General features: G+C 42.7%; 3 protein-coding genes across 4 annotated transcripts; 1 reads left to right on the top strand and 2 right to left on the bottom strand.

Moving 5' to 3' along the window:
• Positions 1–281: 281 nt before the first annotated feature.
• On the bottom strand, positions 282–20,353 carry HEATR3 (HEAT repeat containing 3). Its single transcript, XM_035120651.3, has 15 exons — positions 19,931–20,353; positions 16,059–16,231; positions 14,716–14,803; positions 14,007–14,119; positions 13,359–13,468; positions 12,346–12,486; positions 11,443–11,723; positions 9,579–9,669; positions 9,232–9,383; positions 7,984–8,066; positions 6,711–6,847; positions 5,519–5,607; positions 5,040–5,183; positions 4,759–4,935; positions 282–1,396 (listed from the first exon to the last, which is right to left on the bottom strand). The coding sequence occupies exons 1-15, from the start codon at positions 20,045–20,047 to the stop codon at positions 1,280–1,282; spliced, it is 2,013 nt and encodes a 670-aa protein (XP_034976542.2). The 5' UTR covers positions 20,048–20,353; the 3' UTR covers positions 282–1,279.
• Positions 20,354–23,685: 3,332 nt separating this feature from the next.
• CNEP1R1 (CTD nuclear envelope phosphatase 1 regulatory subunit 1) lies at positions 23,686–30,515 on the bottom strand. Of its 2 annotated transcripts, none has more exons than XM_060276092.2 (6): positions 30,021–30,515; positions 28,754–28,825; positions 27,513–27,586; positions 26,768–26,877; positions 26,199–26,253; positions 23,686–25,518 (listed from the first exon to the last, which is right to left on the bottom strand). In XM_060276092.2, the coding sequence occupies exons 1-6, from the start codon at positions 30,145–30,147 to the stop codon at positions 25,477–25,479; spliced, it is 480 nt and encodes a 159-aa protein (XP_060132075.1). In that variant the 5' UTR covers positions 30,148–30,515; the 3' UTR covers positions 23,686–25,476. The 2 variants fall into 2 exon arrangements, with proteins under 2 accessions (XP_060132075.1, XP_034976545.1); XM_035120654.3 differs by having other exon boundaries at positions 30,344–30,515.
• Positions 30,516–32,350: 1,835 nt separating this feature from the next.
• On the top strand, positions 32,351–52,386 carry LOC118087721 (uncharacterized). Its single transcript, XM_035120656.3, has 11 exons — positions 32,351–32,535; positions 34,752–34,818; positions 39,285–39,317; positions 40,882–40,962; positions 42,281–42,363; positions 42,608–42,734; positions 46,143–46,342; positions 47,004–47,279; positions 48,270–48,491; positions 49,283–49,420; positions 52,061–52,386. The coding sequence occupies exons 2-11, from the start codon at positions 34,760–34,762 to the stop codon at positions 52,108–52,110; spliced, it is 1,269 nt and encodes a 422-aa protein (XP_034976547.2). The 5' UTR covers positions 32,351–32,535; positions 34,752–34,759; the 3' UTR covers positions 52,111–52,386.
• Positions 52,387–60,948: the final 8,562 nt, after the last annotated feature.

Raw genomic sequence — 60,948 nt, 5'->3', positions numbered from 1 at the left:
GGAATTATACCCTCAGAGCATTCTATAAAAGCATACCTTTTTGTACGAGGTGACTAAAATGAGTTAGAATTTGCTAAAGTAAATATGTGATTAAGAACCACAGAGGAAGGGATCCCGAGGGGGTCCACATTTGCAATGTTAATATTCGAAGAATTTGTCATATGTTTTTCTTTTTATTCTGTATTTTTCTTTTTTCAGTTTTGTATTTTTTATCTTTTTCTGTAATGCTTTTTTGTTCTTTTTTGTTTTTCTTGTATTTTGAAAAAAATTAATAAAAAATATTATAAAAAGCATACCTTTTTAATAGTCTTCCAGCATAAATTAAATTCACATTTCCTTTGCAGAACAATGCTTTTGTACATGGAAGGCATGTATATTTCCACACAATGAGAATAAAATCCAGAAATTTTAACCCGGTACCGATGTAATAGTCTAGATTTTCTAACCATGGTTAAGAGGGTGGGAGTACTCCACAGGCTTGCATGCTCCCTCACTTCCCTTTTAATGTCTGCACCAATGTTAACATTAACCATGATTATATCAAATCAGAGCTGGCAGCCATGGTTAGAAGTTGGTGTGCAAACTCCGGTTTGAGCTAACCATGGCCCAACACTATCCTTCAATTATCTCTGAAAAACGGGCCAGGGAGGAATGCCATGTGCAAATGAAATAGGAAGAGTGGAAGGAAAGCAAGATCTTCCTAATCTTCTAGTGATGGCTGGAAGACTAGGAATATTACATTAGGCCTTCAACAGAGCTTACTCCTAAAATCTGATGCTGGTTCTTGAGAAACTGATGGGTGGCTTCTTTTTTTCTTTTCTTTTTTTGAGAAACTGATGGATGGGATATGTTTTTTCCAGTACAGTCGTACCTCGGGTTACAAACACCTCGGTTTGCGAACAGTTTGGGTTACGAACTGCGCAAACCCGGAAGTGTTTTCGCCGCGTGCGCAGAAGCGCCATGTGTGGTCTGCGCATGCGAAAATAGCACTTCGGGTCGCGTTCGGTTTACGAACTGCGATCCGGAACGGATCGCGTTCGTAACCCGAGGTATTACTGTATTTAAGGGCACGTTCTGGCTACAGTTAACACTGAATCAAAATCAAATGGTGCGGGCACTTGCAGATGCTGAATCCAGTTTTAATAGCTCCGTAACTCCACAATTTCTTAACTCTCCTCCTACTAATCACTGCAAGGTGCTATATAAAAATCCCAAGCTAAAGTATTTAACAAACAATAATAAAAATATAGCTTTACAGTCTTTTTTTCCTATTCAAAAATTATTGTTTTCTCTCCAATTTCTCTTGATAGGCAATGAATCTTCTTAAGTTCAGTTTCACATTGTCAAGCACACATAACTGATCTGAGGTGTACTGTCCTTTCCCTTCTTTCCGCATCTGCAATTCAAAAGGGGGGAAAAAGACAGATGTATTATGTTGATATTCTACAAGAGAGGAATCCTAGACCATACAAAAGCAAAAACAAAAACCCACATTCCTCCACTGCAAAAGGAGACGGTGTATGCAGTCCTTTCAAAACCAGGGCATTGATGTCTCTTGCCCAAAGTAACAAGTTGGAGTGGGTGGCAAGAATAACTAAATTATCTTCACTCACTCAGATATCATAGTACAGTGGTACCTCGGTTTAAGTACACAATTGGTTCCGGAAGTCCGTACTTAACCTGAAGCGAGCTTTCCCATTGAAAGTAATGGAAAGTGGATTAATCCGTTCCAGACGGGTCCACGGAGTACTCAACCTGAAGCGTACTTAACCCGCAGTATGAGCGTAATTGGTTCTGGAAGTCCATACTTAACCTGAAGCGTACTTAACCTGAAGTGAACTTTCCCACTGAAAGTAATGGAAAGTGGATTAAACCATTCCAGACGGGTCCGCGGAGTACTGAAAGTACTCAAACCGAGGCGTACATAAACCGAGGTATGACTGTAGTTTAAGGGTCACAAGCTTAAAATGGGCAGTGCTCCACCAACAGGGATTTAGTTATTTATTTAAAATATTTCTATTCAGCTATTCATTAAAAAATTGGAGCAGTTTACAACAATTATACATAGAACCATACAGTTAAAAATCAGAAAGCAGCTATTATGGAAAGATGTATTCTCAATTGCCTGTATAAATCCGACAGAATAGAAACGTTTTCAGTAGGTATTTACAGGTGAAACTTGGAATATTAGAATATCGTCGAAAAGTGCATTTATTTCAGTAATACAACGTAAAAGGTGAAACCAATATATGAGATAGATGCATGACATGCAAAGCAAGATATGTCAAGCCTGTATTTGTTGTAATTGTAATTATTTGTCGTTAGGCGAGTCAATTATAAATGGAATGTAATTAATGAAATGTAATAGCAATGTTTATTTTTGTATTATTGTAACTATTTGTTTTATTACTGTGGTATTTCCAAAAAAAGCATTTGTAAAAAATGAAAGAAAAATAAAAAATAATAAGTTGCATTACTGAAATAAATGCACTTTTCGACGATATTCTCAGAGTTTCACCTTCTCGGAAGAGAAGGCGCCTGCTGAATCTCTAGTGACAAAGTGTTCCACAGGACTGGGTTGATGACACTAAACCAGAGCTTTCCAAACTTTCCATGCTGGTGATACACTTTTTAGACGTGTATCATTTCACAACACAAGAATTCATTTTTACCAGCAAACCAGAGGTTAAATTAACCCTTTTCCAGCTCCGGGAGGAGCGCAGGGAGCATTTGTGTGACACACCAACACACTGCAGCCAACACACTAACATGTCGCGACACACAATTTAGTAAGCTCTGCACTAATGCCTTGGTTTCTTGTTACGGTCCAACAGTGCTTCTGCAGATGACCTCAGTGATCAAGGTGGGCTATAAAACCATGGAATAAATAATAATAATGATCCTGGTGAGCACTCCCTCCCTTTGATAATTCAACATTTTAGGTGGTATCCAATGCTAGTCCTACTCAGTGTAGTCCCACTGAAGTTAACACACATGATTTACTTTCATTAGTTGAAGTTGGTCTAATCTCAGTATCTCTTAGCTGGCTACAACCCAAGTGGCAGACTCCCACATGTGTACAATGCTCAAATGTCAGGACCAGCTCCAGGTTTGAGGGGGCCCATAGTAGAAGGCCCTCTGTTGGGTCCCCTCCTAATCAATGGAGCTCTTCTGTGTAGGTGAGTCTTAGTGGAATCATCTGATGTCATCATCAGTAGACAGCACTGGGCAGCTGAAAGTAGCTTTTTAAAATTTCCCATAATGCCCTAGTGTAGTGTCACCCATAGTGTAGGCACTATGGGAAACTAAAGCGACATCTTTTAAACCAAGCTGCTCACTGCTGATTATAGTAGCTGATTGTGGGTGGTTTCCCCTCCTTGTTTTGTTTCAAGAAGGGCTCAGTACATGCGCCAGAGTTGCACCTACAGGGATGCTGAGGCCTCAACAGCTGCCATGTGCTGATCCTAGGGCTTGCTCGCTACTTTTGTCATGGAGAACTTGCAACCAAGGCCACAAGCACACCATCCATTCAAAAGCCACTCTTATACCACTTTAAGCAGTCATGGTTTCCCTCAAAGAACCCTGGGAAGTGTAGTTTGTTCAGGGTCTCCTAACAACTCTCCATACCCTTAACAAGCTACAGTTTCCAGGAATCTTGGGGGGGGGGGCTGAGAGTTTGAATTGGTATGTTGCTGCTTTGAATAGTTGGTTTAGATGTGAACTGAATGTGTGAACTCCCACCACTGATTAGGCCGGAGTCGATTGATAGCAAAGGTCTGGAAGTGCTGGATGATGTGTGCTAGCTCATTCATACATGCACAAGTCTTCACTTGGATCAGGCCAATGGCCCATCTGGTCCAGAGGTCTGTTCTTACAATGTCCACCCAGATTCCTATGGGTAACTTGCAAGCAGGACCCGAGCACAAGAATACTCTCCCCTCCTGTTGCTCCCAGCAATTGGTATTCAGAAGCGACCCCCCCTCCCCCAGTGATGAACACATAGGTGTGCACTCAACCCCTTACTTAGTCCTTTCTCCTCCTTGGAGAACCCACACTAGTACACTTCGACTCGGCAGACTAGGAAATGACTAAGCAGCATCTGTCTCCCAGGCTGGCAGACAAGCTCTTTCCTTGTGTTCCAGAGCAACATGTTCTCTGGGGCTGGCAGGTACAGCACTGCAATTATTTCTCAGACGATGCCTTTCCATTAACTCCTCAAAACCTAAAATTCAATCCCTACGAAAAGCCAAATTCTCCAAGATTCCAAAAAGCTAGCACTGGCCTTATCTAATAAAAACCACCTGATCATATTTAATAAACAGAAGCACACACTGATTATCTGAGCAAAGCTAGGCAAGCAACATGACACTGAAGAAGGACGGACCCAAAGAACAGCTCTCATGAGATACCGACAAGGAGCTGCGTCAGGTCTATGACAACAGACGGGGCTCAACAAAAAGAGAAGGGGGGGGGGACAAACACCTTCCTTTCTTGTCACTAACATTCTAACACTTCTATCCCCTTCACAACATTGACTTGCCTCCATCTTTGGAAAGATATTATTGGACCAATGAGGACTAGAAACTTGCTCTCTCCTTTTTTTCCTCAACAAGAAATTTGTTTTTTTAGGTATTCAATATGAATCTTGGATGCAACTGCCGGAAAGACCAGTTCTCGCAACTGGTGGCATCAGTGAAGTCACAAACCATATTAGTTGTTTCTAGTATTTCCCTATCACAGTGAATAAAATATGCTTACCCGCGATTTGAAAACTGGCTGGAATTCCTTAAGGGCACATAACAACTTTATTTGCTCCCCTGCCTCTTCGGCTTCTTTACCATCAGCGAACACATCAAAGAGGGCATCCAGAGCTTCCCCCACCACCACAAGGGAAGGATCCTTCGTTGCAACGTCAAGGAGGAATTTCCCAATCATCTGAAATGACACAGAAACAGGTAAGTCAAAAATCACAAAGCTCTTTCAAGCAGTAATGTCATTGCCGGAAGTGAAAGATAGACATTTCCATATATAAGTTTTACCTTTAGTGTTTCTGCTGTGTCTTCCACCTTGGCTAGCACACTGCCAGCAATTCCTAGAATGCTAACCACGTTTACTCGGACGCTAACATTGGTATTCTGAATACCGGCTTCACACAAAGTCATCAGCTGCTCAGGAGACATGCTCTGTTTAAAAGAATAAAAATTGGGACTGGTGAGGGGGAGAGATAAAACACTCAACATCCAAGTTGTTTAAAAGTAAATGCCAAAGAACATTTTTTTATTTCAAGTGTTTAAGGGACCAAACATATAAAAGTGGAGGGCTAGTGCCTCAAGCTACTTACAAACAGGTTGCACAGAAGCAACAGATAGACAAAAAAACACTCTGTACATGTACATGACACTGGCTGCATGTTAGGAGAACAGACTTTCCACACTTCTCCTTCACCCAAACTCTTCCAGTTTTCTCGGTTCATCCCCCCTTCTGGTACCCCCACCCCTGGGGAAAAAAGCAGTCTTACCTGAGATATATTATTAGATGCCAACGTTTGCAAAAGGGCTCGCAAGGCGCTGGTTACGGCTTCCAGGAACTCCACTTCCTTTGAAAATTCTGCCCAAAAGGAAAAATCTCAATAAAGTTGTTCAGGGCTTGAAACGCAAGAAGTTACACACGCTTACATGGAGACAAATTTCATTGAGATCAACACATATGGTGTCTGGGGAAATGTTGGCGATTCTCAACACTCTTTTAATTATTTTGAGTAGCGCCCCACATTACAGAGGTTCGGCATTTGTCTATACACTATTGCCATCCCCACCTCATCGCAATCTCGTCCCCAAATTACCCACCAGCTCTACTTAAACCTTCAAAGGATAACCATTTGCCAAGGTCTTCAAGAAACTATGCCTAACCAACATTGGCTATGGGGGCCTGCCTTCCATCTGCAAACTGATTTTTTACATGACTCATTGATAAAAGACTTTCAGCTGGGTTTGTGGACAGCCAGCTAGTTTTTAAAGTTTACGCTCAACAAGTTTAAATAAGGAGGCTTAGAACACCTCAAATACGGGCGTTGATGGAGAACGTCAGCAAGAGAGATCCACTGCCCCATGTTCATGGACTTGCCACTGTGGGAAACAAGAGCTGGGCCTTTGGACTTCTCCTGTAGGGGTCTTCCTCTGCTCTGTTGCCCCCAGGCTGTGTAACCCCCTGCCCCAGGACATGTGTGTGGCTTCCTCCTTGATAGTGTCCAGACTTCAACAGGACTCTGATCTGGCTGGCATCCAATATGTTCTCGCTCTCGGTTTTCCTCCAGAATTGTTTGCCTGCTGTGTTATGTTGTTTTTAGGGTGTGTGTCTATGATTTTTAATTGTACTTTTCTTGCTTCTTTCACTTCTCATATTCATTTTATTGTATGGCCATTCGAATTCCAGTTTTAAGTGTTCTTCACAGATACATCATGGACCACTAGAATAAAGCCTCACAGACCAGAGTTTGAGAAACCCTGCTGTAAATAAAAACAAACAAACCCCATACTGCCCACGTGTAAACCAGCACGATATAAGGAAACACAATAAAAGTGGGGTGCTGGTAGCAACTGTGAACAGCAGAGGGATGTGGGGTGGGGGAAGGAGAAGCAAAAGGAGAGACATATGCAGGGAAAGGGCAGAGATTTGCTGAGGTAGCCTTGACCATAGCACATGAAACACACCTGGCTGAGAAAATATTAACTGGGACAGGTGCTGGGAGAGCGACTGAAGCACTGAGGCACCCCCAAGGCATTCCACATCAGACACCAACAAAATGCTGTGAAGACACATCAGGGCTCTATACTGGACCATGTTCAACCTGTAAGAAAATGGAACATTCATCACTGCCTGTAATCAAGAGCCATTAAGCAAAGAAGAGGAACACCAACAGTACAACCCCCCAATAAAAAAAAATGGATCTTCCAGCCCCCATTTCCCTAGAGGTCATATGGGCTATGTGCTCCATCGTGGATTGCCAGCCTTTTTGAGCCGGTGGAATTTTGTGGGTGTTAGCCACAAAATGGTTCCTGTGGAGGTATATGGGAAACGACAAAATGGCTGCCCGGGGGGGGGGGGAGCCATGCCCTAACACAAAATGGCTGCCATTGAGGTATGGCATAATGGCTGCCGCATTTAAAATAGAAGAAAATGAGAGAGGCATGCCTGTCCCTTCAGGGACAATGCTGTAGGCTACTCAGTCACAGGGGGCTCTGGGCACCCCTCCTCTATTCAGAACAGATGGGAGGAAGGGTGCCCAACCCCGGCCTCCACTGAAATGTGGGCATGCTTAAAGGGGTGCGTTCAAAGTAGGAAAGAGTGAGACAGTGCAAATAAGAAATGAGCAAACAAGCAGCTCCTTATATATTGCCAATGTCCTGCATTCTGTGCAGTGGAACCAAGTCTGTGGAACTCCATCCCAATTGAGATTATACAGGACCTTTCTTGCTGAACTTTGGGCACATAACTAAGACATTCTTGTTCCGGCAGGGATGCTAAAGCAGTGCTTGGTTTTATGATAAATTGTCATTGTCACATTTTTGTGGATTGTTTTTATATACCCTACATAGAAAAGTGAATAATTAAGTTAGACATAAATGCTTTTTATAAATTTCAAGAATTAATCCCCCCCAAAAACCCCTCAAGGGGGGGGGGAGGAAAAAACAACTGAAGTGCAGCAAAACAAGTCACTGAAACAGACTGCTTCATTAGTATGTCCTTGTATATATAAAAAAGTGACGACCATGAAATAGGCAAGTGCTCACATGTTTAAGTGACAGTTCTTAAATAACAAAAGTGATCTTGTCTTAATGGAAAAGAATAAAGCAATGTCTAGTCCCAGTTCTTTTTTTTCAATAGCAGTGAGTCTGGATCCCATTGGAAACCCCACAAATGAGGAGTGACATTGCTTTCCTAATAATATGACTGGAAACATAACAAAAGTGAATTAACTCCTACTTTTTAATAAGTGGCTTCCAAGCTGGACTGCGCATGCAGACATCAATAGCAACACTGTTGGGAAACCCAGTTTTTTCAAGTATCTAGGAAAAGAAAGAAGCTGTTATGCTTCACCACCACCAAGTACAAAATTCAAATTCCTAAGAAAACCAGCTTTCCTTAAAAAACAAAAGATGTTTCTAGTCCTTATGCTGCAAAGAAGTGCATGGGCATCAGTTTTAATGGCAGGATAAAATATGCAAAATGTGCAAATTTTCTTGCTTTGCATAATTCGTAATTCATACAGGTTTTGGGATTAAGCATTTCTTGCTTTGATGCAGAATTTCAGTGCTTTACTGCACAAAGCCTCGATAATCTTCACAACACTTATGTTAGCATCCTTGACTTCAGGAAGGAACATTCAGGACAGGTAAAGGAAAGTTTTTTTGCACAGCATATAGTTAAACAACGGAATACCTGCAGGAAGCAGTAGCTAATGGCTACCAATTTTGATAGCTCTAAAAGGCAAATTCATGGAGGAAAAGGCTATGCTCTGTCTCTACAGATGGAAGCAGTTATGCTTCTGAACATCAGTTGTTGGAAACCACCAGAGGAGAGTGTGCTCTTGTGCTCATATCCTGTTTGTAGGTTTCCCACAGGTATCTGATTGGCCGCTGTGTGAACAAGATGATGGGCTACAATCATATAATTGTAGTTGGAAGGGACCCCAATTGTCATCTAGTCCAGATGACAATTTGCAGGAATCAAAACTAAAGAATGCCAGCTAACCTCTGCTTAAAAACCTGCAGTGAAAAGTACACAAACGAAGGTGAGTTTTACCACCAGAAAGTTCTTCCTCATGTTTAGTCAGAATCTCCTTCCTGGTAATTTGAATTCTTTGGTTTGGGCATTACCCACTGGAACAGCAGAAAACCAGCCATGCCTCCAATCCAGGATACTTCCTTGCATTTCCCCTCCAACAGCCAGCAACTATTTTGCAGACACCATTGGGTTTTCTTTTTCTGGAGGCGGGAAGTCCTACCCCAAAAGGAATTTTGTCTTCCTAATACCTACTTTACTATAAGATACATGGGTAGACTTCTTTCTCTGAATAGTGAACCACAACTCCACATCCCAGTATCACAAAAGCACTTTTCCAGAAATGCAATTCCAAGGCCATATCCGGGAACACAAAACTTAACTGGTCACATGATCATTTGGACCCTGGCACACAGGGGGTAGGGGTGGGAGGGAACAGGAGGACTCTACCTTTTTGGGAACAAGGTGGTTCCGAAGTGCTGTGTGCAGCTCAGCTGAAAGACACAGCGGTGACAGAAGCTTCCCACCTTCGTTGTAGTTGTCCATAAAGGCATCGCTTTCATCGCTACTGGATAACTCTTCCCATTCGTCATCAGAGGGGTCTGAAAAAATGCAGTTCTGGCATAAAAAAAAAAATCTCGGCGGGATCATTTGTTCAATGACTTTTTAAAGTGGCATGATACTGCTGTAAATCTATAGTGCAGACAGGGCTAATGAGAGAGGGTTTTGTTTTGTTTTTACAAGAGGAAGGAAACAGAAGCCCAGATACCACCTGAACAAGAGGGCAACAGAAATACCTTCATTGCAGCACATGTTAACAATGATTTCCAGGGCTGTCTGCTGAGCTAAGAGTAAAGCTGCCACCTGCTTCACCTCCTGCTTATTTCCCTACAAAGCAAATCACACAATAAATATTTGATATACCAGGTCAATGCTATTTGTCCATTTGTTTTTTTAAAGGCGTTTCTAAACAACTTTCTGTAAAAAATAAAGAAATCTCTACATGGTGTACAGAATAAAAACAATATCCATTAGCACAAAAATGCCACCTAAAACCAATAAAATAGCATAAAAACAAATAATACAGCCTGATTCAGAGGTCACTGAGAAATCAGAGCCTCAAATCGCCAGATGGTTGCTTCCAGTGGCTTTGTATATATATATATATTAAGCAGCATTCGGGATGGAAGAATGCCCTGCAGCACTCCACAGTATGACTGCCAAGGGGTGGACACATAATCCCCTCAATGCTAGGCCACGCCACACATTTAAAGTGTCATGATGCCACTTTAAACAGTGATGGCTTCCCTTCAAAGAATTCTGGGAGCTGTAGTTTAATGGGACCCCTCACATTTCCCTCCCACAGCTACAATTATCAGAGTTCACAAAGACAGTGACCCTATCTGGTACTGGGTTGCCTACCTCCAAGGATAGCCAACATGGGGCCTACCAGATGCAGTTGGACTACAACTCCCATCAGCCCCAGGCAGTATGGTCTATTTACTTATTTATTTTATGTGCTCAGTTATATTTCAATAGAAATCCTTAAGCAGTTTACAAATTCCACCCCCCCAAAAAGAATCAATATAAGAAACACAATACGAATCCCACATTCAACAGCAAACTGTACTATCAATCACCATCACCATTAACAATAAACCTACATTTTAAGTGATGTGATTAAATCAACCTTTCAACAATGCACACAGAGAACTGCCAGAAAAGCAAACTGTGTACAAATGATACATAAAAATGCTATATAATTACAATTTACAAGTTTCAGAAATATTACACCCCCCCAAGCATGTAATATTACCAAAAAAAGCTCTTAATAGAATCACCAAATTGGCCAAGGTTGATAAATTTTTTTACACCCTTTACCCTACACTCAGTTCCTTTACACTCAGTTCCACCAGAGTGGTGCATGCTCTAGTTCTCTCTCGCTTGGAGTACTGCAATGCACTCTATGTGGGGCTACCTTTGAAGGTGACTCGAAAACTACAATTAATCCAGAATGTGGCAGCTAGACTGGTGATTAGGAGCAGCCGCCGAGACCACATAACACTGGTCTTCAAAGACCTACACTGGCTCCCAGTACGTTTCCGAGCACAATTCAAAGTGTTGGTGCTGACCTTTAAAGCCCTAAACGGCCTCGGTCCAGTATATCTGAAGGAGCGTCTCCACCCCTATCGTTCTGCCCGGACACTGAGGTCCAGTGCCGAGGGCCTTCTGGCGGTTCCCTCGTTGCGAGAAGCCAAGTTACAGGGAACCAGGCAGAGGGCCTTCTCGGTAGTGGCACCCGCCCTGTGGAACGCCCTCTCACCAGATGTCAAAGAGAAAAACAACTACTGTACCAGACTTTTAGAGGACATCTGAAGGCAGCCCTGTTTAGGAAAGCTTTTAATGTTTAATAAATTATTGTTTTTTAATATTTCTGTTGGAAGCCGCCCAGAGTAGCTGGGGAAACCCAGCCAGATGGGTGGGGTATAAATAATAATAATAAATAATAATAATAATAATAATAATAATAATAATTAAAAAGTGAAACACACCACCCCCCCAGCACCCAAATCATGTACACAGTACTGGTTTTGAATGTGTTTTTTCCCAGCAGAGAAAGTCTGGTTTGCAACATCTAGGGCTAAGATCAGCCACACTTACCGGAAGTAGATCTGAAATGTCACTTTCTTGTTTGGTGGCTCCCTTAGGAGTTTCCTCCATCTCCTCCTCATTATTAAGTATTGAGATGTCCCCATCGCCCATATTTCCCTCAGCCTCTGGTTCAACTGAGCTTTTCAACCTTTCCACTTCTGCTTCCTTCATCTGAATAATCATCTCACCAGCATCAATGGCTAAGCACTCTGAGAAAATCTTCAGGATGGCATTCATGGTGCTTGCCTGGCTACCAGATGGCAGGGTGTTCCTTATATTCCAAGTGACACCTTAAACGAGAAAGAGATTAACATAGATAAAAGCCATCAACCCTGGTTATAGTATCTGCAGAGCAAATAAAGTGCAAGTGCTCCTCCATGAAAAACAACTCCTTGCATATAGAAAATCATCCACGAGAAGAGTTCTAGGCTAGCTATCTCCTTGACATTCTAATTTTCTTGATGCAGGGAGTTCCCACATTGGAGAACATCCAAAATACTTGAAATTTCCCCACCTGCCAGAAGGCAATCAAGTCCAAGAACAGCTGCTATCGCATCATTCTGCTGAATATGCAGATCAGGAAAGATAAAGATGAGGTACAAATATTGTATTTGCCCTTAGGTGAGTTGGAACCCAAGTCCTTGAAAGTGCATCCACCCGTACCTTATGACCTGAAATCTGCAATTTGGGATGAGAGGCCCTGCTTGTGATCTCATTGGTAGGAATGGCTCCAGGAAAAGGGTGGTGGGACCCCAGCTATGGAGCTCCCAAGGAAAATCAGGCAGCCTTCCTCTTTAATGGCATTCAGGAGAAGGGAGAGTAGATGTGACTATCATGAAGGGGCCCTGCACTTCTGAATTTCCCATTACGCTACTGCCACAACAAAGTACTCATTACCCAGTTGAAACCTACCTGCCACCAGAGTCCGTAAAAGAATGTCCTCCATGCCTTTCTCTGATGATAATAAGATCATTTCCAGAACTTGCTGTGCAGAAGAATCAAAGGACGACAGCAGGTCTGGATTATCTTCTGTCACAGCCTGTAAACAGGATGCTGTGGAGAGAGAGGAAAGCCTTTAAACTGAGACTGCAATTCCAAGATGTCACTCATTAAAACACATGCGTCAATATAATCTTACCCATATATGCCCACTCGAGCAATTCAATCTGTGGAACTGTCACTTTTACAAGTGCCATACAGCATTCTTTCTGCAAGGAATTCTATAAAGAAACTGATCCTTTGGTGAGGCAGCAGCTACCCAATGACATAAGGCAGCTGCTTTCTCTTACTGTTTCTGGAGCATCCTAAAATATTTTGTTTGTTTGTTTGTCTGTTTAGGCAAGCCTTACATGTATTTTAATACACCATATTATTTCATAATGTATATTTTTAAGCTGTTGATTTTATTTATATTGGGGGGAATTAGCCTAACTTGTTTTTACCTTTCGAGTTCCATCAGTAATTTTAATATTTGTATTTTATATTTCATGTATAATACTTAAAGGTTTGTAACAATTAAGCAGTATTCAAATGCTGCTAAACAGGTTTTTGCCAACCGCAGGCTCTACCTGTGGCACTGGAAGCTGCTTTCAGAGATTCAATACAGTGGTACCTCTGGTTATGAACTTAATTCACTCTGGAGGCGCGTTCTTAACCTGAGGTACCACTTTAGCTAATGGGGCCTCCTCCTGCTGCTGCGCTGCTGGTGTGCAATTTCTGTTCTCATCCTGAGGTAAAGTTCTTAACCCGAGGTACTACTTCTGGGTTAGTGGAGTCTGTAACCTGAAGTGTTTGTAACCCAAGATGTTTGTAACCCAAGGTACCACTGTACTAGCTTGCTGAGAGGCTCTGGAGGATGTGTTTGCAAGAGACACCTGACGGAGGCTCTCTGCGGCTGAAAACCATAAACATGTCCCTTTACTCACCCACTGCGATAGCCAAGTCCACGTTTTGGCGAAATCTCTTCAGATACTGGAGCACAACATCCAAACAACCTTGTTTGTTGAATATAGAGACCGCTGTACTGTTACATTCGCTAACAAAGACACAAAAGAATATTTAGCAAACCAGCTTGGCAAGCACATTGAAAACTTAATTTAAATATATATATATATGTTTCTTTGGTCCTGGAACAGAGGAAGCAATGTAAGGCTAAACCACATTTTAGCATTGCAAGGAAATACCAATGTATACGCTCCCTCTTCACCTCATGACCTCTTTTAAAGCCATGTAGATAGGCGGCCATCACAGCTTCCTGAGGGACTTCCATAGCTCAACCACCCACCAACCAACCTTCCACCTGCCCTCCTTATTTACAAAGAGTGCAGCGAGTGGCCCTGCCTGCCAGTTTCTCCTTGGTCTTGGCGTTGCGCCTTTGCAGTACTCAGCAGAGGACAAGGATGGATACAAAACTAGAATTAGCTGCCTCTGCCTCTCACTGCTTCTGCCTCAGCCTACTGTGGGTCTCCCTGCTTTCCACTGCACCACTCTCAGTGAGCAGCAGCCGCCACGGCCGGTGGGGCCGTCAAAATTGGACCCAGCTCCGACACCAAGTATTTCAAGATGGCGCTCACCAGACATTCCAGAGGAGGTTCACAGCCTCGTTGGCAATATCTTCCATACAGTTCTTGTGTGTATCTTTGATTTCCTTCAGAGAGCCGTTGCTCTCCTCAAGTCCTGTTCGACACTGCGTGGGCCAAGATGTGTTACGAAAAGGGGGGGTGGAAAAGCAGAACAAATCAGAGCAAACACCTAGTGGCAAGAAGGCATTAGAGCCATGTTCACAACCACACATTTAAAAGCACTATAGTACCACATTCCTGAGGTCGTTTAACAGTCAATCCTAGGCAGTATAGCTCTGGGAGGGGAATAGGGGCTTCCTAACAACTCTCAGCACCTGTAACAAACTCCAGCTTCCAGAATCCTTTGGGGAAAGCTTTGACTGCTTAAAGTAGTATCATAGCACATGGTGTATATAATTTTAGAACCCACCCAATTTTCGTGATTTTAAGTTGTTTTAAACAAGGGGCAGCAACCTAAGGCCTATGGGCCGGAAACGGCCCACGGCAGTCGTTTGACCGGTCCATGACGGCTCATGAACCAAGCTGCTCACTCACACAGTGCGCAAAACCGGATGCTGGACTAGATGGGCACTCCTTGGTCAGTGCCGTATGAAAGCAGCCTAAGGCTGCCTAGTGAGTTGATGGCGGAGGTAGGATTTGAAATGGGAGCTTCCTGGCTCACCGCTCAGTTCTTTCACCACCATGCTGGCTGGCTACATACCTCTTTCAACAGAGCTACAAGAGGAGTCATGATATCTTTAGTGACCATGTCGTCGCAGACGTCAAATCCTCCACAAGCACTGAGATTTCTGTAACACAGCCAAAAACTTTGGGTTCAGATTCTTGTTAAAATAAGTTATAACGGATGAAGGTTTATTATCATCATCTGTAGCAACAACAATAAATAATCAGAGAAATTTCAACTAAAACAAGAACCAAAGGTTTTGAACAACAGGTGCATACATTGTCACTTGGGTGATACAAAACATTTGGAAATAAAATAGTATTCTAATAAGTAAACTTCGGCAAACTATGCTGCTGCTGTTACGTCTCTTGGGCCTCTGCAAAGTAACAGAAAATCTGGTTCTCACTATCAGGCAAGTGGGTTCTGCAACAAAATACTGCAGTGTTGAATGTTTATTCATGGTACCTGCCTCCCATTACATCCCTGCCCCCCATATCGTCAGCATTCTGTGCACACTGCACTTAGTTTCACTGGGTCACTTTTGGGAAGTTTTTTCTGAGGTTCTCCCCCCAAAAAGTTTATTTTGCTCTTCTACAAAAACCTGGAGGTTCCTCTGACGTTGCGTGCACCTCCCCTTTATCTATGAATGGCACTCTTTTAGTTATAGCACTCATATCCTTTATATTTGAAACAGAATGATGATAAACAGGGGAAGATAAGGAACAAGATTGCACATAAAAGGGAAGCGAGATGGGGGAAGGATGGGCTTATGTGCTTGTCACTGGGCATGGAGACTACCCGCCTCAAAGCAACAACTGCTGTGATCTGGTACTCATCTACCACAGGTTACAATGGTTTCTGTCTGGGGGGGACATATTGGTATAACCAGACCAATCAGTGCAAGCAATACTGAGCTAGATGGACCAATGGTCTGACTCATTAGAAGACAGCTTTCTATGTTCCTAAGGGGTGTGCTCTTTACACTTGGTGGAATTCTCCTATGAAATGTATCACCACTTAGATGGCTTTAAAAAAAAAGATTACACAGATTCATCAACTGCTAATAGCCATCACTAAATGGAGCCTCATTGTTCAGGGGCAGTATATCTCCAAATACCATGTGCTGAGGACAACAGCAGGGAAAGGCTCGTTATCTCCATTCCCTGATTTGGCTGCTTTCTGTAGCATCTGGGTGGCTCTATGGTGTGATTGAACAAGACATGGTCTTATGCATTTAAGTGGAAGGGTGGGGGGAGAAACAGCACACAAAATGCTCATGAATTCTCAGAGCCCACCACCCACATGTCCTCCTGAGCATGCTTCAAAACATTGCTTTCTTCGTGGTCTGCTCTGCCAGCTTGCCACCATTTGAAACTCACCGAAGAGCTCCTGCCGCTGTCTCTCGAACCGCCAAACTCTGATCAAGCAGCATGGGACCCAAACACCGGACAACATCCCTCTGCAGAAAAGCCGGGATTGTTTGTTTCTGCTGCAAGAGTTTGGAGATGCTGGCACAGGCAAATTCTCGCATGTCAGCGCTGGGGTGTTGAAGCTAGAAAGAGGCACAGGGAGGGAGGTTAGAACATCATAGGGTGGGAGACGCCAACAGATTTTATTTATTTATTTGTTTATTTTCTATACTGCCCTTCATTCAAGGATCCCAGGGCAGTTTACAATATAAAAGCTCAAAAATGCACACCATAGTGACATACAAAAACAATAACCCCACACACAGAGCGTTTAAAAAGCCATGCATGATTTGATTAGCCAAAGGCCTGAGAGAAGATGAATATTTTTGCCTGGTGCCTAAGGGTAGGTAACGAAGGCACCAGGCAAGCCTCCCTGGGGAGAGCATTCCACAGATGGGGAGCCACAGCAGAAAAGACCCATTCTCATGTTGCTGCCTTCCAGACCTATCATAGAGGAGGCACATGAAGAAGGGCCTCAATGAGGATCGCAGGGTCTGGGTCAGTTCATGAGAAGAGGTGGACTTTGAGGAATTGTAGCCCTGAGGCATTTAAGGCTTCATAGGTCAAAATCAGCAATTTGAATTGGGTCTGGAAACTAATTGACAGCCTGTGCAGTTGGGCCAGGATTGGTGTTATATGCTCAAAGCTTCTTGCTCTGGCGAGCAACCTGGTTGTTGAATTCTACAACAGCTGAAGTTTCCGAATCATCTTTAGAGGCAGCCCTACTTATAATGCTTTGCAATAATATAACCTCATGAGAAGAGAAGACTCCTTGGAAAAGACCCTGATGCTGGGAAAGATTGAGGGCACAAGGAGAAGGGGACCACAGAGGACAAGATGGATGGACAGTGTTCTCGAAGCCACTAACATGAATTTGACCAAAGAATAAAGCACTTATTCTTTGCAGCAACAATAATAATTTATAATAATAATAATAATTTATTATTTATACCCCGCCCATCTGGCCGGGTTCCCCCAGCCACTCTGGGCGGCTTCCAACAAAACATTAAAATACAGAAATCCATCAAATATTAAAAGCTTCCCTAAACAGGGCTGCCTTAAGATGCCTTCTAAAGATCTGGTAATTGTTGTTCTCTTTGACCTCTGGTGGGAGGGCATTCCACAGGGTGGGTGCCACTACCGAGAAGGCCCTCTGCCTGGTTCCCTGTAACTTAGCTTCTCGTAGCGAGGGAACTGCCAGAAGGCCCTCGGCACTGGACCTCAGTGTCCGGGCAGAACGATGGGGGAGGAGACGCTCCTTCAGGTATACTGGGCCGAGGCCGTTTAGGGCTTTAAAGGTCAGCACCAACACTTTGAATTGTGCTTGGAAACGTACTGGGAGCCAATGTTGGTCTTTCAGGACTGGTGTTATGTGGTCTCGGTGGCCGCTCCCAGTCACCAGTCTAGCTGCCGCATTCTGGGTTAGCTGTAGTTTCTGGGTCACCTTCAAAGGTAGCCCCACGTAGAGCGCATTGCAGTAGTCCAAGCGAGAGATAACTAGAGCATGCACCACTCTGGCAAGACAGTCCGCGGGCAGGTAGGGTCTCAGCCTGCGTACCAGATGGAGCTGATAAACAGCTGCCCTGGACACAGAATTGACCTGCGTCTCCATGGACAGCTGTGAGTCCAAAATGACTCCCAGGCTGCGCACCTGGTCCTTCAGGGGCACAGTTACCCCATTCAGGACCAGGGAGTCCTCCACACCTGCCCGCCTCCTGTCCCCCACAAACAATACTTCTGTCTTGTCGGGATTCAATCTCAATCTGTTAGCCGCCATCCATCCTCCAACCACCTCCAAGCACGCACAGAGGACCTTCACCGCCTTCACTGGTTCTGATTAGAAAGAGAGGTAGAGCTGGGTATCATCCGCATACTGATGAACACCTAGCCCAAACCCCCTGATGATCTCTCCCAGCGGCTGCATGTAGATGTTAAAAAGCATGGGGGAGAGGACAGAACCCTGAGGCACCCCACAAGTGAGAGCCCAGGGGTCTGAACACTTATCCCCCACCACCACTCTCTGAACGCGGCCCAGGAGGAAGGAGCGGAACCACTGTATGACAGTGCCCCCAGCTCCCAAACCCTCTAGACCAGGCATGTCAAACCTGCGGCCCTCCAGATGTTTTGGACTACAATTCCCATCTTCTCCAACCACTGGTCCTGCTAGCTAGGGATCATGGGAGTTGTAGGCCAAAACATCTGGAGGGCCGCAGGTTTGACATGCCTGCTCTAGACGGTCCAGAAGGATGTTATGGTCGATGGTGTCAAAAGCCGCTGAGAGATCCAGCAGGACTAGGAAACAGCTCTCACCTTTGTCCCTAGCCCGCCGGAGATCATCGACCAGTGCGACCAAGGCAGTTTCAGTACCATGATGAGGCCTGAACCCCGACTGGAAGGGATCCAAATGGTCCGCTTCTTCCAGGCGTGCCTGGAGTTGTTCAGCAACCACTCGCTCGATCACCTTGCCCAGGAATGGAAGATTTGAGACTGGGCGATAGTTGGCCATATTGGCCGCATCTAAAGATGGTTTTTAAAGAAGCGGTTTAATAACTGCCTCTTTCAGCAGGTCTGGGAAGGCTCCCTCACAGAGAGAAGCATTCACTAACCCGTGAAGCCCATCGCCCAGCCCTTCCCGGCTAGTTTTTATAAGCCAGGATGGGCAAGGATCAAGGAGACAGGTGGTTGGTTTCACTCGTCCAAGCAGCCTGTCCACATCCTCGGAGGTAACAGAGTGAAATTGATCCCACACAACTTGACTAGACAGGACTCTAGCACTCCCTCTCCTGGCCCTGCTCCCACGGTGGAGTCTACCTCTTCCCGAATCTGAGCGACTTTATCTGCAAAAAACTTTGCAATATCATTGCAGGAGATCATGTGGCCCGTACTGGACCCTGATAGAGCAGGTGGTTCCGCTAAATTGTGAACCACCTGAAAGAGTCTCCTGCTGCTGTTCTCCGCAGATGCAATAGAGGCGGTGAAGAAAGTCTTCTTTGCCGTCGCTACCGCCACTTGGTAGGCTCGACATTGAGCTCTAACCCGTGTCCGGTCAGATTCAGAATGAGTTATCTGCCACCGGCGCTCTAGCCGTCTCAATGATTGTTTCATTGCCCTCAGATCCGTGGAGAACCACGGGGCTGTCCGGGCTCCATGCAATCGGAGAGGGCGCTTCGGAGCCAAACAGTCAATAGCCCTGGTTAACTCCACATTCCAGCGGGCCACCAGGGAATCGGCTGAAAGGCCATCAACATGGGATAAAGCATCCCCTACCACTCTCTGGAAACCATTTGGATCCATTAGGTGGCGGACCATCCGAATCGGTCCCACCTCCCTGTAGAGGGGAAGGGTTGCGGAGAAGTCCAGTTGCACCAGAAAGTGATCTAGAAGCACCCTAAGAAAAAGTAGGTGGGAGACCGATCTGTCTTGCTCCTCCTGGTTGCCAAATTCGTAGCTGAACCCTCTATCTGCCTTTATCAAGAGCTTGCTCTCTTATAGCGCACGAGCAAGCGATCACATTTCAGCCTCACGCCCTTTATCAGAAGCTTCACTTGATGATTTCTCGTGGGGGGGGGAGGGAGCAGGCCAGGTCAGTTGGCAACCTCCATTCAGGCTCCCTTGGAGCGCGCGCAGGAGCAGACCAGGTCGGGTCCTTCCTGGTAAGTTGGCAACCCGAGCTGAAACCCTTTGGCGGGCGATTATGCATGGAGGCTGTTTACTTTCGCTCTCCGGCTCGGAGAGGGAAGGAGGCGGAATCCGGTTTCTCCCTCCTCCCGCCCCGCTCTTACTTTTTCCAGCAACTCTGCGGCCGGGGATCCTGCTCCGGCCTCCCCGTCTTGCACGCTCATGTTCCCCGCTGGAGAAAACGGCTCGTGGCGGAACCGCTTGGTCTTGCTTTTGCCCATAATCTTTGCAAACCCTGGACGCTTCCACGGGAAGGAAAGCGAGGAGAGGAAGCGGGGCGTGTTGGCTTGGCCTTCCCCCCCACGTGTGCGGCTCCGGCGCAGGCGCCGCCGCTGCTGCTTCCCCGGGAAACGTCCGCCCCGGATGCGCTTGCATTGGGGGCCGGGCTACAGCCAGAAGCGGTTGGGAGACGGAGGGAGAAGCATCTTAGCTAGAATAAGCTGGGGAAAGCCTCCCCCCCTCCCAGCTCATCCAGCTGCGTGCTTAACTCCGCAGCACGCTCGTTGGAGTTGAGTGGGGCTTACTCCCAAGTAAGTACTGTACTGTATGCACAGACTTGCAGACAGACAGCACCAGCCGCTTCTACGGTAGCTACCGTACGTAATCATTTCAGGGGTTTTGAAATATTATGTCACAGTTCAAGGTGGCTTTGTTGTTATTATTGTTATTATTTTTAATTACTACTACTATTTATTACTTTAATTAATTAATAATTACGTTTGTATACTGTCTTTCACCTGAAGATCGCAGGGCTGTTCACAACATAAAAACGAGAGCACAAAATACATAACAAAAACCAAACCAAAGCAATAACCCTGAGCCCAATGCCTGGTTGAAGAGAAGCGTTTTTGCCTGGCGCCTTAATCACAGGATCCTAGAATGGCAAAGTTGGAAGGCACCCCAGTGCCCACCCTACCCCAAAGAGAGGTTCCCTCCTCCCACTGCCCCACAGGGGCCTGGGAAGCACCCTCTGGCCAGCCCTAGAGGCACCATTCGCCTGGGGAGTTTGTAAGCAGGGCTGCTGCAACAAACAGCTGTGCAAGCCTTTGTGAGGCAGAGATGGGAGGGAAGGAAAGAGGGACAGAGGCCAGTGTTGCCAAAAGGCACCCCTGACCATCATTCAAGGCACCCCAGGGTGCCACAGCACATTGGTTGAAAAACACTGTCTTCTTAGACTCAAACTGACCGTCCTAAGCAATGGAAAGAAAAAAGAAGTTTGTGGACAGCAGGCATGGTTTAGATTTCTTCAGTTTGAAAGTTTTTGCAACTTAGGAAAGCCAGACTGCAAAGTTTTTCAGAATCAAGCTGGTGGCAACATGAACCCAAATGCAGAACACTGCTGCATTGGCTTAAATCTGAATAAAAACGTCCACGTTATTAAGGTTTTAGAAGCCCGTGAAACAACACGTGTTCCCGTCAAGCATATCTTACAGCACAATGCTAGGCACATTTACTCGGAAGCAAGTTCACTGGGACTTACTCCTAGGAAATAGAGCCCAGGACTGAAGTATTAGTTTCTATTTATGCAGTACGACGAAGCAAACACTTAAATAATAAATGCAAGCTGCTCCACTCCCAACAGAAAATAATTAGAAAACGAAAGGTCTCTTATACCACATATTAGGTGATCCGCCAGTGTCAGTCTTGGAAAAATCGATGGAATTGTCAGGAAATTGCTTCATTATGCAGAAGGGAGAGAAATGATAATCCCAAGTTCTCCAGTATATTTGTCTTGATGAGAATCTTTCCCACATAGTACCCGCTGTGAAGTTTCCTCTTCCGTTAATTGTCTCGGTTCAAAACGTAAGACTGCAGCAAAGGCTGGGGAAGACTGGCTGTTTCAGTTATCCAGAAGCGGAAGGGGAGTGTTCATTTACATGCTTACGGAAAGTTAGACATGTCCAGACTAGCCCCTGGGGTCGCATGGGCCTGATTCTGATGAAGATCATTATATTATAACAGTCGTAAAATTCAAACAACAGGAACAAACACTTTGTAAACCTAATAATTTGGTACTAATACATCAAATGTTACATTCCCCCCACCAAGATTTCAGAAGTTTATTTTATTTGTTATTTCACAATATTGATATGGTGTTTGATTGTAATAAAACCTCTATGAGGTTTGTGAAAGTTAAAATCAAAACAGTAAAATTATCAACAAAAGTCTATTAAAAACAGCTATTTAAAAACGTTCAAAAATCAACAGTAAGCATGAAAAGATTAAATGCATGCTAGCATTCTACATTTCTGGATAGGCTTGCGTAAACAAAAATGTTATGAGCAGGTGCTGAAGAGTACAGTGAAGGCTTCTGTCCGATGTCAAAAGGCAGGGAGTTCCAAAGAGTAGGTGCTGATATACTAAATGATTGATAGGGTCTTACCCATCAGCAATTGTTTTGCAGCATTCTACATTAAGTACCATTTCCAGATCAAATACAAGGGAAGCCCCTCATAGAGTTCATTGCACTAATCAACTATTGAAGTTACCAATATCTGAACTACTGTGGTCAAGCTGAGAAATTAAACCAGGGGGATCCCTTAGACTCATACTGACTGTCCTAAGCAATGGGGGGGGGGAGGAAGAGGTTTGTGGAGGGCAGCCATGGTTTGGATTTCTGCAGCCTGAAAGTTTCTGCAACTTAGGAAAGTCAGACTGCAGATTTTTTCAGAATCAAGCTGGTGGCAACATGAACCCAAATGCATAACACTGCAGTATAGACTTGAAACCAAATAAAAACAGAAGCTATCATGATCTACCGTGTTTCTCATATTATAAGACACGTCTTATATTTATTTTTTCCTCAAAAAAACACACTATGGCTTATTTTCAAGGGATGTCTTATTTTTTTCCTCCTCTTCCTGCCGCAGCCGGCATTGCTGCTGCGCCTATCACTATGTCTTATTTTTGGGGTATGGCTTATATTCTTTGAATGCTTAAAAATTCTGCTATGGCTTATTTTATGGGTATGTCTTAAAATATGAGAAACAGGGTAGAAAAACAAAAACTGAGATTTATGCAGTGTTCAAAGGTCTTACATGTTCACAAGATTTGTAATGTAGATATTAAAAAGATTTTCAGTAATACTACCGGTAAGCATCAAGTCTTCCTTTAGTTGCTTCAGTATCAAAGCATCTAATAACTGCCAATTCAGGTTATTGTTATCTTGTATGAAGGGCCTGCATGCATGGCAAACAAACCAGAAAGTCTTCCATTAACATTTGTAGCATACCACTTACACCAAACTGGGAAACTGGTTAGTAATGGCTTCAGAAACAGACAAGACATTAAACCAACTTCAAACCACAGTGGCTTGTTTGGAACCTCTTAGCCAGTTTCATGTTCCAGAAGCCACAGGAAACTAAGGTTAATGGAAGACTTTCTGGTTTGTTCTCTTACTTGTTATGTCAGTGAGTCAGCATTTAGAACCAAATACTTGTCTTAACCACAGAGCCTAGGGCTTGCCAATCAGAAGGTCGGCGGTTCGAATCCCTGTGACAGGGTGAGCTCCCGTTGTTCAGTCCCAGCTCCTGCCCACCTAGCACTTCAAAAGCACAAAGGGCAAGTAGATAAGTAGGTACTGCTCCGGCGGAAGGTAAACAGTGTTTCCGTGCGCTGCTCTGGTTTCTCCAGAAGCGGCTTAGTCACGCTGGCCACATGACCCGGAAGCTGTACGCTGGCTCCCTCGGCCACAGTATCTCGCCTCGGCTCAGGGGGACCTGAAGGGGGGGCTATTACCCTCCATCTCACAGACTAACGCACAGCAACGCGTGCAGGGCCAGCTAGCTTCAAATAATAGATTTCAGCACTCCTAACATTTATATACTTGCAATTTCAAATACAAATGCCAGCAAACATATCATTATAAATAAAATTTTTATTTTATACATATTTCCTACAAAAATTTACAGCACTTAAAAACAGAGGTGGAGCAAGAGATGCAGAGAAGACTTCAAGAGCACAGGATTTAATTGCAGCATTCAAAGGAGAATTAAACATTGACACAAGTGTAGTTTTGGTTTCCTGTATGTACAAAATCTTCCTCGTGGTGCAGCATTTCCTACACTGCCAGTTGCTTTGTGCTCTTAAAGTTTTATACTCTTCTTAAAATAGCTTGAAACAGGTTTTGTAAAAAGGCACAGGAAGAATTTAAATGTTTAAAATTAAATTGCTTTGTGTCAGTATTTCAAAGTCATACTATGTGTAACAGCCACTTTTAACACTTTTCTGTAATAAAGGTAGATTCAGATGGCTGATTTTGCCTCTTCACAAAGCTATTTTAGTTGCCATCCCCTACCCACCAAGTTCCATGGGCATTTAAGGATAGAGAATTTGACTCAGTGGCTACTATGCTTTTGTCATGCCTGATTATGATGATCCAGCTGGGCGAATGGAGGAAAATAGATGGTCTTGCATTAAATGTCATGCTGCCTGCTCATATAATCAGATAGCGTGCCACAGCTTCGCATATTCCTCCTCCTCCTCCTCCGGGCATCTAATCCTCTCTTGCAATATCAATAATGCAGCTTATGCTCCACTGCATAGTGAATTAATGCATTATGCTAACATTTCTGCCAACCCTAGCTAATGTCAAACCACAGTTTGCAGCAGTTATTCAAAGCAGGCTTGCAAACTGGCTTGGCACCAAATGTGGTTAGCAAAAACACTGGCACCAAGGAAGAAGTAACTTTTGCTAGCTCAGAAACTGAAAAGAAGTTTCATGTGAGAAGGAAAAGTACATATAGGTCTGCAGGTTGCCTAACGATGCTTAAGGAATCAGGCAGCATTATGCCAGACTGGGCCCAAAGGAAAGTCTGAATCTACCTTGAGCTTTGTTACATTTGTGGCACTTTCTTTTTATCAAGTAATCTGAAGTTAAGCAATACTGGTTTCGTGGCAAAACTACCACAGTGTAAATTTCAGATACAATACATCATTACTGTATGCCCCAAACACACAGAGGTTTTAAAATATTAAAAGCCTAAACATAGAATTTGCTGAAAATCGGCTACTGCTAATGCAAGGAACTGAAGAACAGGAGCTTTTGTGACAAAATTCAAAGTAATAAGCACCAAAAAGAGTTCTGCCAGAAGAATTTTTATGTATAAAATGCAGCATTGGGTGGGGAGCGAGATAGCCATGATTAATGAACAAATGTAATGGTAAAATGCTGTATGAATGGCAGGTTTAAGTATCTCTTCAAATACTGGTTCCATTTCCTATTTACAGTGATTTGCACATCATAAAACCAATTGAGTCATTTTCTAAATAGAGGATCCCACCATGCTGAAGATGAAACCCCAGAGACGTACTAATACTGTGTGGCAGGGTTGGGGAACCTGTGTCCCTCAGAAGCTATTGGACTACAGCTCCCATTATCTCTTACCCACGACTGTTTGCTGGGGCTGATGGGAGTCGGAGTCCCCCAGCATTTGGAAGGCTACAGCTTACCCGCCCCTGCTGCCAGAGAAGGAATTGAAAGCATAAAACAGACAAAAAAAACAAGGAGATTCTGAATAAATAAACCAGATGTTTTCACGCTTTTGCTGTCAACTCAACACCCCACAATCCTATTTGGCCTCACTCTCTCAAAGAAAGGTCTTTTCTTACATTTCCACATCAGCGAGTAGAGTTGAAGGAAGATAGTGGGTTACTGGACGTGAAGCCGAGGTTTCAATATTAGTTTTCCAGTCTGGGGAAGAAAGAAATCACTTTCACATTACAGCAACTCCTCCTATGTTGGGATTACTTCTCTGTCTTGCTAAGCCTATGCCAACTTGCTGTCCAGATGTTTTGAACTACAACTCCCATCAACCCCGGTCAGCATGGCCCTCTGGAGAGAGCCAAGTTAACAAAGGCTGATCTAGCTTAAAGAGTGGAAACTGAGAACAGAGTCTGTTTGCAAGGATTATGAATCTAATTGGTCAATTAGTAGAATAATTCTTTTTTTGATATGGGAACTACAACCATCAGCCCCCAGCTCCCTGTGCAATGAATATACAGAATTCATAGAATTTTTTTAATGAATGCTACAGACCAAAGATAGCACAATATTTGCCCTGATTGATCTTTCATTTCTTAATAATTTAAGGATTTTATGTCAGATAAGAGACCACTCAGGTTTGTCTACTAGCAACATTATAAGGAATATTTAGGCCACTTCTTATAGAAGGATCATTATATAGGGCAAAAAGATGCCCTATATAATGCCCATGCAGAATAGACCACCTTGAGCCCACTGATGGGTGGAAGAAACCAGGAGCACATAGAGTAAACTGGGAACTTAAAGACAATAGAAGCTGTAAGACAATGTGTAGTGGAAGATTATTAGGGGAGGAGACACAGCTAGCCAGGGAAACCAAAGCCACTTACATCATCACAGGACATGTTGTATTCTGCCAGGACTGTTCGACATCGTGCTGCTATGCTGAACAGAAAACATCAAGGAACATACCAGACTCTATAGTCAGGGCAAAGCAAAGCAAAGTGATTGCACTAGAGATGGGGAACTGAAGGCCAGGTGGGGAGGTCTCGGGCTTCATTCAGCCCGTGGGCTGGTGGTTCCCCACTCAAGTTGTATGCTCTCTCTATTTTTTTAATCAGTAAAATAATAGGTAGCAAAGTTCTGTGGCTATCCTTGCCCTCCAGCTATATCATGGGAACAATTACCATAGAGTCGTTTTGCAGAGTGGCTGTAGGGTCACACACAATGTTGTGGAGAGCGCCACCCTGAGAGGAGATGACCTTATTCACATGTCACCATACGGAGGGAGTACAGGAGCTTAGATCCATACTCCCTTTTCAAGAAAAGTGTTCAAACTCTCTCTGTTCTTTGACTCTGTTCTCAGAGAGACTAGAACAGTAGTTAAAAGTTTATTCAGTTGAAATTATTGCCAGCATGATCATGGTTAAATATATGCCAGGTACTGAATAAAGGATACATCGAGGGTGCCACCACTCTCTTATGTATTCCAGCAAAAAACAAACCTATAAGAGTAATACAGCTAACTGTGAAGAATGGATGATTCCATAGAGATGTGAAGAAAGAAACCTAGGAGAAAACCAAACAACACTTTATAAATAAATGATTCACTTGAAATTAATAAAATTAATAAAATTAAAATATTTAAATTTTCATTGGAGAGCACAATACTCAGCTAAGGAATCACCACTGCTAACCTCTAAGGCATCTGTCCACAGGTCTGCTTCAACCTACAGAAGTTGTTTTGATTTTTAAAAGAAGCATACTGTACAGTCGAGAATGAGGGGCAAACAAGTTACTAATTTTAACATTAATATAAGGGGGGGATAAATTATTAATTTAGAAATTAATATATGAAGTAACAGATTTGTTTTCCCTCTTATTCGCCACTGTGAAAACAGGGTGCTGGACAAGGCAGATCTTTGGTCTGATCCAGCAGGGCTCTTTGTAAGCTCTAACTGACACAAATGTCCCAACTTCCTACCTTTGCAATTATGAAGGCTAGCAGTGTCCCAAAGAATAGGCACATACGGTAGATATGATTTTAAGAACATTCTAGCTACTAGATTAAGCTATAACCTAACAAGGCAAAAATCATGATGCGATCATAGATCCCAGATCCCTGGTTGTGACACAAACAAATTCAAATAGATTAAATAGGAAAGTAACACAGTAGCAAGACATTTGAGAATACTACTACCCACCTTCTGTGTTTCAGGATCTATTAACCAGTTCCAGGCGCCAGTTGCTGTACAGACTGATACGACTATAAGTATTACTAGTGGAAAAGGAAAATGTTAGAAGCAATATATTTGCACAACATGTAAGGGATAACTTCTAGAAAAGGTCTTAGTTATTCTCAAAGAACATGATAATCATATTAAATTGGGTGATTTACGTTCCACTGAAATAAGTGGAACCTGCAGTTCATTCAACAGCACTTCCTGTACCTCACTCATCCTTTAAAAAAGAAATATGCACAGGGACAGCCATCAATAAATAATTCTATTCATGTTAATAGGCACAAAAAGTCAGAAGAAGTGCCTTTTATTAGTTTAGCTAGTAATTTAAATGTTGCAAATTTCCAAGTTCAATAAATACTTTTCCAACACATGGGTATTCAGAGCAGAAGTAACCTCTCTTCCATAGGCAACCATTAACTATAGCAGTACTCAGGCATTCCTCACATGGAAGATAGAAGCACAGTCAAGGGGGCTGCAGTGTTATGCATTTAGCCCCATCCCTAATGTGTTGGGGCACAATTTCTGCCACTGAGTGCCGCTCCATAGACAGAAGCATGCCTCCATTCAAAGAGCAGACTCTCTGCTGCAGAAGTTCAGGCAAGTAATGTCTGGAGAGGACTTCTGTTTTTCTAGAATTAACATGACTGTATTCATTAACTACCGTAGCAGCCTTGGGAATTACAATTAAAAAAATGTGCAGTTTTGAAAGGTTCAGTCTGCCATCTTGGTTCAAAATAGAATCCAATTGTATTCAAACATAGATGTTTGCTCCTTATCTCAAGAATTATCATGCACATTTTGGTGACAATATCTTAAGAGGTGATCAAATGTATAGTGGACACATAGTAGACACATAGACAGATAAATAGAGATCTTTCATGTGGGAAAGCCAGAATAAAACCCTGCTCAGCTGTAAAGGAATCACAAGGGTCTTGAGTAAGCATCTCTAAGCATAACCTACTTTATAGGATTGTTGGTAGTTCCAAAAATAACTGCTTTCAGAAGTTCAGGACACCACTGTACTATAGTTCTCTTTGGCAGTAAGACAATATTATTTATTCTATATTTTCTTTTCTTATGCAGAATTTTGCATCACAAATGTATCATAAAAGCTACTGAAATGTTAATACTACACTATGTAGTAGAATTTGTTCGAAGCATTTATAGGCAAATTTGTACTGCTCTTAGAGAGCTTGACTTACTTCTCCAGCGTCCAGTAGCTGGTTGTAAACAAGCTATATATTCAGTAAGCCTTCTTTCAAAAGCCTTGAGATCTGAAAGAAAGAAAGGCAACCATCTAATTAGACTTATGCTGAAATACTATACTTACTGGAAGTAAGCATCATTGAACAAAATGGGGCTTACTTCTGAGTAGACAAGTATTGGATTGGGGTGTTAGACTGTTTTAAATTTACTTTACACTAGTGAAAAATATGAAGTAGGACAGACTTTTTTCCAGATTAGTTAATCCACAACACGTTCACAATGTTTGACCACCAGCATACAGCTCTCCAGTTTACCCAAAGGGAATGCAGCACACAATTGAAAAAAGGTTTTACTATCTCTGTCATGCACATTTTGCAGACATTAAGAAGGGGCTTTCAAAACACTCAGCATAGTTGCCTCTATGTTAACAATAAACAGTACCAATAATAGGTCTAAAATAAGGTTATATTGCACAATCTGTGAAATATCCCCTAAAACCTGCCTTCAGTAGTTTTGTTCTTTTTGACAAAAGTTCAGTTACTAGTGGCTTCAAAAAATTCTGATCTGCTTGTGTTGCTTTTAACCACCACCTGATTTGCAGAAAGCAATTGAGGAGCAACTTGAAGGCATGGGGATAAGTATTTAAAAACAATTTAAATTCTACTACAGATACAGATTGGGATTTAAAAACAACAAAACCCTCAATTCAAGAGGCTTGTTGGAAAAGGAAGATCATGAATAGGTGCCGAACAGATATTATTTATTTTATTTATTTCACAAAATTTATACCACTTTTTAAAAACCAACATCAAATCAGTTTAGAAAGAGAATAAAACAATAAATAAAATTATCAGTAGAAGTAGTTAAAAACAACTATGCAAAATATTCCAAAATAAAATAAGCAATAAACTAAAAACAGATTAAAAAATACATCAAAATTCTACATGTCTGGGTAAGGAAAGGCGCCTGCCTTATATCCATAGGCAGGGAGTTCCAAAGTGTAAGTGCTGCTACACTAAAAAGATCTACAGTATTTCCTATAAATGCAGAATGGGTATTATGTGGCACCTGCAACGGCGCCAGTTCTGCAGACTGGTCAAGTGGGCATATATGGGGGTGAGGTGCTCTCACAGGTAAACTGGCCGCAAGCTTCGATGGGCACGACTCGAGACTAACAAAACGTTATTATGGTGTAAGCTTCCGCAGACCTGAATCCACTTCACAAAAGCTTATGCCACAGCAACAACATCTGTTAGTCCTTACCCAGTGTGCCACGGTCCTGCAACAAGACTGTCACGGTACGACTCGTCTCTCGAGGACCAGTCTGCTGTTTCAAGGCACAACAACATGGGCCAGCTGGAAAGTTGTCAGCCCTACAGCGGGAGGGCATTTTAATTGGGAAGACACATTTGGTAGGTCCAGTCGCTTTCTTTCTTCTCCACGGCGGCTCACTGCCTCCAAAACTCGTTTGGGGACACTGAGAGGAAGAAAAGGGGGGTACCGGACAGGCAAAATGTCCTTTCCCTGGAGAGAGGCTGGTGCCTTTATAATGCCCCCCGCCCCGCCTCAGGGGAACCCCGAATTACCTTCCGCCTGTTCCAGCGAGTTCATTGTGAGGGGCAGGGAATAAGGAGAACTCTCAGACTACTACCAATCACAGACGCAAAGTCTATGGTTTCCTTCCTCTTCCTCCTCTTCCCCCTTTCCATGTAGCGCCGTAAGCTCTCGAACTTCCTTCATATCAATGAAAGCGTCGCTTCTTTCTATTGGGCAGTTTTGCCCTCAAGCGCCCGCCATCCAACAAACGTCGTCTTCATTGGACAGGCTACGTATGGGCAAGAGGCTGAAGGAGGGAGATTAAGGGAAAGGGCAAAGAAGAATACGCATGCGTAACCGTCAGTAGCGTCGACCACCCATCGTCTGGTCCCTAGAATTTGTTAAAAGTTGTTGCAAGAGATGCTTACGCTCCTGCTGTGTCTTTGCATTGCAGAGGTTTCACTGACAGTTAGTTGACTGAAGAACGTTATATATTTGCACTTCCAGGGTGGTTCACAAAACAATAAAATACTAAAAGATCACATTAAACTTCTATAAGGTATTATTACCACTATCAGTACCATTGCTATGCTTACTAGCCAGGTCTACTACTGTAAGAGACAGCAGGAACAACAATCCTTGGATTTCTTGGTGCTGCACATTATTTACTGCCGTTGTTTATCCCACAGTGTTAAAGAAAAACCCAGGCACTATTTAAAAATTAAGAATTTAAGACGGTCCTCGCCAGCCTTCACTAAAAGCAGAAACATGCCTTTAGGCACATGCCTTCACTATAAAATAAGGGATCTCTGACTTGATATTTGTGAGGTTTGTGTCATGCTGAATTATTTGATAGCTTTATATTTAACTTAATTTAAATTTAAAAAACCTAAGGCTAAAGTAAGTTCTAACTCAAGCTGAGTTACTTCTAACTCAGAAATGAGCCTCACTGGAATTTATGCCCCTGGATGAAGCAAGAACAGGATCGGAGCCATGCAGCCCTCCTGTAGATGCTTATAGTTTTGGACCAGTGTTCAAAACTCCCATTGTTCTAGGCGCATTTTGCATTTTGCGACAGGGAATTTCATAAACGCAAGCAGCTTCTGAGCTCTGGGCGCAGTACTGCGCCTAAGATTTCAGATTAAAACTGCAGTGGGAGGAAAGGGGGGCCTTTTTCTGCCTCCCCACTTCCAGCTGCTCTTTGAAGACTGGAGAAGAGACCCTCCTAAGAATATTAGGGGGGTGGGCAGGGGAAAGACTAGGGACTATGTGAACAATTAACATAATATTTTAGCTGAAGTTCATTCATTTTCAGCTTTGTATTCTTGTTATAAAAAAGCACGCCTAGACATTCCATTGTTGTGCCCACAACCTAGATTTAAGGTGCCATTTAGCTCCTAGCTTTCATATACAGTAGTACAGTATAAGTTTCTTAACACTGGTTACAGGTAGGTAGCCGTGTTGGTCTGGATCGAAGTAAAATAAAAAAAATTCCTTCAGTAGCACCTTAAAGACCAACTAAGTTTTTATTTTGGTATGAGCTTTCGTGTGCATGCGAGTATCTGAAGAAGTGTGCATGCACACGAAAGCTCATACCAAAATAAAAACTTAGTTGGTCTTTAAGGTGCTACTGAAGGAATTTTTTTTATTTTTCTTAACACTGTTTTGGACTAGGACTGGGAAGCAGAGGCAGGTTCAGATCCTGTGATATTGTACTGTATTCGGACTCTTGACTAACTGGCGTTCCTGTCCTTTGGAAGCCCTACTACTGGAAGAAAGGCGGCTGAGAAACATTTCGAATCAACAAGCCAGCTAAGCGTGCATAGGGAAGCGTTTCCAGGCCGGGAAGAGAGGGGTGGCGGGTGTCGCCGCAGACTGCCGTGCCGTTGCCATGGAAACCAAGCAGACCGGGGCCTAGCTCAGCCGCGGCGCCAGGGGCGCTGTGCGCGTGTAAAGGCCTCCCTTCGCTTTCGGGCCTCGGGCTGGCAGGCGCGCGAAGGATGCTCCGCCCCGCGGAAGAGGAGGAGCCGGGGATGGGCGGTAGCGTGTTTGTCTTTGATTCACGCCGCCGCTGCCGCTGTTGTTGCCACCGCTGTTGTTACTGCTCCGGCCGCGCACCCTCCCAGTTTCCTCCTGACTGTGTTTCATCTGCGGGAAGGGAGAGAAAAGGTTGAGGCCGTTGCGGGCGGCGGCGGCGGCGGCGGCGGCGGCGGAAGAAGAAGATTCGTGAAGCCTTGAACGTGTGAGTTGGGACGCGGGGGGGGGGGAGGGCTCGACTGGGAGTGGGTAGCAAGACGGCGATTCGAGGTGGGGAAGTGGATTGCATATTTGTTCCGCATTACTCTCCGGATCTCTGGGTTATTTATAATCACCATTGTGTTTTTCTTCATCCGTCCTTTATGCCAGGAACTCAGGGTGGCATAACATGGTCCTCCTCCTCCCTTCCTCGCTACCATGTTATTCTCACGACAGTCCTGCGAGGTAGTTGAGTGTGATAGGCTCAAGCTCACCCAGAGAGCTTTTGCTTTTGGGGGGGGATGTGTTTGAGTAGGGATTTGAAGCTGGGTCTCCTTGTTCCTAGTTTCTCATGCTTAACTACAGTGGTGCATCGGCTCATTATTTGTTTTAGTCTTTATATCCAAGCTTTCCTCTAAGGAGCTCAAAATGGTGTACCTAGGTCGTCTCCTCCTTCCCTTTTTACCCCCATGAAGTAGGTTAGGCTGAAACGGAGTGACTGGCTGAGGTCACCCAGTGGGGATTCAAATCTTGGTCTCCCAGGTCCAGTACTGTAACCACTACACCATGATGGCTCTCAATAACATTTGGTATTGGGGAGGCACACAAACACACAATCCACAGCAAAACTGTTAAGATGCTCTACAATAAAAAATGCAAAACAGAATGAGACTCTTGCAAATCTTTCCCAACTATGAGCCTTTGAAGAAACTCAACGTGAACCATTTCCTATTCCTCTCCTCCACACCCATACTGAAATCTTTTGGCTAAAAAAAAAATTAGGCAAAAAGACCCTTGTGGCTCTAGAGTGGGAAGCTCTCTCTCCACTCCTGCTCTCCCTCCCACCCACCCATCCATTGCTACTTTTATTCTAAGCTGCCTTTTCTAGGTACAGTAGAACCTCTACTTATGTCCCGCTCTACTTAGGCCCGTTCCAAGTTCCGACCGTGGCAAACCTGGAAGTAAACACCGGGTTTGCCGCGATTTGTGCACACGCAGCAGCAGCTGCCGTCGTTGTCTGCACATGTGCAGAAGTGGGCTGCCACCGAAGCTGCCTGCGCACAAATGCGCTTCTACCAGTGACCCATTTCACCTTAAGGACTTGCCTCCAGAACAGACTGTGGTCGTGAGTAGAGGTTCCACTGTATTTTTATAGATGGGATGGGAATCCCCCTAAACCCTAGGAATAAATGCTAGGATTCTGATTAATTGGGATATGGATTAAAACAAACTGCAGAGCTGTGCCAGACAGCAAATTCCTGGACTTGCTTATGCAAACCAACATGGCCAAGCTAAGGCTATCAAGAGAACAATAAAGGACATTGAAAATACAATAGAACTTGCCTCAGGTATGAGCCATGGGCTCTTGCCACCCATTGGCAGAGAGAGAGGCAGTCTATATATTTGGCAGAATTTGTATTACACGTCCTCTTCTTCTGCTTAATCAAATAATCTCCAAATCCCTCCCCGCTATCTTAATCTATATTTGCGCTGCTTTGTGTGTTTTTTTGCACAATGTATGTAATCGTGTTTGAATTGGTAGCCTGTAATTATATGCAGCATTTTATGGACTGAAGTTCCCCAGAGAGGGTAAGAGTGCTTTTTTCTGCGCTCTTGTGATGGAAAAACATAAGGCATCATTCCTTATTGGAGGAGAAATTTTTTTTGGAGTGGAAAAGAACAGAAAGTTCAGTCCACTACCTGACTCCTCATTTAGGTGGGATCTGCCCACCCCCAAAGAATCTCCCATGTATGCTAGACTATCGTGGTACATAAACACATAAAAATATAGTTTCAAGCAGGTCACATACCATGGGGGAATTTCTAAATTAATAAATCAGTTAACCTGACTTGGGAAAAGACACATTTCTAACGCTAAATATCAATAGACTTTGAATGTGAACCTGGAGACTCCCTCAAAATAAATGCCGTTAGAAAGCAAATCTACTTGACCCAGTATCCTGGTAATATTTTTTGCAGTTCCTTCACTCTTTTGTAAGTGAAGGGGTGTATATAGTTAATGATCAAGTTAATTTGGAGTAAGAAAATGTCTTGAGCATTTGGTCTTTGTTTCATTTCAGGAATGAAGTGATAGTCTGAAGGAAATTTGGTTAACTGTCTTTATTGGTGTAATGGTTGTCATGTAAATAGAAGGTCTGTGAAATATTTTTATTTTGGAAATAATTCACCCTGATGAAAATAATAGTTTTCCCCCTCATATAGAAACTGAAATGTCTTCGTGGGTCAAAGTAACTACAGATCAAGCACAAACACCTGTTCCAGAAAAGAGGTAAAATAAAATTGCATTATCTCTTTGTTTTTCTACAGTTAAAAATGATTGGTTGGAATTTAATAATCCCAGAAAATGGTTTTACTACTACTTCTACTTCAGAGTTAGTAAAATGCTCTTAATTATTTAGTCCAAGGGTGGGAAATCAGTGGCACTCCAGATGTTATTGGATGCCAACTCCCATTAGCCCCAGCCTGCAGGACTAATATTCAGGGATGATGAGTGCTGGTCTAGCAACATCTGGAGGGGCAGAACATCCCTGCCCCTGCTTTACCCCCAATTTAATGATCATTTCCTTTTAAAAGCAACTCTGTTCTGTATATGTTTCTAAGTGCTCTGCTAAATACTTTGAAGTTGACATTTAATAATACAAGAGATAATCCCATTGATGTCATTCAGAATTCTGCGCATAAATGTGAGTGCAATTATAAAACCTTTAGAAACTACAGGCAAGAGTCACTTAAAGGGCTTCCACTTGCGCAACAGGGCTTTCTACCCCTCTCCTGTCTGTACCCGCCCAAAAAGTGGTTCTGGGGGTGTCAGGAAAACCTCCAGATCAGGATGTAATTTGTCACAGTCCATGTGGAATTCTACCCCATAAATATATTATGGTCACATCCTATCACCCCCCTCCACCTCGTTAGTGTCAGGTACTTGCCTTAGTTCAAGTCAGACATTTGGTACTCCAGCTCAGTGCTATCTACCACTGTGCTGACTGGCCACAGCTTTCCAGGGTTTCAGACAGAACTCTTTGCCAGGCCTTCCTGGAAATGCTCGAGATTGAACCTTCTGCATGCAGAGCATGTGCCCCTCTACAATCTTGTTCTCATTTCATTTAGTAAAGTCCTGTACAGTAGTGATTGTACACGCAGTGAAGAGGATGTTGCCATGTGGCAATATGGAAAATGCAGGGTGATGGGGGGCACTGTAATATTATTTAAGTACATTAAATAATAAAATAATAACAACAGCCTTTATCTCATGGCATGATCAGTTGCCATGATTACTGGTAACCACACAGTGAGGATTTAACAACCACCAAACAGTGCTTGGCCTTTTGCAACTTCTCTCTCTTTTAGAATTGAGTGAGATGAGGAAAGCAAGTGGAATTTTAAAAACGAGACTCTTTCCTTAGTAAGAAACATTTGAGGCAGTTGAAATAAATTATTGGTCAGAAGAAAAAGCATTTGCTGTACTGGGTTTACTGAATAATATTACCAATCTCCCTTCTGTTTTAGAAGCTAAGAATGGTTTTCTCAGCTCGTTGCTAGCAACTGGTGCGCTGATGAGATAACCTTGACATTTTAAGATGGAACCTCAAGTAGTTTCCTCAAATACATTTCTTACATGAAAAAGCAGCTCCCTGTTGCTGCTCTGTACCAGCAAATAGCTGTTATTATCACATATTCCTTGGCAACACTGCTTGTCCTGGGGGGTTTATCCCACCTTGTTTTCTAGTTGCTTCAGTACACCAACTAGCGCATCTATATATATAACACAGTGGAACCTCAGTTTGTGACCGCCTCCATTTACGACAAACTTGGAGAGCGACTGCCGCGAACCCGGAAGTATTTACATCCGGGTTCCACGCGTGTGGATGCGCAGAAGCGCTCTATCGGCGCTTCACGCAGAAGCGTGCCTTCAGCGAGCAACAAACTCAGGGAGCGACTGGCTCCCCGGAACAGATCGTCGTCGTAAACCGAGGTACCACTGTATATAAAAATGTAAAATGTCCATGTTTGTGTTCAACCACTTTTCTCCAAAACCGCTTGACCGATTGCTTTGACACAACGTTCCATTCCAATGCGCGAGTGTTTGCATAAACTTAGATTATATAGATGTCACACCTGTCACCAGTAAAAACATGATTTTATGTAAAAATAGCGCCCTCCATTGGACGTCAAAGAAACAGACGCCATATCCTTTTGTGTAGCAATAGCGCCATCTGTTGGATGTTTCCAACATTTCCACACTCCCGCCCCCTCCTCCTACCTCGCCATCGAGGCCTCTCCAGATCCATAGCCGCCGGGGGGAGAGGGAGGGCGGCAGGTAGCCCGGGAGGCAGGCCGGGCCTCACCGCTCTTTACCTCCCACCACCTGCAGCCGACGCCGACGACACTGCAAGAGGCAAGCCGGACCTCGCCCCTCCTCACCTCCGCTGCCGGGCAGAGAGGGAGGCCGGCAGGACGCTGCAAGAGGCAGGCCGGGCCCCGCAGCTGCCGACGCCACCGCGAGAGGCAGGCCGGGCCTCGCTTCTCCTCACCTCCGCCGCTGGGCGGAGAGTGAGGCCGGCAGGCAGGCCGAGCCTTGCCGCTCCTCACCTCCTACGCTGACGCCGCGAGAGCCAGGCCAAGCCGGCCCTTGGCTATCCTCACCTCCGCCTCTGGGCGGAGAGGGAAACCGGCAGGCAGCCCAGGAGGCAGGCCAGGCCTTGCCTCTCCTCACCTCCGCCATCGGGCAGGGAGGGAGGCCGGCAGGCAGCCAGGAAGGCAGGCCAGGCCTCGCCTCTCCTCACCTCCGCCGCCAGGCGGAGACGGAGGCCAGCAGACAGGTCAGGAGACAGGCCGGGCCTTGCTGCTCCTCACCTCCCACCACCCGCAGCCAACGCCGCCGCCGCCAACGCCGCGAGAGGCAGGCTGGACTTCGCCTATCCTCACCTCTGCCACCGGGTGGAGAGGGAGGCCAGCAGGCAGCCCGGGAGACAGGCCGGGCCTCGCCGCTCCTCACCTCCCACCACCCGCCGCCGCCAACGCCGCTTCCACTCCACGGAGGAGTATCCAGGTAAGACACGACATGTCAGATCCGCCCTCCAGAACTTCGCGCCATGCCAACTTGCCCCAGTACCTCCCCATCCCCCACAGAACTCCCACGTCGGGACCCCTGACCACCTCCAGGTTAGACTGAGCCTCCAGCAGCACCCGCTCACCGAGAGAGGGGTTGGGGTGAAGGGCGACCTAATGTGGGGGGAAGATGACGTCACAGGCCGGGGGAAACGGAGAGAGGGGTGTCGTTACATCATATACCTGTCCTGGGAAACGGGGGCCCTGACTGAGCCACAGCAACATGTGGCCGGGTACAGCTAGTGCCAAATAGATGTCTTGCACAGTGGGACACTTCTGTACCAACAAGGATTACTTGAAGAGTAACTTTACTTGAAGTAAGAGATTGGAGTTGTGTGCTATATTTTGTACCATTACAGTGTTGGGCAGTATAATGAACACTGAGTTTCTTGGCCTCTTGGGCTTTCTATGTTTGTGTATTTAGATGGAAACTCTGCTTAAAGGGTTCAGAACGCTGCTTCTTAAGTTCAAAGTTAAGCTAGTTTCTTCATCAGAACTGAGTTTGTTTTTATCTGTCCTTTAGCTATAGTTAACAGCAAATGAGGCAAGACTAAGCAGCTGTCATCCTTATGCTGCCTCTGATACTTGAGATAACTTTCCAGACTATACATCTGTTGTCCTTTTTTCTTTTGGATGGGCTTCTCTACCCAACCTGTGCAGACTTCAAACCCAGCAGCTTAAGCAAATATGTGTAGCATAGCTGGATTGCTGAGTTCATCTGGAAGGGGGCAGGAAAGGGTGGTTGCACTATTCGTGTCTTTCCCCGTGATATGGCTTCTAGACTTAAAAAATACTACATTGTAGTGGTTCAAGGGAATCAAGTGATAATTCATTGACATGAGTAGCATGCTGCAGCTTCCTTAAATCATCATATCTCTAACTTATTATTTTTCTTCTCTTAATGCTTTATGATGTTAAACAGTTTCTTCTTTACACTGCTGAAAGTCTATTATCTTTGAGTTGCTCTATAGCTATCCCTCTCTAGATTCAGACAACCTCTTTCCCAAGAAATCAGATTGTTGAACGTTATTCTTCCTGTTCAGAACCAGAATAAGCATTTCTTAACATGCCTTGCTTCTAACTGGGTTTCTGATGCATCATGTTTACACCTTTTTCTTTTAATAGATTGTCCCATTGTAAAAAAAAAAAAGGCTCTTAAGAATTTTTTCAGTTAAGAGATCAGAATTTAGTATGTCTTGGGTTATAACTTTTTGTAGGATACCCTCAGACTTTTCATAGACTTATCTCGTATAGTTAATCCCCCCCATCCTCCAAGAGCATCAAAATATTTCATTGATAATTATTTGAGGGACTTTTTTCTTTTTTCTTACATTTTACACTTATGATATATACTGCTAGGTGAATTTCTGTTCACTTCTATGTGTATTGTGAGTCATGCACCTTATTTTTGTGATTTTAAGTTTTTAAAATTTGATTTTAATATTGTGCTTTTTTGAAAATACATAATTTAATACTTTATCCTTTCAGTTTATCATTCTGTCTTAAAGCATTTAGGATTTATAAGACAATTTGCACCTTTTATTTCTACAGTGATGTAATTAATGACAGATGCTTGCAGCATATCTTCTGCATAAGTTAACCTACTTTTTTCCACTTTGGGTCTAGGCATAGACCTGGATGGATTCCACGACTTCTAGAGTAAGTAATCCTCAATATTTTAATAATTTAAAATACTTATTAAAAAAAACACACCTTCAAATAGTTTGATGGTTAGGTTGTCTTTTTACATTTAATTATAAAAATTGAGACGTTGCTTGTGCTGCTGTTGTTCTTTTGAATTAGCTTCTTCTCTGATTCACCCTTCTTGCATTTGTTATCCTAGGCCAGTTGTTTAACTTTGTGGTTCTCTTGCAAACCCTCTTTATATTGAAGGAGCACCCTATTCCTTTCTGGAATGCACATATAGTCGTACCTCAGAAGTCGAACAGAATCCGTTCCGGAAGTCCATTTGACTTCCAAAACGTTCCAAGGCGTGGCTTCCGATTGGCTGAAGGAAGCTCCTTCAGTCAATTGGAAGCCGCTACGGACGTTCAGGTTCCAAAGAATGTTCGCAAACTTGAACACTCACTTCTGGATTTGTGGCGTTTGGTAGGCAAAACATTCGACTTTCGAGGTATGACTGCACTCAGATTTGCTAACTTTGCGCTTGGATATAAATGCAAGCAAAGTCTATATACATCCGTTCAAAGACATGTGTCTGCATGTTAAGAGTCGTTTGACATAGTTCTTTCCCAATCTTTTAAAAGTGATGGCCATGCACCATCTAACACAATGGTAGTCAACATTTAGGATCAAGAGAACGCCTAATTTGAGCAATGTTTTGGTTGAGGTCGGTATATACCAAACACTGTCATATCTGGGAATTGCAGGATGAAGTAAATGTTTTCCTGGCAAGTTGAATCCTTTTAATAATAGCACTGATTTATTTTTTTATTTACATTTACATTAAATAGTAATTTACATTTGGCTTTGTTTGGCGCTGTTAATCCAGTGAAGCCTTTTAGTTGCCTTTAAAATTGTATTGAATGCTGTACGTGAGTTGCTTCATGTACTACAATGAACACCTACCTGTCTTACTGCAAAATACTTTTATTTATAATATTTAAGAATCTTATTCCTTTGCCTGAAGGGTGTACCATCAAACGCTGAAATCAGAATGTCAAGTGGAGGAATTGCTGGATCTTCCATTGATTGCAATATTCCTCATCAATTGCCTGGGTGATTTGCTATTGGCAGCACTTGCTAAGGACTGATTTCTCTGTAGTCTACTTAACACATGTCATTATCTGGGACTGGTGTGAGAACATAGTTAGGTATCCTTCCTTGTGAAGAAGATGGTTTGAGGGGAAAGAGTACACAATTTCTCTGGCAGTCACCTTTTTGGGTAGAAAAATAAGCATAGGAAGCCAATACCAGTTGGGCAAAGAGTCAGCACCGTGGAGCAGCTCAGCTGATTCCCCCTTAGCCTATCACAGTTTCTCTTTTCAGAGTGTGGTTGTATTTCCATGAGTATCCATAAGTGGCCAGCAGGCAAAGCTGGCTGAGGAATCAACCAGCTAGTGGGATTTCTGGTAAATAACTGCATGTAGATGAACCTTGCAATCTTGTACTGTATTGTAAAAGAAGAACTGAGCTTTCCAGAAGAGGTGCAAACAATGGCAATCCAGCATCTTAAATATGTTGCAATTTTTGTGCCTTGCAGCATAAATCCTTACAAAACCTTTCAAAAGAGCTCTTACTCGTCTCCAGAGGGTTATTCAAAGGACTATGAAGATGCTAACAGGTTAGAGGGGTTTTTCTCAGTACCTATTTGAATAATAACCTGACCCCATCCCCAAGGCTCAAAGAAGATGTGAAACCCAATGTTAACAAATAAGCTCATGTCCTAAAATGTTTTCTTTTCATCAAATATATTGATACATTTCAGGAAAACTGGGCTATATACTGTTTTGAAACAGATACAGACCAATTCGGCACGTAACAGTGTTTTGACAGTTCAGTGTATTAGAACGTAGGATTTAAGTATGGTTTCTTTTTATTTGGCTCTTTATGAATTCATTTTAAGGGTATAACATCATGTGAAGTTCATACATACACTTTGATTTTTAGCTTTTAAAGACGGCTGAATTTCCATAATATATTTATTCCCAACAGCTAGAAATGGCTGATCTCAAGCTCTCTTTGGGCATAACTGCTAAAGCCAGCCCATATGGCTCTTACAGTTGATGGTGGCTTTAGGCAGGCGCTGATTCCATGCGAAGCTGTGGCCTTTGCATAGCATGCCCAGCACCATACTGACAAGACAGTTTCTCATGCCATGAGAGTACCCTAAATTTGGGAGGACCACAGCTCCGTGGTAGAGCACATGCTCGGCATGCACACAAGGTCACAGGTGCATTTCCTGACATCTCCAGTTAGAAAAGGAAGGATAGCAGTTGGTGTGTAAAACTGCTGTCTTGAGATGTTGGAAAGTTGCTGCCAATCAGAGTAGACGATGTCGACAAATAAGTACCCGAGTCTTGCCTGCTAAAAGCTAACTTTCCTGTGCTCTTAAATTGCACCTAGATATTTACTATATACTCTCAGCTTAGAAAGTTTAGAAGGTGATTTACAATTCAATTTGAAGTAAAAACCAGCAGTTAATCTCCTAAACAAATTGAATCAAATGGGGGGGGGCAGCAACCCAAGAGCCACAGGTACACATAACATGCACACATTAAATATATATAATGCCATGTGATTTATTTATTCTTTATTTTATACCCTCATATTATTAAACATTGATTCAAATGTTCAATCAGATGCCTCCCTCAACAATATTACCAGGACACCCCACTATGCCCTTGTTTTCTGGTGTCCCAATTAGCTGTATCACTGATATCAGCATTGCACTAAGTGACCAGCAGCGTGCTTCATCAGGAATGATTATGCATTAATCACACGCCCCAATAGAAGATAAGATCGTCTTTATTGTCATTGTCCCCTTGCAGGAACAACGAAATTACTCATAATATGAGAAGGTAGAGAGAGAGAGTCCTCTTCAATAGCAGGAAGTTTTATTTTAACTCTGCTTTATTCACTTTCGTGTCTTGTATGCTTAGTTTTGAAGAACTCTTTGGGCAGCAGTATCATCCATCAACAGGGAATGAAGATAATTATGAGAGATACCAATATTCTCAAAAAGGTAAGAGAGAGTTTCGCTGGCGGCTTGCATCGATGATCAGTGATAGGCATGTCAAATATTGTTGGCTTCTGTTTCTCAGTCCTGCAGGCCAAGATGCCTGTTATGTATTCCTAAATTCTGACTGTTTACTTGGGAGCTATTAAAATGTGTTGACTTGCCTACCCTGAAATTGCAATTGTCTTAGAAAGGAGAGGGTGCAGTGCTTTAAGCAACTCGACTTCAGCATGTCTGGGTATCTCTTTAGATGATGACTACACAAAGGACGTTCTTCGGGACAAGCTATACTTGCAGTTTTACCAGCAGTTAAAGAAGGAGTACGACAAAGACCGACCTTCAGACTGTGTCATTGTTTCCATCAGCAAGGATCAAGCGTAAGTTTGTTTTTAAAGATGTACTTAAGGATTCAAGCTGAGCTGTGAACTAACATCTTAATGTGTAATTTGGTCTTGAGCAAATACAGCTAATCTTTTTAGGATTTCTCTGCTTCCATACCAAAAATTTACCTGAAATGGTACCAACTGTGATGCAAGCCTAAAGCCTGTACTACATGGGATAGCAGCAGGGGTGTGTCTTTAAAGTTGGACCTGCCTTATTTGCATGTAAGGAGATATAATAAAGGGACATGCCAAAACTTTCCTACAGGTTCTTTTCTTCTTAGCTGTGCTGGTATCAAAAGCACTTAGTTGCATGGGCAGTGGGGATAAAAGTAATGGGGGTCAGCTTCTACCACCCATACTCTCTGTGCCCTTTAAACAACCCCCCCCCAAAAAAAAACCCACACAGATTTGCATAGTGTGGCAGACCTGCATTTAAAGATGTGGGCCTGCCATGATCCAGTGCAGTTTGGGGCTTAACTTGTGTGCTTCTTGAAGCTGTTACTTTTGATTATTAGTTTATACTTAGCAGGAAGGTCGCTTTAAACAGTGTTGTGGGGTTGTTAATTTGTATCACGGTAACTACAGATTTTATCCATCAACTAGCAGGTTGCATATATGTATTTTTCCTTGATTTTCTTGTATCTTTTTTGTAAACCGCTTTGAGGGTTTTTTGTTTGTTTTTTACAGTCAAACAATCTATAAATTTTATGAAATTAATAATTTTGAAACCGATTCTCCATGTATAGCTCACCCCATACTCATATCTGAATCTTAAATGTACAATATGAACCAATATAAGTTTTTCTTTTTTGTATATTAATTACCATAAGTGTTTACATTAAGAGATTATTCTGCAATCTTAAAGTTTCCATTTATAAACCCACTTGTTCCTTGATTGCCCAAACATAAATTTGATGTTCCTATAATGCAGTGCTGGTAATTAGACTTTAAAAAACAGCAACACACTTTCTCAATAGTTCAACACTTTTTAAGATTAACATTTGAATGACAAACTAAGCTGAATGAATATTGTTCACAAAGCATACTCTAGGTTTACAGGACTGTGGGTGTTCATAAAGTTGGTAGTCTGGCAGCCTGTAAGATTGTTTAATCAATTAGATTGTGCTGTTATTGAGTACTGAGTATTTACGTAAGCCGACTTGGAATGCTAGGAATTTCAATAAGCATATCAGCACCTAATATTTAACATTCTATGTTGCTTCTTAAAATAGCTTTTACTTCTTTTATATTCTTCTTAAAACAAAATACATATTTATAGTCTTGTACTCAACTACTTGTTAATACCTTTCGTCGTTTTTAACATTTTGGTGTTGTCCCTGCCTGGAATATTTTCTAATATAAAGGGTGTCTATCAGTTCAAGACAAATATGATGCTTCTGCTTCTAAGCAATGAAATTTCCATGATATTTCAGCCAAGTCTTTCTCACTTTGTCATTCCAACCTGACTCTTCAGTCTGTTATAATATTAACTAGAGCTTCTTAATTTGCTCTGAAACCACCCCACTGAAAACTATTTTCTGATTCTCCTCATAATGGTCAAGCATATTTTGAGTCAAAAAAATAATAGCCATCTCTTTTAAAGTGCCACAGTTAGCTGTAGGCTTTCACTGAATTAGTTACCAGCATGATTTGAACACCTTATTCACTGAAAGTATATTGAATTTGTGTGGTGATGTTTAAGCATGCCTTAAATATTATTAACTTTCCCTTGGATATTATACTAATAAGAAAAATATAGGGTAGTTGTATTAGATTTTTTGCTTTGCTTTAATAATCTATTTCCATGACCTCTTCTAATTTCCCATCCAGTAGCACATGGAAATGTTGAATACATTTCTGCCTTTCATCCATTGGGATGCTAATATCACTAGCAAATCTCGGGAGTCCATAGAGCGGGATATATTGAGATATCAATAATTTGGGTCTCTCGTTAGACCTCTTCCTACAGTCTTCAGAATACAAGCACCTTCCTTTCTGGTTGAATGACCACCTGCCATTTTAAATCCAGAAGAGTCATTGCAAAGTAACACTCACTAAAATGTTTGCCCAGATGTAATAAAATGTTAGTTAGCAACTGTTCATACTTTCTTAGGTAGCTGAGGTTAATGCATGTCTTTAAAGCTCTCTGATATTGTACTTTCTATTAATTTCAACATTAGCAATTCATTTTACACTTCACGGACACAGAGTTTTAACATCACAGATACAGAGTGCGTGTTCTGTGCATAGTACCTATATTTTATATTGCTGAAGCTCCAGGTGTGTGAACCAACATATATTACAAAGGCCAAGGTACCCATAGTTATTCACATTATATTACCTTGGCTGGCACTCAATGCCATCTAACTGGATAAACTTGGGTGTTTTGCCCACATGATTTTATCTTGGTTGTAAAATCAAAGCCTTTGAAACTGATTTCCTGTCCATATTTAGCGTGGAATGACCCAGATTGGGAACCTAGTTGCATTGCCATTATTTCATGACACTAAAGGTGTTTTTTTGTTTCTAAAGTGCCAGTAAAAGTCAAAGAATACATGTAATGCCATAACCAGGTGATAATTTTCCTAATTACTCTGATATTTAATTCTTGCTGTCCTTCCAATTTGGTTTCAAAAATACATTTAAAATAATAGAAAAGAAAGTTGACATGTATTCACATACTCATTATCAATTATGGTGCAATTAATCACACAGTGATAAACAAATTCCCATACACACCTGTTTCCAAACCCCACAAATTCCTATTTTACAGGTGTTCATGAGTCCACACGTAAGTGTATTTTGTCCAAATGTTCCTTGACGCCAAGCGGTTTTGCAACTTAACAGTACTTGGAAAATTGAACCCATGTATCCCAGTCCAGGACTCTACGGTGCCTTGCTTGCATGGATTCCTCAGGCAACCAAAGACTTTTCTATTCAGTTTGGTATGATAAAGAAATCTATGTTTCCCACAAGGGAAAACTAAATGAAAAGAAGAAGAATATTGCGTCACCAACAAGTGTATGTCATTATAGAGCATATAGTTAAAAAGTATTGAAAATCATAATATGTTGTCTGACACTCTTAACATTCAATTATAGCTTCCAACCCTAACCTCTGTATATACCCTCCAGTTGGGATAGGCCTTGTTCACACTGAAGCTTCCATTTGCATAAACAACTTCTTAAGTTATTGTTTAAGACTATCATCCAAACCAGATCTGCTCTCTCTTGCCAGTTCAAGTGGGTTGACTGAATCCCAAAGGAATACAATTGACATAACAAGTCTGGTACTCTTGAGTCTTCTCCGTGCACACATAATGGCAGCGACTAGAACACTGGCACTAATATTTGGGGAGGAATTATTTGTAAAATAACCTGCTTCTTCTTTTTTTCCTTCAAGGGAATATTCAACAGCCATAGGCCATCGGTTGCAGGATCATGGCCTTGTTGTGGAAATGATATACCTTACATCTGAATCAGGTCTTACACGTGCCCTACAAGAAGTTAAAAATGATGGTTCCCCATTCTGTGTTCTTGTTGAACCATCTAACGTAACACTTTCCTCTTGCACCGTAATCATGCTTCATCAGTCTATCAAAAGTAAGTTTAGATTCATTCAGAAACGGTCCCCATTCATAATATGCTATCTAGATCTCCTCCTCAACACACATACAATATTAAAACATGTCACAAGTTGGAATAATGCTTCTAACTGAAAATTAATACCGCTTCACAAAACTGCTGAATGTGCTGAAGAACACTTTTTACATTTATTAAATATTCATACAGTTGTAAACCCTTTCTACAGTGAGCAAAATTTATTTCTTCTTACTGGAGGGTGTTTTTTTACACTTATCAGATTTCGCCTTCTGTCTGAAACAATAAAGTAAACCATTGGACTGGGTATTTCCCCTGGATCTTTTAAAAGGCAAACAAACCATCTTCAACCCTAATTTCTTAGAACTGTTCCTCTATTTAGAAAAGTTTTTGTAAAATTGTTCCAAGCATGAAATTAACTTACTTTAAACGAACACACAAATGAGATCTCAATAGTTAAATGTACACATTACACTTAATAGAACTGAGCATGTTTGTGTTGAATCATGAACATATAACATTCAGTTAAAAATATAAATTTTCTCGTATTGAAACAGACATTGACTTTGAACTTCAGAATAATGGTGCAGGAACACAGCAGTTTTGTGTTTGGTTTTGTCTTGATGTAACCTTTTAAAAAGCAAGGTATCTCTCTTCTCTATAGTACACCGTAATATGCCCATGGAGGATGCATTGGCTCTGATAGCTAAGGCGTTTGAGAAAATTTGTCCTGAGCGCGAACAACAGGAACGCACAGAGATTTCACACAAAGCAGCTGATCTGGCGAATGACTACCTAGAGCGGAATCTCTATGACAGTTACCATGTGCCTCTAGGCATTAGACATCTCCTCTTTCTGTTAAGTGAGGGAAAACATTTGTTTATGGAAGAATTGAACTCAATAAGTGACTTTCTGAAGACCAGGAGAATTAAGCTTGAAGGTATTCATTACTTTCCCACCTGTTCCCCAAGAATGACCCTATAAATCCCACTATTTTAAAACTGGCTCTTGGTTAAACCTTATATTAAAAATATATAATCAAAATATGTAATGTAAAGGTTAATCCTACCCCATCCCCAAGCCATAAAATCTCACTTCTTACTGGAATGTGAACACTTCCTAAAACTACCTTGCCCCTTTTTTGGCTTTGTAGACATAGTTTTATAATGTGGTATTAGTGGGTATATTTCCAGTAGGTCTTGCCTGGGTGTGTGGTGGTGGTTAAAATGAATCCAGACTCTCACATGTACATCACATGACACACATGCACACAGCTCTTCTTTACACAGTGACCTTTTTTTCCAGCTAGGCCTTCAAAGCATGTTGTTACAGCTGTGCAAGAAGGCAGTTTTTAAAAGTCCCATTCATACACTAGCGGGGGGAAGCTGCGTGTTTTTATCGTGTGGCAGGGGTTTTACTGTTGCTTGCTAAGTTCTTAATGATGGCAGGAATTAAGCTACTTAAGGACCACATTATGGGGTGGCAAGAAGTATTCCATGGAAGAGCCCCAGTCCAGTGTGGAAAAACAGTCTTAAAGAGCAAGCACTTCCATTGTTTGTTGCCACTCTCTGGTAACCATGACATTTCACGTGGCAAAAATACATTACACTTATAACAAGTTATTAAATTAAAATGTGAAATCTTAATACTCGTGAAAACAATAGCAGACCCCCCAACACCTTTATTATGTTCTGCAAACTGAAGAGTTCAGAAGCTCAGTCCTTAAAATAAATAAAACTTACAATGTCTGTAAATCTAACTTGAGGCGTCTTTAAAAGATCTGTGGTATTTCCCTGAGGGAAACAACTAGGTAGTTAAAGAGCGTGTTATTCCCATAAATCAGAGGCAAACTACAGTCTTTGCTTTTAATAAATCTGGTGTTCACTAATCATTGTGTGTTGCGTGCTAACTCTTGGTTCTCCTAAACCAGGCTTTGTTGCAGAAACAGACGCTTTAGCTGTTGCAGCTGAAGACACGGTGTATCCAGCAAGTGTCCGGCCAAGCACTAGTGCTCTCCCCCAGACTCTAAGCAAACCCCCACCCCTTCTTCCAACTCCTGGCCGGAATTCTGTGTTAGGCCAGTCATCTGTATCTTCAGCTAAGCCAGCTTTACTGGGTGAAAGACCGTTGACAGGTCTTCTCCCCACACCAGGTTGGTAACCCTGTTAACTGTATTGGTGTTTTATTAAAGATTTACAGTGAAGCAGGGAGAGGAAAGTGGAAATAGAAGGGTGGGTGTGGTTGATGGTTAACTCTGGGATAAGACCTGAGGTGAGGTGAGAAACCCAGGGTAACTAACAGTGCAACTTAATTGGTCCATCAGGAATGTTAAAATATGCATTGTACATTTCACGTTACATATGCAGTGTAAAATCACTGTTGGAATCAATTTCTTTTTTAAAAAATCCTTTGGATAAGGCCTACTGGAAGATAACTATATGAAAAACTACCTCCTTCAATATGAGCATGCCCAGATATTGCAGGTAATCAGCAGAGGCCGTTCTCTGCATCTGCAGGCACCAGAGGCAAGTTGGGCAGGCACACGAGAGAGGCCCCTTTCAGTGGTTGCACCTACACTGTGGAACTTCTTTCCTAGAGAACCTCTGTTGGTGTCTTTTCTGACCACTGACCGATAAGTGAAAACATTTATTAAGACAGGCCTACTGCTTGTTGAGTTGTTCTGCTGGTAGGTGATAGTAGGTGCTTTATACTCGGCTGCTGTTTCTATCTTAGCTGCTAGTTGTGCAACTTCTTGGTATATTATTACTTACTAATCATTGATAAATGTTAGCAGCATGGGGTGCATATTTGTGGGAAGGCAGGATAGCAACCATAGTGAAATTAAATAATAATTTCCAGGGTATTGGTTGAGTGACCAGTTAATAAAGAAATGTTGGCTATTTCCCCCCATTCCATGCTTTCTCCTTCCCTCTTTCCAAACAGGGCTGGCTGGCCCAAAGGGCAACCCTCCGCCACTTCTGATAAAGTCTGTTAAAAGACCAGTCCACTTACCTCCATCTCCACATCTGCCTGCAAAGCGGCCACTGCTTAGTGGCAGACCGGGCTTGCTGCCAACACCAGGTGAGAGCTGATTGCACAGGAATGAAAGGTGGTCATTTTGCACTTCCAATAAACATTTCCCCAATTCATGAAATGGGGTATGGAGTAGTGGGCAGCATGGTGAACTTCACCAAGGGTTCAAATACCTCCTAGATGACCCACGTTTGGTACTGGAAGGAGCCTTATCCTTGAGCATCCCTTCTCTCCATCCATCCCAGCTCTTCAATTCAATTTGCTGTTTTCTGCTTGGAGCAAACCGTATTATGTTGTTGCATTAAAACTGGCAAATCACGGTTGGCACTTCCTTTCCAAGAGCTAGGATCGCAAGTCAAACTTGGCATTATGTGTGAACAAGTCATTAAAAGTGTCCTATCCATTATACAAGGTGCATAATGTTATACACATGTTATAGCTTGTTATTTTGCTTTCCTTTCTGCTTGGGGGCAGGGGGGAAGAGAGATTGCTTTCTCTCCTTTGTCAGAGCTGAAGGACAGAAAGAAAGCTTCATTGTCATCCCACCCCAATGGAAGGGTGAGAAGGAAACTCGTGGGGTTCCCAAGTGCCTGATGCTGCTATGTGAAGTGCTGGAAATATTTTTCTTGCTCTTCACACAGGAGTAGTGCATGTTTGGGAACAGCATAAGGGAGTTGACTGGTAGGCAGCAACACCCACCTGTTATTTTTGGACTGAGAGGGCAATTCTGATAGAGATCTGGCCCTTTATATGAGCAAAAAAGCTTCCCCATCCTTGCCCAATAGATTTGGAACAACTTCAGTAAGACTTCAAACGTAGATTTCTCATTTCTAGATGTTGATGAGACTGGCTGGGTTAATGGCGACCTTTGCAGAAGATGTGTGCAAAATTTAAGTGTGCAAAATTCAGCAACTGCAAAGCATGATGCTCTAGGACAGCCTTCTGGTGCATTCCAGATGTTTTGGACTACAATTACCATAATCTCTGTCCACTGATTGGGGTTGAAGGGAGTTCAGAGACCAGCAATATATGGAGAAGCCCATTTGGGGACTAAGGAGGGTGTTCCACTGTTTTTGTGTGCATTTAAAACCTTAAAGCCAAACTTCTGTACTACTGTACAACTAAAAACCACTTGCAGTTCTTTTAAGCATATAAGTGCAAAATGCATTAAAACTAGCATTAAAAAACAATCTAAAAGACAAGTCAGTTTTTAAAAACTAGATTAATACATTCCATCCATATAAAAGGACCATAGATAATTAAAAGCCAAAGGTCTGACAACAGATAAATGTTTTTGTCTGGCCATTAAGATATGTAACAGTGGTGCTTGGGGATGGCATTCCACAATTGGGGAGCCACCACTGAAAAGGCCCATTCTCATATTGCCACCCTTTGGACCTCCCATGGTAGGGGCATACCAATAAGGGCCTCAGATGATGATTGCATGGTCCAGGGACTGGGGAGAGGTACTGCTTGAGAAAGTAGACCTCTTTTTCCATTCATGACCACTCATTTCCATTCATAATGATTGGAATTTTGAGCTAGGGCTATAAATCCTTGAATTTACAGGATAGAGAATTGTGCTCACTTGGAAGCTGGAATAAAATTTTATTCTGAAGCTCAATGGAGGGAGGTGCTAAACAAATAGTTTGCAATCCTCACACTTTGGCACTTCTTTCAGGGTTCATGACACTTGTCTAAGATTAATAAAAATAAAGAGCCTCAAAGACCAGGATTGCTGTGGCCACTATGGTATTCTTTTTAAACAGTTCCCTGGCTTGATGAATATTATTCAGTCTTGTTATGGCTCTTGCTTCTCTAGATATTCTCCTGAGTCCAAAAGCTTTGCAAAGCTCTGAACTCTTAGTAATTGTCAACTGAGGCAGACTTCATTTATGAGCTAAGCTAGGAGCCAGTTCTCTTTGCATGCATATTCTTTATACTGCACTAACAGCAGTTCATGTTTCATATCAAGTAGCGTATGAGAACACCAAGCTGTACAGTCCTGTGGATGTGGGCCAGGGCTGTGTGCAGTCTATGCCTGCAGCCTTCATGACTGCCAAGAAATGTCACGGCAGTGTCTGTTAAAGTTCAAAAGGTCAAACGGGGAAATTGCTGCTCTTGGAGCATATCCGCACCTCCTGCCCCAATGCTTCCTCATTTTACAAGAGATCCATTCAAAATTCTTTGAAGTGCCCCAAAATAACTTTTAGAGTAAATTGTGCAGATTTAAGTCCACATTGGCAACTTTTGTGAGATCTCAAGCCTTCGTAATCCAGGCTGTTCTCAAGTGTGACTGAACTATAACAGTTCATTTGTCCTGATTTTTCCATCTCTGGGTCCAAGCTGATATAAATGAGAGAAGTACACTGGTTTAAATGAGAAAATACATTGAATTTTCAGCACCCTTAGGATTCCAGGAGAGTGGAAGAGAGGCTTGTAGGAAAAACAAGTGCATGCAGAAAGTGGCAGCTGCCCTATTCTGGTTTCAGTTTTCCAGTTTGCGCTGATAAGTTCTGAAGTAAGGGAATGGTTGGGGTTTGTTGTTGTTTTTTGCATTGCATTGTATTTTAGTCCAGACAAGAGGCTATTTTCTCCCATGTGTAAGGCCACTTTGAATGTTGAACATGATCTAGAAAAATTAAAGGCTAAGAGTGTTGCACCACTTAACTGTTCTTCATTTCACAGTTGGTAAGGCACAGCATCATTGGGTACCCAAGCCAAAGTTCCTAGCTTGACTGGACACCTGGATTAAATGGAGTACATGGCAATCCCTGCTTGCATCATCCTTCTTGCAAGACAGCAGCACATGACAAATGTGTGTTAGTACACCAGACAAGCTTAAATGTGTATTGTTTTCTGTTGTACACTTTCCTGGGTATTTTCTTTTTTTACTTAAGTGGCAGAGTGAAAATAGATGTTTGTGGAATTATCAGTATTGTAGATTCCCAGTACTAACTTTTTTTTTAAAACACCCAATATTATCCCAGAATAAATGACTTATTTCCACAGTTTGTCATTTGATTTCTTTGTGACTTAAGCTCCACTTAGATAATTTGCCTGGTGATAAACTTGTTCCTCTATACATGTAGGCTCCTAGCCGGACTTGAACACTCTTTATGAATACTTTGCTAGCCTTTGGGCCACTCATTATGCTTTTTCAGGAGATCCAGATAAATTAGTTCCCACTGTGTCTGATGTGGCATTGTAAGATTCAGAAAGGCTATGGAATAACTGTCTCACAGACATTTATCCATGCACTCACAAAACTGAACACTGCCACAACTTTCATTATAGTACAGTATATATGCATGCATTACTGCTTTCTCTAGCACTGCAGGAAATAATATGCTCTAATTCCACTTACTATTTTGCCTTCTTTAAACACAAATCACATATTTGGCCACTGATAACAGTTCGAAAGCACGTCAAAGTGCAAGTAGATAAATGGGTACCACTCCAGCGGGAAGATAAACGGTGTTTCCGTGCGCTGCTCTGGTTCGTCATGCTGGCCACATGACCCAGAAGCTGTCTGCAGACAAACGCCGGCTCCCTCGGCCAGTAAAGCAAGATGAGCGCTGCAACCCCAGAGTCGTTCACAACTGGACTTAACTGTCAGGGGTCCTTTACCTTCTTTTAACAGTTGAACAGTGTTTTCTTTAAGGCAGTGTTTGTTAAAAACAAATACTTTAGGGCTGCTTTTGCAATATTCAAGGATGCATTCAGTGCTTAAAAGTTTTATTTCCCGATGCACTACTATTGGTGGTAACTACCACTCAAAATGCAAATTTTCACAGGACACTTGCAAGTGTCAACACTTTATTAGTTTTCTCTGTTTCATACTTAATTCCCAGCCCTACTGCATTTCATACATGTTTTAATGTCCTATAAAGTGCTTTCCAACCTGAACATAACCCCTGGATGTTGCACATAGTTTGGGATGCCAAATTAATTTGGGTCATTTAGGAGTAGAGTAGAGTAAAATCTTGGCTTAATACTTAGATGCTCAAAGTACCTTTTGATGATTTGTAGTGGTGTCTCCAGAGTTCTTGTTGTTTTAATGCTGAATAAAAGGGCATAAAAAACAGGGGAGATCCGAGTAACCACCTCCTGGTGTATCTTGCTGAAGGACAGGTTCTTGAGACAGATATGGAACAGATTAAGTAAGCCTCACAAAGCATCTGCATGATTCCTTAATGTGGTTGATTGAGCATCCTTGGATGAAAATGGTGTTTTACAAGTGCTAAAAAACAACAACACTACTTCCCCCTGGCCTGAAGAAACTAATTTATTTTGGATGTTCTCTTCATCCCAACTCTGTATAAACCTAGTATCTCGTGGACTGGGATGCCAACTAACCTCAAATCCATATACCTGGTCCTGAATCCTTTTTATTTCCCTTCTGTATTGGAAGAACTGGCTTATTGGGGAAGACAGTGACCTTGTTGAGATCTCTGTGCATATAGTTGGGCACCAGGCACGGCATTAAGGTTGACACCTGGTTGCTTTTAAACTGGATTGTTGGCTACATACCCTTCCTCACTTGAAAGGACTGCCACATGTCCCCTTGCAATGGTAGCCACATACCTGGAAGTGAAGCAGGAGGTGCTTCCCCAAAGACGCATCTGTTGCCCTGGGGAGCTACCACCACTAATGTTCTGCATTGTTGCTACTGTTGTACACACACACATCAAATGCATTCAGTCTGACAAATGGCTTGCTAGTTTGTGATACATATGGAGGCGACTAGCACAATCCCTGTTGCTGATGCCTAGAAGAGATGAAGAATGAGGGCGCCACACTGCCCCTCCATTTTAATAAATGGCAAATCCCTAAGGGACTTGAGATTACATTTTACATATGATAACAATAGAAGGATCTTTGTCCCCACCCCACTTCCCCTCATGAAATTCCCTTCCAACAGAACTTACAGCTCAGCCAATCTCCATTTAAAAGAATCACTGGCATTGTATTTTACAGCTCCCATTGTGTCTAGTACAGCTTTGTCAAACTGCCAGCTTAGTTTGACAGAAGAGCTGTATTTCATACAAGTAATCATCCTGAAGATTAATCACAAACAAGGTATGTTCTCTTCCTCTTGCATTTCTGAGCTTACTGGGCCACTTGCTTTTCTCCAGAAGGGGGCATCCTTTAACTGGAAGAAATAAAAAATGTATTTTTCCTGAATTTGCCAAAGTAGTAGGCATGAGAAGAAAAGGTGACATTTCTGTTCCGGCAACCATCATACGAATAATATGTAATCTTGCACTTAAAAGTAACAACAAAGATACGGGATTTGTATATAAAATCAGGTGTCTTAAACTGAACAGTTATGCCTTTTCTGCCTTTATTCATGCTATTTATAAACTGCTTTTCAACAGAAAACTCTTGAGAGATGGTTCGCAAGAGTCTTAAAACACAATATATATTTCTCACTGCTTCACAAGAACTTTTTTTAAATAAAAAAACCCATACAAAATGAAAAAGAAACCCATTTAAAGTAATAGAAATAAACGTGGAACTATACAGCACATAGAGTCTCTGCTAATCTCTAATCAGTTGTCATAAGTATTTTCAACTATCTATGAAAGGAGTCTATGGAAAAACTGGCTGATGGGCCAAAGGAGAGTCATCAGGTAAAAGGCCTTTCTCTTCCTTTGCCCTAGATTGTAAATTGCTCCTCTCTCACATTGTTCTAGGGCCTAGAATAATATTGGGGGGGAACTATACCTTACACTGAGCTAGTTTACTTGAGATTCTTCCAACTCCTTTTATTAATGTGTCCTCATCTGTCTACAGTGGTACCTCTACTTAAGAATTTAATGCGTTATGAATGCACATTCGTAAGTCGAAAAAATATGTAAGTCGAATCCCATAGGAATGCATTGGGAGAAAAAAATCATAAGTAGAAGCAACCCTATCTAAAAATTCGTAAGTAGAAAAAATGCTATCTAAACCGCATCCAAGATGGCGGATGGAGCTCCATTCGTAAGTAGAAACATAAGTAGAGTTATTTGTAAGTAGAGTTACCACTGTATTGTCCTTTACCTGGGGAGGATAAGGCAGGAACCTGCCCAAAGAGCCAGTTTAGCCCAGGATCCTTCACCCCACCCCACTCCACCCCAGGGTACTTTCCAACCCCATGCAATGCAGGAATCACATGTGAAGAAATCTCCGCAGGTGGCCATCCAACCTCTGCTTTAAAATCTCCAGCGAAGGAGAATCCAAGGGAGTCCATTCCACTGCCAAACGGTTCTTACCATCAGAACATTCTTCCTGATGTTTAGTCAGAATCTCCTTTCTTGCCATTTGAATCAATTGGTTTGGGTCCTACCCTCTGGAGCAGGAGAAAACAAGTATGCTCCATCTTCCATGTGACAGCCCTTCAGATACTTGAAGATGGCTATGTTCAAATCTCCGCTGGTCCTCCTCAGTAACAGGTACCATGGCATGCTGCCTCGGAAGCTGGAGGTTCTATGTAACCATCATTAATCTTGGTCATAAACTGGTAGAGCACATGCTTTCTGTGCAAAAGTTTCAGGTTCAATGTTGCAGAACAGCTGCTTGTTATAGACAATCCTGGGGTGAGCTAGATCATGAGCTGATTCAGAATCAGACAGTCAAAAGGTACTGTGAATGTAATTTAGATCAACCCCTGACACTAGAGGCATTCTTGCTAGGTGGCCATCTGGTACCTACTTAAGAACCTCAAACTACAGTAATGAGTGTCCACCACCTTCTGAGGCAATCGGTTCCAGACCATTCCTGATGTTTTCCCAAAATCTCATTGCTTGTCTTTTGCACCTGTTGGTTGGGACCCTACCCTGTGGAACAATTTTCTTCCATCATCCTTTAGTTACTTGAATATGCCTAGCACCACCTCTCCTATACCTCATCTCCATGCAAAGCATACCCAACTCTTTCAACCTTTCTTCATAGGACTTGGTCTCCCAGTCCTTCACCATATTTGTCATCTGTCAGGGAGCCAGCCAGCCAATAAATCACACAGGGTAAGTGAAGTTAACTCTCTTAGAAGAAGAAGAAACAGGGCTGGCTCAGGAGTGTCAGGTCTAATGAGCACAGCAACTCATGGCATGATGGTGAGGGACATCCCAGGAACTGCCAACTGGAATCAGACGCCCTCTGTATTTCATGATGCTGCTGCTCTGCATGGACATGATCACTGCACAAACAAGTTGTATGAATCTTACTGATATAAATGGACAACCTTAAAACCACATTTAAAAGGAGCAATACCAAAAGAACATAGAATCATAGAGTTGGAAGAGACCACAAGGGCCATCCAGTCCAACCCCCTGCCAAGCAGGAAACACCATCAAAGCATTCTTGACATATGCCTGTCAAGCCTCTGCTTAAAGACCTCCAAAGAAGGAGACTCCACCACAACAAACAAACATGCTGACCATACCAAACACCTGCAGCCATCCATTTGACACCCGCCCCCATCCCAGAACTGCCACTACCAGCTGTATGCTTCCAAAGAAGAATGAGACACCAAGGGATCTTCATCAGTTCAGATGGATCCAGCCACTCTTTGGCTATTCCCTTCATAGACCTGCCTCCTTCCGTGGCAAAATAGGACTTTTTCCTCTTAAGAGATTTACCCCTATGTGCCCGCATTGCATAGCTGCCAAGTTTTCCCTTTTCTCGCGAGGAAGCCTATTCAGCATAAGGGAAAATCCCTTTAAAAAAGGGGATAACTTGGCAGCTATGCCGCATTGGGAAACTGCTCGTGCTGAATGAGGTTATTCTAAGACAAGTAATTGACGTCCTTAGCCCTGTTGAGGGATGCTGCTCACATGAATCTTAACATACGGAGTAAATGTGGGAAGGATTGGCAGCGGGGCTGGTCCATCCCATTTCACCGCCTGAGGCAAAACAGGGAAGTGCCGCCCCTGCCCCTGCCCCTGACTTGCTAGAGTCACGTGGCAGCTGTTCTGAAAAGATCTTGCAAAACTCCTGCGAGATCTCACCAGAAATCACCACTGCTTCTCTGGCGGCATCTGGGGCAAGTGGGGATGGCTCCCCATGGGATTCTGTCACCCGAGGTGGCTGCCTCAGACCACTTCATGGGTGACCCGACCCTGCGTGTCAGCAGCAAGCTCTCTACTACACACATCCACTTGATTTTATGTTCCCTAAGTGTTTACCATTTGCATATGGGGTTGGTGACCTCAAAGAAAACACACAGGGACCGTATGAACTTTTGAGGAAATTCATGTAGATGCAGGGAGGGAAAGAGAGGCTGGTGTCAGATCCTTCCACACAACCTACATTAGGAGCTGTCCTCCAGCAACATCTGGAGGGCCGCAGGCTCCCCTCTCCTGATTTAATGCTGCATTGTTTTTAACACTCGATTGGGAGCCACCCAGAGTGGCTGGGGAAACTCAGCCAGATGGGCGGGGTATAAATAATAAAATTTATTTATTTATTTATTTATTTATTTATTTATTTATTTATTTAGTGTTATGTCATCTTGGGAATGGACGTCTCAATGGTCTTTGTTTAATCTCTAGCATCTTCATATAGGGCTGGGAGAGGTCCCAGGCTGTAACCCTGGAGAGATGCTACCAGTTTGTGTGGACAGTATTGAACTAGATGGACCAATGGCCTGACTCGGTATAAGTGCTTTGTTCCTGTGGAAACTTGTGGGTGGTGCTGTAAATGCAAATGGAAGACCCATTATATATATATACACACACACACACACACACACACACACACATACATACACACACACACATATACATATATATATGTGTGTGTGTGTGTGTGTGTGTGTGTATGTATGTATGTATATGTATATATATACTGTGTGTGTATATATATAGAGAGAGAGCTATTTTAAAGGAGTGTTTTGAGTTTCTCTTAAAAACTGACACACTTAAATGTTAGGACTTCCCTATGAAAACATTTCCTAACGCCTGCAGGACAGCATCACGGTCATTGGGTTTGTTAACGGACTGAATATCACTAGCCAAAAGTTATCAGAAGTCCATAGTTAAGACACAAACACAGTTGCATTTGCCAACCCTGGGTGGGGCTGCTGATAGGCAAGTGCTGCTGGAGAAAATATATAAAAAAGGAGAAAAGAAACTGTCTCCTGTCTGTTTTCCTCTTTAATGAAAATCCAAGCAGGAGTGGGTGAGAAAAGGGGAATGGAAAATATCACTTTCTCAGTTTTGAGAAGTTGAACCCTTCTTTGGGGGCACCTTGCAGCTGTTGCAGAGAGAGCCTCATTTAGAGTCGGGTTGTCCATGAGCGACATCTTCCTTCAAGATGACCCTGTGGTCATGGAAGAGACGACCATCAGTTCTCTCCTTCAGCACTCACAGCTGTCTGAAACTCCTTCTGTATTCAGCGGGGATCACTTCTCCCAGAATACTCCTTCCCTCCAGAGCAGGAGTTCCTTCATTATAACTTACTCTGTCTCCTCTTAGGCTGCCCTTGGAAACCTCTCTTTCCTAGACCAAAGCCTGCTAAGATCTTACTAGAATCACCTTCTGTTCTGCTTCAAAGCATCTGCCTGGCGGAGACGCCATCACTTAGACAATTTGAGGCATTGCTGGGATGCAAGCGATTACGGTGTCTCGGTACAAGAAAAACTCGTACCCATCCCAAGCGTAGGTTCCTCATCCATTTGTAGCTGCAAATTGAGCCACATGAAAACATTACTAAGCTATGGCGGTAAGGAGGAAATTGTGGTTCCTGGAGATCTTCTTTCTAGGATGAGAGGATGTTGCTATTTCACAAAGCAATAACTTGGGGTAGGGGATGAGTGGCTGTGGGTGAATTTAATCCAATGGTTGATGATGGCAAAAATGCTGCCACCAGATGAGCAATCTTACAGGGGGCGAGAGAATTGTCCCACCGTGATACTAGTGCAACAGCCCAATCCTATCCAGCAGAGGGAGCCAGCATGATGCCCCCAGATAATAATAATAATAATAATAATAATAATAATAATAATAATAATAATATTTTATTTATACCCCACCCTCCCCAGTCAAAACCGGGCTCAGGGCGGCTAACACCGATAAAATTACAATAAAACAGAAAAAGCAATTAATTAAAATACAGATTTAAATACAATATTAAAATTTAAAATGCAGCCTCATTTTAAGTAGTCCATAAATCCAAACCATGAGGGAGGAAAAACACAGGGGTCAGACTAAGTCCAGCCCAAAGGCCAGGCGAAACAGACCTGTCTTGCAGGCCCTGTGGAAAGATGACAAATCCCGCAGGGCCCTGGTCTCCTGTGAAAGAGCGTTCCACCAAGTTGGGGCCAATACTGAAAAGGCCCTGGCCCTAGTAGAGGCCAATCTAGCCACCTTATGGCTCAGGATCTCCAAAATATTGTTGTTTGTGGACCTTAAGGTCCTCCGCGGGGCATACCAGGAGAGGCGGTCCCGTAGGTACAAGGGTCCCAAGCTGCCTAGGGCTTTAAAGGTCAAAAGCAGCACCTTAAACCTGATCCTGTACTCCACCGGATGTCCCGATGTTCCTGGACATCTGACTCCCATCCGAATAGGGATGGAACGATGTCCATTTTAGTTCTATCAGTTTATTATTTTTCCAGTCTTAAATTTAGTTACCCACATTTTGCAGCAATTTCCTTTTCTGTTTTCTTTTTAAATAAACTCCTTGTGAAAATTCATTATTCCTCCTAACAAACACATTTTTAAATGCAGTTTTGACTAACGTGCATATTTTTGCAAGCAATTTCCCCTCCTTTAGTGCATTTTTTTTGCACATTGCTTTCAATAATACCTTCATTTTTATGCTGCCCCTACTATATGCATCTTTTGTAATCCTTGATGGGAGAAGCAATATTCAGATCAAGGCAAATTTCAGGGGCTGTTGTGGTGTGGTGACAACATCCACATGCCACCTACAGAGGGAGGGAGCCATTGAGCTCACAATAATAAGGGCATACGCCCACCCAGGACGGCCTCATGTCTCCTCCCAACAAAACACATCAATGGACAATGCAGCACCTCTACTCAACGAATTCCTGCCCTGGTTCAAGTCTCCTCATGCCACACACAGCTCACAGGCTCAGGTTTTGAGCATAATGCAGAAAGGGATGGTAATTGATGCTGCAAAACATACAAGTATTTGAAGGATAAGTTGTGATTTACCGTAGTTCACTTATAGTTTTGGGAAGCATGAATGAAGTAGCTTTGCATTAAAATGCAGATGGAACCAGATTTCTCTCTCGTCCCTAATCAGAAGCAAGAAAGCAATCTAATTAAACATTCAGTTACATAATAGTTAGATACTGTTATGTCTTCCCATTTTCCTGCAATTTCTAGAACCAGCACTCAGCAGGAGTTGGCTTCCTTCATGGGAGACATACTGGTCTTTTGCAGTATTTTATTTATTCATAAATATACAAGCAGAGCCTAGCTCAGGGGTGGAGGCATCATTTTAGCCTGAGGGCCACATTGTCTTCTGAACAACCTTCCAGGAGTCATATACCAGTAGTGGGTGGAGGCAGAAGAAAAAGTGGATGAAACAACACTTGTAAATTTTATTTTTCTACAGTAAGCTAG

The sequence above is a fragment of the Zootoca vivipara genome, chromosome 6 (genome assembly GCF_965207765.1).
Source record: "Zootoca vivipara chromosome 6, rZooViv2.hap1.1, whole genome shotgun sequence".
Lineage (NCBI taxonomy): Eukaryota > Metazoa > Chordata > Lepidosauria > Squamata > Lacertidae > Zootoca > Zootoca vivipara.
This window is presented reverse-complemented; position numbering and strand designations above follow the sequence as displayed.

Bases quoted from the DNA above. Each gene is read 5' to 3' on its own strand.
- LOC118087721 (XM_035120656.3), top strand. From the start codon at position 34,760: ATGTCTTCGTGGGTCAAAGTAACTACAGATCAAGCACAAACACCTGTT. The intron at 39,318-40,881 runs GTAAGTAATCCT...TGTGCCTTGCAG, and splicing joins TGGATTCCACGACTTCTAGA to CATAAATCCTTACAAAACCT. The intron at 48,492-49,282 runs GTTGGTAACCCT...CTTTCCAAACAG, and splicing joins AGGTCTTCTCCCCACACCAG to GGCTGGCTGGCCCAAAGGGC.
- CNEP1R1 (XM_060276092.2), bottom strand. From the start codon at position 30,147: ATGCCCTCCCGCTGTAGGGCTGACAACTTTCCAGCTGGCCCATGTTGT. The intron at 26,254-26,767 runs GTATCCTTTATT...TTTTCTGTTCAG, and splicing joins AGAGTGGTGGCACCCTCGAT to CATAGCAGCACGATGTCGAA. The intron at 25,519-26,198 runs GTAAGTGGCTTT...TTTCTTCCCCAG, and splicing joins ACAACATGTCCTGTGATGAT to ACTGGAAAACTAATATTGAA.
- HEATR3 (XM_035120651.3), bottom strand. From the start codon at position 20,047: ATGGGCAAAAGCAAGACCAAGCGGTTCCGCCACGAGCCGTTTTCTCCA. The intron at 11,724-12,345 runs GTAGGTTTCAAC...TTCTCGTTTAAG, and splicing joins TTTACGGACTCTGGTGGCAG to GTGTCACTTGGAATATAAGG. The intron at 4,936-5,039 runs GTAAAACTTATA...GTGTCATTTCAG, and splicing joins ACACAGCAGAAACACTAAAG to ATGATTGGGAAATTCCTCCT.